This window comes from Nannobrachium achirus, assembly GCF_963921795.1.
Source record: "Nannobrachium achirus genome assembly, chromosome: 20".
NCBI lineage: Eukaryota > Metazoa > Chordata > Actinopteri > Myctophiformes > Myctophidae > Nannobrachium > Nannobrachium achirus.
In genome coordinates, this window is record NC_137827.1 from 9,868,253 (window position 1) to 9,930,285 (window position 62,033).

Genomic DNA, 62,033 nt, shown 5'->3' on the forward strand with positions numbered 1-62,033 from the left:
GCGGGCCGCCTATTGGGGAACCCTGGTGTACGCGCTTGTATTACTATATTTGTGAGGGCCATGTGTCTCCAGTCCACCAGTAAAGTAGGCTAAATGGCCGCTATCGGACATGTTGCCAGTCCTAATAAAATGTGTCGGTTTTAACACAGTGCAGCGTTAAAGCGTTAAAGCACTGTTTGGTCTTATACGGTTATAATTATGGTTACGTTCCCTTTTAGAAAATGAATTGATTTTTTTTTTTTTTTTTTGATCTTTCCCTCTGCTATGTTCAGCGAAGGCCGGCCATCCTCACCATAAGGTTTAACCCATTTAGAACGGGTACACATTAGTGTGTATCATTATTTTATGCTTTAACTATTGAAAAATAGCAGATATACAAGCTCACAGCGCTGCGAGCTTGTAGATCTGCTATTTTTGAAAAATCGTGAAAATTTGAATTTTGATCCGATTCTATAAGTGTCCCTCAATAAGAAACCTATGTTTCTATGTCAGCAATCTGGCCATCCATCGTCAAAGAAAAGGTCCTTTTCACTTAACTGCAGCTCAGTTAGTCTGTTCTTGAGAGACTACTATGTCAGTGGTTCTCAAACCTTTTCATGTGAAGGACCCCCAAAATGATATGTATTTGGCCATGGGCCCCCCATCTCAAAATATCTAGTTCCAGGGACCACCCAGAAGCAAAATTTTAGTTGCAAACGTTCGCTTTGAAAATACATATATTCAAAGATTTTCACGACTTTTTCAAAAATAGCAGATCTACAAGCTCGCAGCGCGGCACTCGGTGCCGCGCTGTGAGCTTGTATATCTGCTATTTTTCACTGGTTAAAGCATTCAATAATTCTAGGCCTAAATTTAAGTGGTTAAACTCTGGCTTTATTTAGGTGTAGTTAAAAAAGAACAAAAAAACATAAATGCCATTTATTAAAATGACTGTCCTAAAACGGTCATGGCCTCGAGTATAAGGACATCAGTGATGTATGTTAGCATACATCAAGTGTAGTAATGCGTGTGTGTGTGCGTGTGTGTGTGTGCGTGTGCATGTGCGTGCGTTCCATTGGGAGGATCATGATATGACGTTAACTTTCTGCACCTTGTTTGTTCATGTTTACATTTGTACATAAATCAGAGTGGTTTTATTATTAACAGACTTAGGAGCGGAGCAGCCTGGCTTTGTTTTACCGTTTCTTTTATTATCCTCGTTTATCATAGGCTGATTGTACATAACTGGAGAGCTGACGGGATGAGGTCTAAGAAATGATTTCGCAAAAAGAATTTTAAAGAAGGTTTATGGGTGGAAGACCATGTAACGTTATTGCTTTTTATGAAGCTTACTTGGTTTTCTCTGGATGCTCAATGATAAATAAAGTTTTTTTCTTTTCGTGTCTCTTGTTCTGGGAATATTTAATATATATATATTTTTTTCTTTCAAATATACATTTTAATCATTCTGAATCTTAATTGTCACATCACAGACAGGTTTACAGGAAAGAACCAAGAAGTCTATTTTTTTGTTTAGTCGATTTAGACTAAAGTGTCTATTTAGACCTGAACGCAAATCTGTGCCACTCTAACTATTAAAAAAATAGCTCAATTTTTCAAAAATAGACCTACAAGCTCGCAGCACGGCACTCGGTTTAGCCCTCGATGGGTTAAGAGCAGATTATCAAGTAGCATAAAGAGAAGGTTTCCAGTAGTGCCAACAGTTAAGCCCTTTCAACCTGGCATCCCTTTGGTCATTATAGTTGGAACAGTTCAAGGATTGTGGACAAAATCTTTATCCAAGACAAACAGAATATTCCAAGTTTTTGGGTCTCAATCTCATCAAATGGTGGTCCGTGGTGCAAATGCAGAATAAATAATAGCCTGAAATGAAACGGTCTGAAAACCACTGCATTGAAGTATTAAGTGGGACTTCAGTGGTTCGGATTTGCACTCACACTGAACTTTGATTCTGCCAATGCTTTTCAAAGGAAATTGAGTGTTTTTCCTCCCCTAGACTATACAAAATAGCAATTTCAACGGTAAAACCTAAGTAACCACTGATACACAGACACACTCCTGAAATGAGACTACAAAATAACCATCGCTTGGAGCCATTGACTCGATAACAAATACAAAATTACATAATGCAACTAGAAGCCGTGCTCTTCGCAGTGCTATTCCGAGCACACGCACAGGTCTCCACCAGGTCAGGTTATTGTGGCCTCCTGGTAGAGCTATAATAGGCCAATGGGAAAAGGGTGGCATGTGCATTTTCCCATTTTTTTCAACTTGGCCAGGTTTGAACGAGGAAGTTGTGTTCAAACCTGACACTAACTTCATTAATTGACGGCTATAAACTCAGTCGGCACAAAAAGAAAGGAAACTTGACCTCGGTCCATTCTATTTCCCCTTTAATAATACCGAATTGTATTATGTTCTATTGCTATTTCCCCTTTAATAATACCGAATTGTATTATGTTCTATTTCATTTTAATCGTTGATTTGTCACCATTACAACGAGGTACAGCTTGTAACCATTGGGCATGCGAGGCATGAGCTATACAGCCAAACGTGTGGGTAGCACCGACCAAAGATTTGCCAAAATGGCTGGCATTTTCTATCGTTTTGGGCTTCCCTGACACTGAGCTTAACAACCCATTAACAAAGTGTAAAAATGGCCAATATGTGTTTTTCTTTTTCTTTTCCTTATTACTGTAGGAGAGTGCAATCATTCAATGCTCCAAGCAACAAAGGTGAACACCAAAAGAACAGTATTGCAGGCCTGCCAGGCCATTTTAGGAGGAACGCTACCCACACGTTTGGCTGTATTGCTCATTCCACGAATGCCAGATCCTTACAAGCTGTACCTTGTTGTAGAAGGTGACGAATCAGCGATAAAAATGATATAAAACAACAATTACAATACAAATTGGTATTATTAAAGGGGAGATATAATGTACCGAAGTCAAGTTTCCTTTCTTTTTGTGCTGAGTTTGGTAAGGGTTTTCCATTCCGACATATTCCGAGTCTGACACACCAGGTTAGCATTCACCAGCGTTGGCAGGTTAGCATTTCACCATGTTAGCATTCACCAGCCTTTCGGCAGGTTAGCATTTCACCAGGTTAGCATTCACTAGCGTTAGTTTTACCGAGGTTAGGGTTAAGCAGTGATGTTACTAGGTTTTCTTCTTTTACTCCAATGGAGGCGCATCCCTGGGACCCCAGGACCATGACATGAATGAGTCCCTGGGTGACTTGAGTGAGTTTTTGATGCGGGATGCGCACGTAATGACATCACTGGTTAAGGTTTAGGTGGTCGGAATGGCAATATGTCGGAGTGCTGACATGTAACCCAAGCGACCAATGCATTCTCATGGAGTCTATTCATCAGACCACCATATACTGTATGTGTCTTGTTACTGTTGAAGTGTTTTGATCAATAGACTCCACGAGAATGCATTGGGCGCTTGAATCAGTGTGTTTGGGTAGCTCAGTTGGAAGAAATCCTGGCTCCTTATCAGTGGATCAAATCATGGGAGTAACTCAGCATTTGAGCAATTGCCTCTGACAGGTCTTTCTCATTTCTTTCTCTCCTTTAAAAGATTAATATGTGGTTTGTACACCGAAGGTTTGGGGTTCGAAGCTCCTAAAGGAACATTTTCACTACCATGGCTTCTAGCCTGACTGAACTCCACACCACGACGAAGTGTGTGAAAGAGGCTGGCCATCCACATCCTTAAAGGTGGATTAAGTTTTAAGTTTCAAATGTTTCTTTGGAGTTGTGGCTAAAGAGATAAATCAAAGGTTCTCATGTGAAAAACTCATGATGAACATTGTCACTGTCCATTTGAATTGTAAAAGGTGGGTTAACTATTAGGTTTCTATTTGCATCTTCCATGCCAGTGTGGCATTAAAGATAAATCAAAGGTTCACATACCAAAGGTTGTAGGTTCAAAGTTCAAATAAGGTAAAGAAAACAAAACAACTCGAACAACTAAAATAAGTCTCTAAAGCCTCAATAGAAATACAATGACCAAGTCGAAGATGTGATGGGTTAAAGAGCGATAACACAAAAACACCAAATAATGCCTCAATAAAATTTAACCAAGGTTAAAGGAACATTTTCACTACCATGGCTTCTAGCCTGACTGAACTCCACCCCACGACGAAGGGTGTGAAAGAGGCTGGCAACGCCAGGCTACATTTTCACTGTCCATCCAAATTCTAAAAGGTGGATTAAGTTTTAATAAAGCAATCAATGTGTGTGTGTGTGTGTGTGTGTGTGTGCGCGCGCGTGTGTGTACGCGCGCGACTGGCATGCGCTCTGATGAGGAGAATGAACGGGCTGAAGAGCTGTTTAACGGTTTGGTATAGAGGGGGAAAAGAGCAGACTAAGTACAGAGTAAAAGGTCAAGTTTATTAAGTATTGACGGTTCAAGTGGTTAAATATCTGATAACACAAATTGACATGAATCCAAAATACACTGATGATTGTGCTGTCAAACGATATGGAAAACTATATGGAATCTATGAACAGGTTGTGGGGGTCCCTGCTTCATCTCTAAGGGTGAAGCAGGGCCAAGGGGTCCTTGGCCTGAAAATGTTGAAGAACCCTGATCTAGACAAGCAAAGGCAACAACAAAGCATAGACAAATAGGCCTATGCTGTTTTTTGTTTTTGTTTTTTGTTTTGTTTTTTGTGACGTTTGTTGTTCATGAAATAAGATAAAAGACCATAATCATTCAAGCAGCAAGTGGCTCAATGAGTTAGAGTGCTGACCTGCTGGTCCAGATGCCATGAGTTCTATTCCCACTGAAATCTTTACTTGAGAGACTTCCAGCAGATTAACTTCAAAACCGGCACAGAAAGCAGGGTAAGACAACTTTGTTCTGCTGGGGCAGTGGATTAGTAATGAGATCTGTGACCTGGGATACCTGTAGCAGGTCGGTTCAAATCTGGTTTAGTTGGGTATTATTTAGATAGGCTATGTACTATGATCACTAGATTATTTACTATTATCCTACTAGCTCCAAAAATGTAAAATACTCCAGTGAAGTAAACGTATCAATAGCCTATACTATAGGCGAGGACCAGGTGGGTCGCAGACACACACACTCCACTCTGCTGCAGTGCTCTGACTGGAGTCACTTCACTTGAATATGATGGAATATGATTAGGGATTACTGTGATTATGGTAAGATGAAGCTCACGTTTCATATCGCGCAAACCATACCTATAACGTTCATTAGCCTCCCCAAAAAAACGATTTTGGATTTTTTTTTTTTTTTTCAAAATCTTTTTTTTTTTTTTTCTTCTTTTTTTTTCAAAATTGCTCCAGGGGCCACAAGGAAGGTCCCCGCGGGCCGCATTTGGCCCGCGGGCCGCCAGTTGAATACCCATGGCCTATAGTATGTAATATAGAAAAAGTAAAAAAAAAATCCAGAATTCAATATGTAGGCCTACTTGAGTAAAAGTACAAAAGTATTGGAATAATTAGTACCAAACTAATGTTTGAAAATAGAGCATCTACAAGCTGAGAAAAAAGAAAATACTCCAGTAAAGTAGGCCTAAAAGTACCTCAAAATTGTACTTATAAGTACAGCACTTGAGTAAATGCAGTTACTTTACTCTGGGTAAAACGTAGAGCTGCATTGTGTTGTGTTGATAAAACTGACTCAAAAGATACCTTATGCATGGGGCAGACACCGTCACAGCCCCCGCGAGCTCCTATACGGTAATTTACGGTAATTTGCGCAAATTTTCTGAGGTGGCAAAACCATAGAGTTAATAAGAAGGGCAAAACCGGTGCTTTTCCCCCCACTTTCACAGTTTGACGTCGGCTCACGTGTGTGTGTGTGTGTGTGTGTGTGTGTGTGTGTGTGTGTGTGTGTGTGTGTGTGTGTGTGTGTGTGTGTGTGTGTGTGTGTGTGTGTGTGTGTGTGTGTGTGTGTGTGTGTTGCGCGCGCGCGCAGATTGGCCTTCAGGAGACGGTGGGGGAAGGAGCGCTTCTTTTCAGTGTCGGCTCCTCGCCAGCGTCCCGTTAAGGAGCGTTGCAGGAACCACCAACTAAACCATGTTGTGAGAGAATATTATTGTAACGACCCTGCAAGACATCAGACCGTAACTCTCCATCCCAGCGGACCAGCGTTGCTTCCCTGCTGAGTGGAGGCTGGGGTTGAGACTGCCTTACTCAGTCCACTGAACTTTACACTATTCAGATATTGATATTAATTTCATCATATCATATAGGTCTATATTATCATATTACAATATAATAATAATAATAATCATTAAAAACAAACTGTAGGAAACATAACATTAAGAGACCCATAATGTGACAGTGTGACCGACCCACAGATGGGGTCGCGCCAAACGGAGCCAACTATTGGGACACAGTTTGGTCTAATTCTGTAATTAAAGCAACAAAGTAGATTTATTTGAGGTAATTGTACTCTAAGTAAGTGTGTTAACATGTTCTAGGAGGAGTTGACCCAAATTTCAAATGCGTCAGGAACCGGGGCGGTGTTTCGTCTTCTTGCCCGCAGAAACGGCGAAACACCGCCCCGGTTCCTGACGCATTTGAAACGTCGAAACAACATCCCGGTTCCGGCAGATTGCAACGCAGCTGCTGTTCTGTTCTTGGCGTTGCCTCTTCGTCATTCATCGGCAATCATCGGCGCCGCCGCCGCTCCGCTCGGGGCGGCAGCTGGCTCATTTTCTTCACTTTTTGCTCAGTTTCTAAAATTTTAAACATCGGGTTTACGACCCCCCAACGGGGGTTTGGGGGTCAACTCCTCCTAGAACATGTTAACACACTTACTTAGAGTACAATTACCTCAAATAAATCTACTTTGTTGCTTTAATTACAGAATTAGACCAAACTGTATCCCAATAGTTGGCTCCGTTTGGCGCGACCCCATCTGTGGGTCGGTCACACAGACACATTGTGGGTCTCTTAATGTTATGTTTCCTACAGTTTGTTTTTAATGATTAGACCTATTAATATTAATATTAATATTAAACGCTCCCAAAAAAGCTAACAGCGGTCAATAACACTTCTTCAATCCCCTGCTTGCTTTGCATAGGCCTATTAAACAATAGGCTACTCATGCTTGCCTCACCTGACACCTGTTAGTAGCCTACTGTAGGCCTACTGTGTACGTCCTATAGGCCTACTTACATCCTCACAGCAGGACAATCTCACCTACTGTTCTCTGCTGTGGTTTTAAGGCTAACGACGTGCTTTTAGCTGCACTAAAAGAGCTCGGATGATCAGGTAACATTAAGCACATTGTTGTTCGTCTAATGGGAAAGAAGTGTATGTCTATGTAGGCAGTAGGCCTAGCTGGTAGGTAGCTCCGTAGCTCACTGAGTTAGGTCACTCTGTGTGGAGACTCATGTCTGCTGAGTGGAGGTTTGCAGGTTCGAGACGCGCTCAGTCCTCTGAACTTTACAGTAATAGATATTGATATTCATTTACGAACCCATTGTAACGTCAAATTAAATGATAGATTCAATGAAAACACCTGTCCTTTTTTCTGGTGATTCCTGACGCCATCCTAATAATACACCACACTGTGTGTGTGTGTGTGTGTGTGTGTGTGTGTGTGTGTGTGTGTGTGTGTGTGTGTGTGTGTGTGTGTGTGTGTGTGTGTGTGTGTGTGTGCGCGCGCGCGACCGGACGCCGTGTGGTCAATATATTTCCCACATGAATGGACGCGCGGCACCGAACACGGCGTATGTATTCTGTCCTCTGCCCACCAGGTGGCGACCGTCGCCCTCCAATCCTCATGCAAATGAAGTTGAAAGAGCGTATTTTCCGTGGTATTTTCTTCAACTTTCAACTTCATTTGCATGAGGATTGGACCCGACGGTCGACACCTGGTGGGCAGAGGACAGAATACATACATAGGTTCTGTCCTCTGCCCACCAGGTAGCGACCGACGCCGTACATTCCCATATCAAATAGCCAAGGAACTACAGTAGGCTATAATGGCCGATTGGCCGTGGCTGCATATTGGCATATCAGTGGGTCTTTGACACATTAGCCTTATTAGTCTTATCACACAAAAAGTGTGAAATGAGAAATGGTAAAAGAAAAAACTACAACTAAGGCTACTTAGCCTACAAATATGAAAAAGGGTGAAAATCTCCTGTTTTAGGGTAGCCTACATTCTGGTTTCTGGAACAGGAGACATGGTCAAATAACAGGAGACTTCCCCCACCCCCACCCCTTTACAAAAAATCAAACCTTGGTTCGAAGTGGAGCCGTGAAATTGAGCACTTCCAGATCTATGTTTTTGATTCTATGTGTTCCCGGCAACAGTCCGCCATTCCGAAACACCGCTATTCCGAAGCAGGGTTAGGGTTAGGTTTAGGTTTAGGGTTAGGGTTAGGGGTAGGGTTAGGGGTAGGGTTAGGGTTAGGGTTAGGGTAAGGGTTAGGGTTAGGGTTAGGGTTAGGGTTAGAAGTCAACGTTCGGAATAGCGGTGTTTCGGAATGGCGGGGTGTAACCGTGTTCCCCCCTGTGTGTGTGTGTGTGTGCGTGTGTGTGCCTGGCCTGAAAACAGCGCCCCTCCCTTAACATGTGTGGTCATAAAAGGTACTGTTCGAACTCAACGGGACAGTTCTCACTGGTGAGACAGGACACACATTGCCACTCAGAGGGAGACCATGGGCTCCGCCCACGGCTCCAAAAATAGAAATCTCTATGATTCTGAAGGTCCAATGTTGGCAATCCTGCATATGGTCTAGCGGTCTAAACGTCTGACTTCCAGTGCTGAGGTTCCATGATCAAACTTCAGTCCTCCTACACAATTGCTGTTGAACTTTGACATTTTCAAAGTTAAAATACAAAATAACTACTCAAAAGCATCTGTAGTGGCATATGGTGTAAAGCAGACTGGTCATTGGACTCAGTTCAGAGGTCGCGTATCCAAATCCCAGTCCACCTACAGATCATTGCTGTCTTACTTGGACCTTTTCAAGGTAAAAATACAAAATAATTCCTCAAAAGCACCATTAATTATCTGTACTTGGAGATGGTGTAGTGGTCTGAAGATCAGACTCTCAGTTCAGAGATTCCTTGTTCAAATCCCAGTCCAACTACAGATCCTGGTTGTATTGTTTGGAATTGTAAGATACGTTTGTTGTTAAAACACAAAAGACGTACTCAAAAACACCAGAGTATATTGACTGTGAGAGAAAGATTGGACTTTCAGCTCAGACACCTGGTGGCTCAGAGGTCCCACTCTTTCGCCTTGATGGGACTCACTTTTCTCCGGGTGTTTCGTCTTGATGGGACTCACCTTTTTCCAGGTGTTTCGCCTTGATTTTGAGACTCACTTTTTGGGGGATTTTGGGACTCACTTTTCTCCGTGTGTTTCGCCTTGATGGGACTCACTTTTTTCCAGTTTTTGCACCTTGATTTTGGGACATACTTTTTTGGGTCGGTGGGGGTGTACGGAACTCCACAACGAGGGTCTGGGGTTCCCCCCAAAACTCCTTAAGTTTCAAATGTTTTTTTGGAGTTGTTGTGGCTTAAGAGATAAATCAAAGGTTGAGAAGTAAAAAGTCAGGGGTTCAAATCTTATGATGATCATTTTCACTGTCCATTTGAATTCTAAAAGGTGAGTTAAGTATAAAATTCCCGATATATTCTACATGCCCTCATGCCAGCATTGCTCAAATCAAAGGTTCATATACCAAAGGTTGCAGGTTCAAAGCTCAAACAAAGCCAAACGTCAATTCAAAATCAAACAACTCAATCGAAAACAAAAATCTCAAAAGCCTCAATAAAATAACCTGGATCAGGTCAAGATTGCAATGGGGTAACATAAAAGAGAACACAATTAAGCAATAACAAATCCCTCAAAAATAAACAGAAATACGAAAAGTAATTAAATCTATAATTAAATGTAAACTCCTCCCCTCTGGAGGCAGGCTTTATCTATGCTCCACCCTCTCCTACCGGAGCTAAAAGAGGGCGTGATAAAGAGGTTGGGCTGCCTCCAATGCTCCTCCCTAAGAGGGTGTGACGAGGGAGGCGGGCTGCTTCCATGCTTTTCGTGTTGTGTAGAGTTTTTGAAATGTAAACCTTTGGTTTATTAATGAGACTATAACAAATTAGCTTAAAGATAATGTATCACAAACAAAGGTTTATTTCAAAGATTTTATTCCAGAAAGAATTGTTTGTTTTGTTGTCATTAGAAAATATTGTTAAAACAACGACGGTGAATCTATTCTTTACTGTCTCTTTCACTGCCTCCTCATTGCAGTGCACTTTAAGGAGTCTTTTTTTGCATTTGCAATGCCCCTGGCAGCCTTTCTTGTAGCCACAACTTAAGGTGCCGGCAACACGAATCTGGATATTTCGGACTTTTCTTTGTGCGATTGGGGCTTTCAGCCACACGAAGCTGGAGATTTCGGCTGCTAAACTGGATCTTTTTGAAACCGGATAAACAAGTGAAGATGTACAAAAATATCCTATCCAATGGATCTGTGTATATAGGCATGAAAAACTGAGCTGCTCTGAAGACGAGCCCGAGAAGGGTCATCAAGTGTGCCCCTTGAAACTGCTTGAAAGCCAGTATTGTTTATCATTTTAAAAATGATTTAAACTAGTGAAAACAGCCGATCTACAAGCACACAACAAGCACACAACAAGCACACAACGCCTCGCGTTGCGAGGCGTTGTGTGCTTGTAGTTTTCACTACTGTTGTGTGACAGCCTTGTATGATGAAGCAGGGCTTTACTTTGCGAAGAAACGTACACATTTGAAACTTGGAGATACAAGGTTTCTTCCCGACAGTGACGATATTTACACCCCCGTATTATGTTGGTGTGCCCATGGATTCTTGGAACATGAAAAGTGTGCCCAATTGCCCATGCAGAAAAAAGGTTGAGAAAACGCAAAACGCATCGCAGCGCGATACGTTTTGAGCTTGTAGATCGTCTATTTTGCTTCTTTTGAATGACATGTAACATTTTGATTTAATGTCAAACACATTTAGTTATATACTCATGTTAACTTAAATACAAATACATTGGACATGAAAAAAAAAATACATTTTAATACTACTATACTAGTCATTAAGCTACTAATATTGACTGAAGGAATTAAAGCAGGTCATGTTTGGAATTGTAACAGCTGAAATCAATAATATATAAATATTCTGGTATTAACCTGTGGGCCGCATTAAGTGAAGGTGGGGGCCGCATGTGGCCCCCGGGCCACCAGTTGCCCATGTATGTTCTATCTACTATTACATTCCTCTTAAAGCCGCATCCCACTTCCAAGCCCATTCACGCCCACTTTACATCCACTTCAACTCATAGGTAGGTGCTAGAACGTAAGGAATACCGCCCATAACTCTATCTCTCACACACACACACACACACACACACACACACACACACACACACACACACACACACACACACACACACACACACACACACACACACACACACACACACACACACACACACACACACACACACACACACACACACACACACACACACACACACATCCACTATTTATTTATTTTATTTTTCTCAAAAACCTTTTTTTTTTCTCAAAAATTTGTTTTCGACGAATATTTACTCCTATAGACGCAACGCGACGACCTAGAGGGGAGGCCGGCGTAGCCGGCCGACCTTCTAGTGGTATTACAAATGGCTTACTGCCACGGCACCACCTGGCCTGGCATGCTTGTTGGAGCTGCTCATGGGAGCTAGATATGTTTGTGGACTCGTGTGGACCTGGATATTTTTCTATGTGGATATATGAAAATCTGGTGTCCGAAAAAGATCCAGATTTGTCTGGCCGAAGGCCATGGCTATACGGAGCTGGATTTTTCATACATCCCGGTTTTTCCAGGTATCCACATAGAAAAATATCTAGGTCCACACGAGAAAGATATCTAGGTCTAAAATAATCGGAGTCCCCAGACCTCCACTGTCTGGGAGACAAGCACACACACAGTAAAGTCTTAAGAGATATCCGGGTACCGTGTCTACACGGATCCAGTGAATCATTCATTTATTTATCCATTGAGTTCAATGGAGGAGTGGTGCGAGCTTGATGATTGGTCAAGCTTCACGTGACATTTTGGCTCTCCAGCCATTAAATATGCACTCACAATTTCTCAGAATTGCATCTTTCTAGTTAATATCTTCCTATCTATCTATATTTATCTAAAATAAATTAACAACACAAATCTTCTCTTAAGCCAAATTCTCATAGATTCGGGGGTCTTTCACACGATAATGTTTTGAGAAGCACTCATCCATCTATGATCCTCCCGGGGTGGAGGGTTTACCAGAACACTACTCCTAAACCCTGAAGCAGCGGTTTTCAAAGTGGGTGACGGGGCACCCTGGGGTGCCACGAGATACTTTGATAATATTTGGCATTTATTTGGACACTTAAAAAAATATTTAGTATAATTTTAAACTTGAAGTACAAAGTTATTTTCAGTCAGTTCTAACCAAATTGGCTATTATCTCAACGTTTTCCTCACAACATAATCCTAAATCGCTATACTGTGCTATAAAAATAAGGTGCTGGGAGTGAACACTATGAATATCGTCTCTGTCTGTCAAAAAACTGTGTATCTCCAAGTTTCAAATGTGTATGTTTTTTAGTCAAATAAAAGTCCTACTTCATCATACAAAAGAGTCACACAAGTAGTGAAAATAGCAGATCTACAAGCACACAACGCCTCGCATCGCGAGGTGTTGTGTGCTTGTAGATTGGCTATTTTCACTATTTTTAAATAATAACACAAAAAGAGAAGGTTTTGGACATACAATGTTTCCACCCGACAACGATGATATAATGTAGGGGTGCCTCGGATGAAGAAAGTATCATGGGGTGCCCTGAGACAAAAAAGTTTGGGAACCCCTGCCCTAAAGGTCTTCAGTTGGAATCTTCTACCCTCTGGAACACAGCTAGGAAGTTCTTCCCACCACTCCTCTGCACCTTCTTTCCCTCCTCCGTGCAGGTCCCCAGACGACTGACGATGACGTCCCCGACCAGTTGTTCGTCAGGAACTCGCGTGAACAGCGGATGTTCAGTGAAGTGCTTCACCATCCAGACGTGGACCTCCTCCACATCTGTGTTGGTGTACACCAAGCCCCCTATCCTCAGAGCATAAGCGTACTCCGCCAACAGCGTGGGACTGATGATCCTCCACTTGTGCTTGGTCTTCTTGAAGTGAGGGTCGGGGAACAGGAAAAACATCTTACTGAGCTGTCCCTTAGAGAAGAAGTTGGGCAGGTACTTCATGGCGTTGCTGCGGAGGCAGGCTATGTTCTGGTAGGCCCCTGGCGTGGAGTTCCTCAGGGAGCGGATTCTGTCCTGGACATAATCTGACACTTTGACCCGGATCTCCAGGCCCAACATCAGCTGCTCTGGGAACAGTGGAGACAGTTCCACTAAGAGTCCTCCGTATCCACAGCCGATGTCTGCAAACTCCACCTGAGCCGTGGTTGTTGAACCATGGGGTTTGTCGCGCTGCCGCTGGAACATCTCTGGGTACAGCCCTGACCAGTCCATGCTGTCTGGACTCACTGGATAGTCAAACGTGTGGTCTGCCATGGGGTTAGAATGAGCTCTTTGTCTGTAGAAACGCTTCTGTGGCATCGACGTGCTCGTCGCCATCTGCTATCTCGTTGTGTTAGATGTTTTGAATATTATTAAGTGTTATTATAAAGATAAGTTAATAGCGAGCAGCTACACTTATTAAAGTTCCAGTTAAACTGTATAACTCTATGGTTGTATGACGTAAGACATCTATGATGTCAGACATCAGTCATATCCATATTTGGGAAAATATGGCCACATTTTGTCCAACAAAACCAACCGCAACCTGAGTCACACTTGCAAATGATTGTCCGATTTGTCCCTTTTATGCCCATATATGGAGATCCCCGATGTCATCTATACCATATCTGGGAATGCCCATACCCCATATATGGACATATTGTGTCAATTCCATGTGGTCTATTACATCTATGTCAGATGTCAGTCATCTCCATATTTGGGAAAAATATGGCCACATTTTGTCCAACTTAAACAACCAACCAGGTATGGTTTCCTGTGGAAATATACTCATCTATTTCATTGCAATCCTCACTATATCACTGAATTGACCATTAGCTATTCACCTGAACAGTTTATGATGTTGTACAACATGATATCAATGGAATCCTTCACCATCAAAACATAGGTGTAAACATCACATATTCTGTATTATCATGTTTGGTTCAGGAGTTATGATGCAAAATATATGAATAAGCCTTATTCACGGCCCGCCCACTCAGCAAATTTCTCAGCATCCCCCGGGTGCTGACATCAATTTAGAAGGGGAAACTATAACAGAAATAGCTGGACTTAAAGCCAACAAATCATTATTTCGAACGGTAAAGTAAATTATAATGCTTTGTGCCTTTTACCATCTTGTGTTCTTGATCATGCTAGCCGTATTTTATACTTTACTATTCGGAAATTGCATTAAATTTGCGATTTCTGTGTTAACTCTATAGGCTATAGTAGGATTTCCCCTTCAAAATGTGACTTCAGCACCCGGGGGATGCTGAGTGGGCGGGCCGTGAATAAGGCTAATTGGTAATGGTGGAAAGTATAATGGCTGCCAGGGGGCGCTTTTGCGATGGCTCCATATCTGAAAATGTTCAGGGCCCCACACTGTACAAGTGTACCAAATTTCATGCTTTTATGATAAAGTGAATGATTCACCTAAAACATTTTGATTTAATTTCAAACGCATTTAGTTATATACTCATGTTAACTTTATGAACCTAAATACATACATTGGACATAAAAAAAGACATTTTAATACTACTATACTAGTAATTAAGCTACTAATATAGACTGACGGAATTAAAGCAGGTCATGTTTGGAATTGTAACAGCTGAAATCAATAATATATCAGTATTGCGGTATTAACCTGCGGGCCGCATCAAGTGAAGGTGGCCCCCGGGCCGCCAGTTGCCCATGTATGCCTTAGATGGACGCTACTTTTTCCCTCGTCATGCAGCCAAATAAAACCAGATAAAAACTAGACTTGCCTTATTGATGGACAGACAGACAGAGAGCCGGGTCAGGGTTTGAATGTTAAAGGAGAATTCCGTTCTAGACGTTTTATTACGTTTAATCTGATGTTATGATATCCCAGAACGATAGTATTGACAGTTAGGAATCTATGGCCCTAAGAATGCATACCAAACTGGTGGGTTCTTGAAATTAAAAATTAAAAAAAGTCTGTGAACTACTGGTTTAGTCAACAACCAGTCCTCTGTCCCCACATTAACCAGTCCAGGTCCATTCCAAACCCACGCCAGTTTGTATTATTTTCTTTTCTTTCTTTTTTTGTGATTTATATTTGTTTGTGTGTGTGTCAGCGTTGTCCCGTATAAGCTCGGAACCAGGAGGAAACGGACGCAGCGGCGGACGAGATCATCCCTCCAGAATTGGCTGCTGGCTGTGAGACCATCAGCGTACTCTGAGACACCTCCATGGGCTATAGGACACACACACACACACACACACAGAAAGACAGACAGACAGACAGACATACAGAGAGGACAGACAGACAGAAAGGACACACAGACAGGGGTTAAGATCAGCTCTTATTTGACATTATCGCAATTATTTTGTCATAATCGTCATAATAGTGAATGTTGAAAAATGTCAGAAATAGTGGAAATAGCCGATATGTCAGAAATAGTGGAAATAGCAGATCTACAAGAAAATAGGAATTAAATTCCAAAAAGGTAGCACATCCCCAATGTTTAAATCAGGAGGACAAAGTACTCACATTTCCACTTATTTATTGGCACACACCAAAAAGGAACGCTTACGCGTTTCGGCTAAGAGCCTTCGTCAGAACAAGCTCAATGAGCTTGTAGATCGGCTATTTCCACTATCAATGTTATGTTTGAAGTAGTAAGTCGTCAGATATGTCAGTAATGTATTTGTGTGTTTAGGTTATGTAGCCTAAGCCTAAAAGCCAAACAGAAATGTAATTATCAACGACAAAAACACAACTAAATCGTTAATCGCCAATTATTTGAATGACAATTAATTGTCATGTAAAATGTCATATCGTGACAGCCCTATCTACAAGTAGAATATAGATCAGTGGTTCTCAAAAGGTTTCTATTCCAAGGACCCCCCGTAACTCTGATGCGTTCAAACCTGAAGATATATATTTTCTAGACGCTTCAATCGCTTCACTTTGGTCGCGCTGGTCAGCGCTGGAAAACAATGATGTCCCGTCGGGAATCAAGGCGAAACAGCCAGAAAAAGTCCCAAAACCAAACAGCCAAAACATTTTGGTGTCTCCAGTCACACAACATCATCACTGATTGGCTGTCAGAACACGATGATGGGTGGAGTTGGGTGCGAAGGCCGATTCAGTTGAATTTTTCTCTCTCACGTGGAGAAGTAAAAAATACAGCCGCGATGACCCCTGTGTAAGTTATGGTCGATAGAAAACAGGCTGTTCTGACCAAACACACAATATTGGAAAGCAGCCAGGATGAATACAATTCAATGGCCGGGCAGATGTCGCCGGAAGTAGTATTTTGCGAGGCATCATGGGAAACGTACTGTACTTGAGGGCCTACCTGTGAGCACAGATATAAAGAGCTAGATGCCTCGTTCACCTCTGCAGTTAATTGGAGCGATGTGCAAAAGCTCTTGTCCGGACTTCCTGGAAAAACGAAGGGAACGCTGTCAGTCAAAGTGACTACTGGCCAATCACAGCGCGTCTTTTCCGGGACTTATCCAAGGACCACAATTCAATTCAACAGAGCCAGTTCCGATGTTGCGCGGCTCAGCTGTTTTCACAGGCTGCGTACGTAAAGACCCGCCCCCACCTGCCTCTGATTGGCCAGCCAACTTCCCTATGTGTGACGCACGCGGAAGCAATGAAGACGGAAGTGATGCCTTAGTTGCTAAATGCATACGCCCCCTAGCCGAAGGAGGCGTCTACCTTTCTATGTCTATGCCTGTGAGGGCATGTCACAGGAGCCTACCTGTGAGGGCATGTCACAGAAGCCTACCTGTGAGGGCATGTCACAGGAGCCTACCTGTGAGGGCATGTCACAGAAGCCTACCTGTGAGGGCATGTCACAGAAGCCTACCTGTGAGGGCATGTCACAGAAGCCTACCTGTGAGGGCATGTTACAGAAGCCTACGTGTGAGGGCATGTCACAGGAGCCTACCTGTGAGGGCATGTCACAGAAGCCTACCTGTGAGGGCATGTCACAGAAGCCTACCTGTGAGGGCATGTCACAGAAGCCTACCTGTGAGGGCATGTCACAGAAGCCTACCTGTGAGGGCATGTCACAGAAGCCTACCTGTGAGGGCATGTCACAGGAGCCTACCTGTGAGGGCATGTCACAGAAGCCTACCTGTGAGGGCATGTCACAGAAGCCTACCTGTGAGGGCATGTCACAGAAGCCTACCTGTGAGGGCATGTCACAGAAGCCTACCTGTGAGGGCATGTCACAGAAGCGTGGACTGGGGACTGTCTCCCAGTCGGTCCCCAGATCCGTCTCCTCGTCGGTCACCTCCTCCTCCCCGCTCTCCTCTGCGCCGCCCTCCTCTGGCAACACAAACTCCATGGACTCCTCCAGGTCTGGACTCACCTCGAACGGACCCGTCCTAACACGCACACACACACACACAGACCACATAATCAATTCACCACCTTTTTTTGTTTTACTCCCAAATTGATATGACTTAGGCACTGATGTGCACATAGCCTAGGGATAAGAGTTAGGCATCAACCACCCAATGTGCACGTTAAGTGTTGCTTACTACTAACAAGGCACACCACTAAACCCTTCTCAGATTTGACATTGTATTGGATCCAGTGTGAATTCTGTTGACTAAAACTATGATCGTCGACTACCTTTTTTCACTGACGAAAACTAAATAAAAACTAAACAAAAATAAAGCTATGATGACTAAAACTAAGACTAAATGTACTGACAATTTTCCAACAAATACAAACTAGACAACAATGTGGGATGGACTAGATGAGAATATGAGTTACCAGAACCTATCAATCTTTTGGGGTGCTCACAAAAGCCTGAGTAGATAAAATGACAAGTGAAGAATCCCTTTAAGTCGTTATTTTTGTTATGTTTAGGCTAAGTACAATCGTTTATTGTGCCTGTAAAGAGTGGAAATAATAATGCACTCTGCTTGAATTTTCCAATGTTCAGATGCCATTTTCTAGTCTTTATTTGACCAGTGGGTGTCACTGTTGCTCCACAGACGCCATCTATTTTGTGGTAAATATTGTCCAAGACTCCAAGTGCACTCCAGTTCAAATTGAGATGGCTCCGTTATGGTCTTCTTTGTGGACTATAGAACATGTTATGGCAGGCCAAGGACCCCTTAGTTGAGAGAGAGATGAAGCAGGGACCCCCAAAACGCTTTCATAGATTCCATATAGCTTCATTGTTTGACAGCACAATCATCAGTGTATTTTGGATTCATGTCAATTTGTGTTTTCAGATATTTAACCACTTGAACCGTCAATACTTAATAAACATAATTGGTCTGCTCTTTTTTTCCCCCACATACACCAAACCTCTTTGCCAAAAATAGACAATCTATTTTTGGCCAAAGTTCTCAGAACATGGATACTATACTGTAAGTTTCAAGTGGTTAATATGAAAAAAAGGAGAACAAGAGTTTCTATCACACAAAGATTTGGAGGACCCCCTGCAGTAACTCTGAGGACCCCCTAGGCGTCCCAGACCCCCTGTTATGGTCTTCTTTGTGGACTCTAGAGTGAAGAAAAGACTCCATCCAACCTACCTGCCCAGACTGGGGTTGTCGGGGGCCACCAGGAACATGAGGTTCCTCAGCGTGTGTTGGGGGTGGAGCTTCTCACTGTCAACATGCTACACACACACACACACACACACACACACACACACACACACACACACACACACACACACACACACACACACACACACACACACACACACACACACACACACACAAAGAAAAGTAATGTTTCATTAAAAAATGGTAGTCTGCCATTTTTTCAAACCTAACCCCATGGGGAACCAAAGAAAGCTGCAACCGCACACTCGCATACGGTGCAAGTATCCCCCATTTTATTGCGAGCTTTCGGGCGCTTGAACAGTCTTCAGACATGAATCACAAACGCATTTATACAAACGGTTTGAGCGGTCAGAGAGAGCATCGTTGACTTGTGTGAATGGTTGATTCAAATCGATGCGTCTTGCGTGCATGCAGAATGACCATGTTTGAGCAAGTTGAACGAACTCTTACAGGTACGCACATGCGTGTGCGGGCGCCTACAGCTTCACCCAACCCCATAACAGGTTGCTTACTCCTATGCGCAATGCCGAAACACAGGTAGTGTATAGCAGTGGTTCTCAACCTTTTCAGGCCGTGACCCCCGAAATAATCATGATTTAACTGGGGACCCGAAACCCTGACGAGCACTAAGAGTTGAGAGGAATTTTGTATCACACGGTTCTATTGTGAAAATAGCAGATCTACATGTTGCGAGGCGTTGTGAGCATGTAGATCGGCTATTTTCACTATTTCTGCCTCTAATATTTGACAATTTGGCCCATGTTTAATTTGTCATTTCAGAGGTATTGACAAAACCAATAACCAAAGACAATGCATAGCTATGTTTTCCAGGACCTTCCAGGACACTTGATAAATTCCCAAACTTTTCCAGTACTGGAAAAAAAAATCTAATTTAAAAATATTTCCAGGAATTTCATGACCGTGGGAACCCTGTACTATAGAGAAGCCCTGAGGCTTATTCAGAGGCATACAATGCTCAAACAAAAACAAAGACACGCATGCACAGCAGTGTGTTACCTGGGAGAAGCAGAGATGCAGTATGTTGGTGTTGAGTTTGGTCAGGGTTCTGGTGAAACGGTAGCGGCTCAGGTTCTCTCCACAGAACTCACTACAAAACAAACACACGCAGAAACCTGCATCAAAGAACTCACTAGAACACACACACTAGGGATCGCCAAATGGCCTTATCCGTTACATCAGTGTTTCTCAACCTTTTCAGGCTGTGACCCCAAAAATAGTCATATTGTAACTGGAGACGAGCACTAAGAGTTGAAGCATTACATTTTGTATAACACGGTTCTATTGTGTTGTGAGCATGATGTAGATCTGTTATTTTCACAATTTCTGTCTCTAATATTTTACAATTTGGCCAATGTTTAATTTGTCATTTTAGAGGTATTAACTCATCTACTGCTTATGACTAGTTTGACGAGTTATATTTATGGGTCCATTCTGCTTATGACGAGTTTGACCTAAAATAAAATAAAATATATATATATATATATATATATATATTTTTTTTTTTTTCAATTATTTTTGGACCCCATTAAATCGAGTAAAAACGATTTCAATCGCGATTTTGCATGTTTCACCCCCATACAACCCCATCTTTCAAACAGGGCAGCCATCTTTGTTTACATAACATGTAAAACATAATGGCTGTTATCTCATGAATGCCTGAACGGATTTCCAATCGGATTTTTTTGTTTGAAAGCTGTGAACATCCTGCACACACATGGTGCATCATATGTGCATGGGCGTGCATGATCCGTGCACTATAAATTACATGGAAGTCTATGGAGACTTCTGGCGGGATAACCTGAAAAAATGGCAGGAAATGTCCTTAAATTGTTACTTTAGAAATGTGCAGATACCCTCTATACACTTAAACTTTATGTTGGTTTGTTTACCGTTGAGAGAGAAAACAATGTTGCACATTAAGTTACAACCATTAACCATTAAGGAAATGTGTTCAAAAATTCACTATTTTACCCATTTCAAAAAAGGAAAATACATTTTCAAAATTAAGTGCCCTATTTACACATTAAAAAGTAGTTAGTGCAGGGGTCTTCAATGTATTCAGGCCGAGGACCCCTTAGTTGAGAGAGGGATGAAGCAAGGACCCCCACATCCTGTTAATAGATTCCATATATACATTATGTTTCATTGTTTGACAGCACAATCATCAGTATATTTTGGATTCATGTCAATTTGTGTTTTCAGACATTTTAACTACTTGAACCGTCATTACCTAATAAACTTGACCTTTTAGTCTGCTCTTTTTCCCCCTCTACACCAAACCTCTTCTCTGAAAATATGTGTGGACGCTAGGGTTCAAATTGTTAATATAAAACGGATTGGAAGATTTGGAGGACCCCCTGTTGTAACTCTGAGGACCCCCTGTTGAAGACCTGTGAGTCAGTGTGTGTGTGTGTGTGTGTGTGTGTGTGTGTGTGTGTGTGAGTCTGTGTGTGTACCTGTTACAGAGTTTCTTGGGCAGGTTGACGTCCAGAATGTGAGACAAGATGTTAGCTAGCTGTGCGGCGTAGCAGAGCGCTGCGCTGATGGTGTGAGCAGGATTTATATGGTCCAGCTCTGTTGGATACACACACGCACGCACACACACACACACACACGCACGCACACACACAGTACATTTAGAATTCCGGACTTTCACTTGTAAAAAAGGTGAGTATTTTTTTTTCACCACTGGCTTTCTATGGACAATGAGCCTCGACATGGGAGCATAGCATTATTACGACGTTCGATAGTTCGACGTCACATTCGTCCGACGCTGGTGAATGCCAACCTGGTGAAATGCTAACCTGGTGAACGCTAGGGATGTGAAAAAAAAAATCACTGACTCAAAAAGTATGAGTCGAAAAATCGGTTTATTTTTTATTTTCCCCCAAAGAATTATGCAAGTTCTGATGGGTGCAGCTGCATAAGTTGTGTTGCTTAAAGTAATGCGCCATTGTGCTCTCCTCTCAGCTGCTGCTTAGCGGAAAAAAGTGAAATAAGTCGACAGACGCATCGATTTTCGGCCTCGACGTGCAAATAATGCGTCGATTAACATCCCTAGTGAACGCTACTATGCCTAACCCTAACCCTGACCCTAATGGGATGTCAAAATATTGAGATTTTACACTGACATTACCGGGTGTGCAGCAAGGGCCGTCACCATTACATTTAAGTGGATGTCGATGATCAATATTACAAAACATTGGCTTTGAACATTGGAACACATTAATCAAAATTACATTTCAGTTTGCCAGTTAGAATTCGTAATCAAAAATTGTACAGGGCGCTTATGGGCAAATAACTTAAAATATACTGAAGAAATTACTGATCTACAAACTTAAACCTTTTCTAAGTTTCTATGATCAGTGGTTCTCAAACCTTTTCATGTCCAGGACCACTAAAATGATATGTATTTGGCAGCAGACGCCCATCTCAAAATATGTTGTTCCAGGGACCTCCAGAAGCAAAGATTTGAGTTACAAAAGTTTGCTTTAACATTTTTTTATTAACGGTTAAGGTGGCCGTACACTAGTCGATAATCGGGGGATTTAATTACCCTCCCGACAATCAGGCTGCCTCCGACTGAAACGAGCCTGACTATCGGGCATAAATGCCCGGTGCAAGCGTGAGGGCTCACAGATTCAATCTGAGCCCCGCCGAGTGGCTCGGAGGGCGATCGGGGCCAGCCGACTCGAAAATGTTTGATATTTTTCTGGGATCACTACTGGTCTGGAACAGCAGCGGCGGACCGTGACCGAGAGAAAGACAGCTGCTGTGCGGATCGACAGATCTCTCTATCTTTCTCTCTCTCTCTCTCTCCCACTCACACATACACACGCGCGCGCGCGCAGACACTCTTTTCATACCGTCCATCCGTCCATTAGGTTGTATCATGATTGCTTGGGATGGGAATTAAAATGAAATGTTAGCGGGTTTGTTTTATATCAGCAGAAATAGTCAATACCAGTCACAGACTGGGAAGTTAACAGCACACGAGTGACACCACACATCTCGCTTTGCTCTTGCAAGGCAAAGTACACACCCAGCCTGATCTACAAACCCTACAACGTGGCGCGGAGGGACACAGTTTGATCTTGGAAATCTAATGTTCGGTGTGCCACACAGTCATACGACTAATAATCATAAATCAGGCACCATGAGAAGCAGCAGACGCACGCAGCAGCAGCTTGACTTGACTAGTTTAGCAGTGATAGAGAGAGCGTGTTTAGATTATGGTCAGATAATCATCCTGTAGTGTTTAATGCTACTCGATTCGATCACGCCCGATTATCTGCTAAAGAAGGGCCAGCTTTAAAGGGGTTAAAATCTTAAGCGACACAAGCACTTTCCCAGGTCTTGACTAATTTTAAAGGAGTTAAAGGAGTCACCTGGTCCCTGGCTGGTGCTCTTCTCCTCCACCCAGCTGTAGTAGGTGGAGCAGTCCCCGTTGCTGGGCAGGGTGACGGGGGGCCCCGTGATGCTGATGCTGGTCTCGCCGTTCTGGTCGTCCCAGACCCAGCGTCCCGACAGGTAGGTGGTCCTCCGGGCCTCCGCCAGCTCGCTCACCGTGCTGGAGGTCAGCGCCGGGTCGCACTCCAGCGCCAACACGTCCGCGGGGTCTCTGTGGGGAGGGGCAGGGGGAGGGGCAGGGGCAGGGGGAGGGGGAGGGGCAGGGGGTTACAACAAGAGAACACTTCAATGACGTTTCCGTGAGGTTAACCCGGCCGTGCAGGACTCCAGTTCCTGGATTCAAAGTAGACCTGGGATACCCGTCGGACCCCGCGGGTTCGGGGCGGATGCATTTTCATGATTAATAGTCGGACGCAATGTTGTTTTTGACAGCAAATTTTGATTTAGTTTTAGTCATAGACTTTTAAATAAAATGTCATTTAGTTTTAGTCATAATTCAGTCACCTGAAAAGTTTTAGTTTTAGATCTAATTTTAGTCTAATAAATATCATACGTTTTTAGTCGACTAAATCTACAGTTGATTTAGTCAAATAAAATGTATTTTGGCAGGCCTTGATGGCATCGTAATGACTGATTTTACACTTGGTTGTGTGCTGAAAATAGCAGATCTACAAGCTCACAACGCGTCGCACGTGAGCTTGTAGATCGGCTATTTTCAGCACACAACACCTGAGAGCAACCAAACATAAAATGACTCTTCTCCACTAGTCCCTCCCTAACGTTTTAGTCTAGTTTTAGTCAACGAAATCAACACTGGTCGGACGTAAATACAGTACATACTGTTGATATAGACTGCCTATGACATGCGGCATGCACTCTCTCAACTCCTGGTCTGAGTGTGTGGCACTGTGTTTGCTTGTGATAATGCTGCAGGCGCAGAGACATAACTCTAAGCACGGAGCATGTCCCAAACACTACGTGAGGTATATGTGTTGTTGTGGTTTGATTGGACGTGGCGTTCCGCTGAAGGGAGCTCGTAGCTTATTGTTCCCCACTACTGTCCCTTGCATTGGATGTTTATTTTGCAGCGCTGTCGTGTGCACTGTGCAAGCCTTGTCCGTCCAACTGAACGCACAAATCACTAGGGCTGACCTTCGATTACTTTTTTCATAATCGAAGCTTAATCGAAGCTTTCTTTCGAACTTCGAAGCTTCGATGACGGCGACCGGGGGGGGGGGGGGGGGGGTGGTAGGGAGCAAAAGTTTATCGGTTACATAAGTGATAACCGTTAAGGAAATGTGTTTAAAAATGCGCGATTTACACAATTTTAAAAGGGAAAACACACCAGTTTTTTCCTCATAATAATGCTCCTTATTTTCATTAAATAGTACAACAATACAACGAGGAAGAAGAAGATACGAATGTTTTCTACATTAAAGAAAGGTGTTTTTGCAGGACAAGTAGGATTGACATAATCACATCACGTCAGTAATGTAACAAAGCGCGGCTGCAGCCTGCAACAGCAAACACTGCAGCGCGACTCGAGCCCTATATAACAAACAGATTAACTCCCAAGTCCCAAAGTGTTGTACACGCTAATGTAATAGTAGATTTTATAGTAAATAATTGCACTGCACTGTGTCTGAATTAAAGTTCCACACTCATCAACCGAAAGCTGATGGTCAGGCTCAGACAACGTAGCCTACTCTATGTGGGCGCGACTATTGAGCTTGCAGCAGATCCGATATAAACTTCATCAACACCACGACAACGTAACCCTAGCAAGTTGGGTTTTAAGCTCTTTTTTCCTCTTTAAAACGGGATCGACGCTGACGGGGTCCGTTTTGTAAAATCCAATTTTCGCTGTTTGTTTCCTTGCGTTGAGTTGTGTGTCTGTCAGCGAGTGGAAGACAGCAAACGCATGCATGGATCATGTTACACCGACAATGGTTTGATAACGAAATGTGTGACTGCATCGCATAGTTGCATTGGGTGATGTTACTCAGACATTGGTGTCACACATTTCGGTGCCAAAACGCATGTCGGTGTATATGTGACAGCGCGCTGTCTTTTCTTTTTTTTTCTTCATCATCGACCATTCTGATGGCTTCATGCATGCTCTTGTTGTTATTAATGTTAACACGTGTGTGAGAAGGGGGTGACGCTATCACGCTAGAGTGGAGCGAGGCGCATGCAAGCTAAGGCACGCGGCCCCCCCAAAGGACAAACGGCCGCGGCCGATTATTCGAATTTATTTTTCAAATTCGAATACCGTGCCTTCGAACGAAGCTTCGAATATTCGAATTTTTAAAAAGCCTGGCTACTTCATCACATGTTGCGTGGAAAAAGTGGCTGATCTACAAGCTCACAACACGTCGCATCCGCTTGTCACATATTTCGCAACTATGCACAATTTCACATCACAAAATCACAAAATACCTAGCATATTTCATTGCAAAATCAAGGATTTTAGTCAGCATAATCAAGGATTTTTGCCCTCCTTTTTCTCGAGGGTCTAGATTCTAGACACCTTTGGTGTGCCCCTGAGAAGGGTCAAGTGTGCCCCTTGAAACTGCTTGAAAGCCAGTATTGTATTTATCATTTTAAAAATTATTTAAACTAGTGAAAAAACAGCCGATCTACAAGAACACTGCTGTTTTCACTACTGTTGTGCGACAGCCTTGTATGATGGAGCAGGGCTTTACTTTGCGAATAAACATACAACTTTGAAACTTGGAGATGCAAGGTTTCCTCCCGACAGTGACGATATTTACACCCTCGTATTATGTTGGTGTGCCCATGGATTCTTGGGACATGAAAGGTGTGCCCATGCAGAAAAGAAGGTTGAGAAACACTGGTCTAGAATACACATTTATTCCTCATATTGGACATTAGAATATTTCAGTGTTAATTTTGTCGACTAAAACTATGACGAAAATTTGTGGTCGACTGCGTTTTTTTCTCTGACGAAAACGAAATAAAAACCAAATAAAAACTAAGCTGTGATGACTAAAACTGAGACTAAATATATCGACAATTTCGTCAAACAAAATAAAAACTAGACTAAAATGTTGGGGAGGGACTATAGTGGAGAAGAGTCATTTTACGTTTGGTTGCTCTCCGGTGTTGAAAATAGCCGATCTACAAGCTCACAGCGCGTCGCGTTGTGAGCTTGTAGATCTGCTATTTTCAGCACACAACCAAGTGTAAAATCAGTCATTACGATGCCAACAAGGCCTGCCAAAATACATTTTAGTCGCCTAAAATCTTATGATATTCAGTCAACTAAAACTAGACTAAAACTAAAACTTTTCAGGTGACTAAATTATGACTACAACCAAATTACATTTTATTCAAAAGACTATGAATAAAACTAAATCAAAATTTGCCAACAAGGCCTGCCAAAATACATTTTTAGTCGCCTAAAATCTTATGATATTCAGTCAACTAAAACTAGACTAAAACTAAAACGTTTCATGTGACTAAATTATGACTACAACTAAATGACATTTTATTCAAAAGACTATGACTAAAACTAAATCAAAATTTGCTGTCAAAAACAACACTGGAACATTGGTTGGCAGGCAGTACCTGCTGCCCTGCTTGTCCTCCTGCAGGGGGAAGATGTGTGTGGTGAGCTCCCTGATGTTGTCCCTGCGGACCTGAGCCACCAGCTCCAGCCTCTCCACTAGCTCCTTGCGCCTCCTCTCCAGCACCTCCCCCAGGCGCCGGTTGTGCCGCTCGATCTTGTCCCGTTTCTCCTGGTGTCTCCCGGCGCGCCGCTGCAGCCGCTGGCTCTCCTCCTGCGAGCGCAGGAGCAGCTCCTTGCCTATGGCAGAGAGACAGAGAGAGAGAAACCGACGCGTTTTGAACTTGTAGATCTGCCATTTTCACTAGTTTGGGTCCCGGCCAAATGTCTAACTTCTATTTCGTGTCTTGAGAAATCTCTTTTACAAGAGAGCTCTTTTCTTATTACACTCTAACCTTAATCTATTCTCCAAATAAATACTGATCTACAAGCTCACAACGAGTCTTGTAGATCAGCTATTCTTGGTGAAAATCGCCGCCCAAAATAGGGAAACCGGGGTAAAAAGACCGTATTGATTGATTGATTATTTTATTAGACAAAAATGGAGAACAGTACAAGTATAGTCAATTGAAATGTAGTACAGTACAAATACAGTTAACCACCCTGCCTAACTTTTTACGGTATTTTTTACGTTGAAAGCCCTCTGTTACTCGTATCTACAAAACAATTGTAAGAAATTCAAACAATTGTAAGAAATTCCATTCGTTCTTTTTTTTATCTATCTATAAATGTGAGAAGTCTCTGCGTGTCTGTCTGTCTGTGTGTCTGTCTGTCTGTAATCCGCGTATCTCGAGAACCGTTCGTCCCACCGGCTTCAGATTCGGCACGCGCGTTCCCCGCCGCGGCACGGAGTGCAGTGCCGGGTCTCGACCCGACCCGACGCGCGGTTTTCCCGAACCGGCGCGAAACGTTCGGAATCTCCTTATGCGGGGTTGATTGTTGACATCAGGCTGTTCCGGAGGAAATCGGCGAAAGCTCTGACTCATCGTGACATCACTTCATAAAAGGCTCTGACATCACGTACGCCACATGAGTCAACAAAAAATCTCTGTGAGTGTGTATAACAGATGTTCAAAACGGGTCCTATGACAACAGGTATAATGAGGTTTGCATTAAAGGGGGAACCGGCACTGTGTCTGCAACACAGTTGGAGGCACAGACAGATACTCCATATATGGGCATAAAATGGACGCAGATAGACAGATATCTCCATATATGGGCATAAAATGGACCCAGAACTATAACTGCAGTGATCTCCATATATGGACATAAAATGGACGCCGACAGACAGACAGACAGTTACAGATATCTCCATATATGGGCATAAATGGACACAGGCAGACAGATGGTCAAAACGGGTCCTATGAAAACAGGTATAATGGGGTTTGCATTAAAGGGCGGGGCATTCATTCCCTATTTACATTGTTCCGAGTTGGCCAGGTCGCCGACTAGACGCTGGGCCGCCCGAAACAGCTTCTAGTAATAATAATAACCAAGAGGAAGTGAAAATAGCTGACCTACAAAATCTGCCATTTCCCAGTTTTTTTGTTGCCATTTTTATGAGGGTCCTAGGTATAGTAGATATGTTTGGGAACCCCAGTGTAAAGTGGAAATATACTGTATATTATATATAGTATACGAGCTATACTGTATACATATTAAAATAATATATTGTACAGAGGTAAACTCACATGTTTTCACCTCTTCGTTCCCACAGCAGATAGCTTCTTTCAGCTGTTCAATCTTCATCTTACAGGACATAATCTTCCATTTCTGGGACAAAGAGGTCACAATCACACACTTTATTATCTGCATCAGTTAAGTTTATCAAACTAATCAGTTTAATCAATTACTTAAAAATAATAATAATCAAACCCAGTCAAGTGAGCGGTGCTATTTTTTGAGTTAAGCGTCTCGTGAAGCTTGGCCAATGTGGGATGGGGCGAGACAGACAAAGCCAGATGTATGTAGGAGCGGTAACACTACGCAAAAATAATAATCGATAATCTTATAAAATATCTGATTAATAATCAATCCCAAAGACACAATATTTTCTGTGAAAATAGGAGATCTACAAGTTCACAACACGTCACAACTGGATGCATTATCTTTGTAACCTGGAAACAAATGAAATCTGCCATTGAAGGAAAAAAAATAATGCTGAAAATAGCTGATCCAAATCAACAACTCAGAAGGTGTACGATAGGGTTTATATACGCTTATGATTTAAATGTTGTCTTACCATCTGATCAGCCTGAATCTTCCCATCCATGGCCTGCATTACACTGGCAAAAACAAAGTGAAAACCATTTCACAAACATTCAGGAATTTCAGCCGTTTGCGTTTGTACATTTTGGCCTGGTACACAATAATACTGTTCACAGCCATACTCTCTGGAGAAAAACAAAACCAAAGCCATGTGTGTACTCTGTCAAACAGTGCTTCAAGGCGCTCAGGTGGCGCAGTGGTAAAGTCCCTGCCCACCACCACAGAGGTTGTGGGTTTGAATCCACCGTGGTCTGGGGAGGAGGATATTTTTCACTGCACATACTCCTAGGGGCTGGGGCCAGCGGGTGATGGGCAGGAGGAGTAGGACGAAGAACCTACGTCCTCCCGGTGGGGGCTCCTCACTGGCAGGTGAGCCAGCAGGGTACAACAGCAGTGACAACACAGAAATGTGTGTGGGGAGGAAAGAATTGCCATAACGACTAAATTAGGAAGCGGAAAAAGGGGTCAAAAAAGTGCCTTCCCCCCAAAAAAAGAAGTCAATTCAAAAATATAGCCTCACGTTTCATTCTTGCACAGAATACTGAAAACCAAATGTGTCGCTTTTTTATTTCTATGGTAGTTATTTGAGAAACTGTCTGTCTGTAACGACTCGTCAAATCAGATCACAAGGCTATATCTATGTCAATATCATGTACTGTACATAAATATGGGGCAATTTGATAGGCAAAGGCTAATGGCCAATTACTGAACACACTGTACATAATTTCTGAACTATTCATCTTCAAAGGATGAAAAGCCATTCCATGTCCCTGCATTCCTTTTTTTAGATGATGCAAGATCACAAAGTTAATTATGTACACATAATAAGAATTAATCATGGGCAACATTTACCTCTGTTGAAGCTGCTCCTTTTCTTCACGAAGTTTCTTCAGTGTCTCTAGTTTATCAATGTATCTACACAAACCACAAGTACACATCAGTCATTTATCAATGTACAGTATCTACACAAACCACAAGTACACATCAGTCATTTATCAATATACAGTATACTTGTAACAGAGCATTTTTATATTGTGGCATTGCTTTTACTTAAAGGGGAAGACCACCCATTTTCAATATTGAACTGTGTCATTAATATACCTTAGAGGAGTTGTGTTGAAATAGAAAAAAAGTTACCCCCCTTCTGTTTTGCCTAGAACTGGAGGATTGATTTTGGGGTTTCTATTGTAAAGTACAACTTGATGACATCACACATTGTACTTTACAATACAAACCCCAAAATCAATCCTCCAGTTCTAGGCAACACAGAAGGGGGGGAACTTTTTTTCTATTTCCACACAACTCCTCTAAGGTATATTAACACATTGCCTGCCCCACGTTTTTTATTAAACTCTTCCAAAACATGTCAGGGTTTTGGAGCATTTTGACTCATTTGTAATGAATATTTTGAAAATTTGTTTCTATGTCTATGAACAAATGGAGTATACCGATGGAAAGATTAAAATCTATACTTTATAAAAAAAAATAAACAAGAGTTTTATGTTCCATGATGATTTTTCAATGAATTTATTAGCGACTACTGCGCCTGCCCCAAATGGCCTAATTTGTTTAAAAAGGCTAGAAAAAAGGCTTTTTATGAAATAACATGAATAAGTCTCTTATTGGGTTGATTTTGTTGTTTCAAGCCAATAATTGGCACTGTGGCACTGTGTACTCAGTCTCAACACACACGCACACACTCACACACATGCATGCGCATGCACGCGCACGCGCGAACGTCACGAAGCACAAGGACCACCCTGAGCTCCTCCTATGACATTTCAGGCACACACACAAACACACGCGCACACACACACACACACACACACACACACACACACCCCACATGCGCGCGCACATCCACATGCGCGAGCACGCACGCGCCCCTGTGGAACACCTGTGTTCAGTGGCGTCAGTTCAGAACAAGCTAAGGTATGGCAACATGACTGGTGTCTTGCACGCGTGCCCTCGTGCAGGCACGATGAAAAGTAAATTTTTATTATTTCCCCCTGTAGCCAAGGTATGGCATTGGCAGCTGCATACCCCTGCCATACCCAATTGACGCCCCTGCCTGTGTTATGTCACGTGATTTCTTAGCTAACGGAAACTCAGATCGATGCAGAGAAAAGTTTGCTGGACCATTGGATCATTTTCCTTACTGTTGTTTAGCCACATGGATTATAGTTTTACGAGCCAGCAGACTGTTTGTTTATCAATGGAATATCTTTACGAGCCAGAAGTGCACTGGGGGGGAGGAGGTGACAGTGTATCAGGTAGGACCGTGGTTTTTTCCGTTTTTTTCATTGTGTGTCGTGTCGTATGGATGGATGTTGTTTTGCTGCGTGTGGCCAGGGGTGTCGCACCAAAATCTGGGCCCTGGCCACAAGGATTCACTGCGGGACCCCCATGATTGTTCTTCATAGGGGGGATTTCAAAAATAGCAGATGTACAAGCTCGCAGAGTGCCGCGCTGTGAGCTTGTAGATCTGCTATTTTTCAATAGCTAAAGTATAAAATAATTATGTCCCCTCCACCTTGGGCCCTAGTAGTGTAGGGTTTCCACTCGCACTCCCCCCTTGTGACACCCCTGTGTGTGTGCGCGTTCTACACACTCACTCCTCCTCTCCCACTATAAATACAGAGTGTCTTCACCTAAATACACTCAAATCTAAACGAATTCTACTGTCATCTCTAGGCTATCAATCAACTATCTAAACTCTAACTCTAACTATAAATATCCTATATTCAAATCTCAACCGAGCCACCCAACCGATCTTTTTTTTTTTTTCTTTTTTCTCCTCAGCTGGCTAGCTGGCTAGCCTGGCTTGTCGCGTCTAAAACAGCTGCAGACTTTTCTCCCTCTCTCTCTCTTGTATTTGGATTGCCTGATAACATGTATTTCAATGCAGTTTTTTGACCTTTTTTCTTCATTCACGTGAATGACCTGGTTCCCTTTGATGTTGCCCTACTGTATTAAGTCACAGGCAGCACCGGAGCACCATCAATTGTAAAACAATGAAAAGACTATAGAACGTAGCTGTACGTGTAAGGCGGTAAATAGCTGGGCAAAATAGAACGTTTATAAACGGGCTGGGCGGCAGATGTGTTAATGACATATTTCAATATTGAAAATGGGTGGTCTTCCCCTTTAAGTAAAACATTTGAGTAACAGGACATGACATGACGGAGGCACCATATCAACACATGGTCACAGAGTTATGTTCAGTTATAAACATTACGTAAGGCTAGAGGGAGAGATGTCTACCGGCCTAAAGTCAGCTGGACCTGTGGGTCAACACACTGGGTTGGTAACCTGAAGCCTGCTGCAGGATCTTAGTACATACAGTTAATAATGTCCAACTGGTTGTAAACATGTCAGGGAGCTAACTAGCTCAAACTAGCTTCAGAAAGTTAACAAATGGGTCGTCCCACAACCAAAAATAAAGAATAGAAGAGACACGTTTTTTTATTCTCTAGGAGAATGACTCGTTCTTGATATAAGGACAAGCAAGTACTGTATGTGCTGTAATGTGGGGTAAGAAAGTTCCAAATAACTAAGATATTGTCCATGAGGCCGACGCGGTTGGTGGAAAAGTAATGGCGGTGTCCTAGTTTTCTCAGTCATGCATTCAGCCATTATGGTGGCAGTAAACGAGTTGACAAAATCAATAACCAAAAACAATGCCTAGCCATTTTTTCCAGAATGTTCCAGGACCCTTGAACAATTCCAAAACTTTTCCAGTATTGGAAAACTATTTTTCTGATTTCAAAATATTTCCAGGAATTTCATGACCGTGGGAACCTGTCTTTTGAATCCTTCTACGTTTTTTTGAAAAAAACGTATGTTTCTATGTCAGCAATCTGGCTAGCCATCGTCAAAGAAAAGGTTCTTTTCACTTAACTGGAGCTCAGTTAGTCTGTTCTTGAGAGACTACTATGTCAGTGGTTCTCAAACCTTTTCATGTGAAGGACCCCTGTAAAAACATATTCATATCTCAAAATATTATAGTTCCAAGGACCACCCAGAAGCAAAATTTTAGTTACAAACGCTCGCTCAAAAAATACATATATTCACTTGTAGATCTGCTATTTTTCACTGGTTAAAGCATTCAATAATTCTAGGCCTAGATGGGTTAACCGTGTATGATGTAGTGGAAAGCCTCCTCACCTTTCGGGGTTCCTCCCGTCTATGTACTGGAAGTCTCCGGCCCGGATGCAGCGGGCGCAGGTCAGGCGCCGGCGGGCCGTGCTGCAGAGCGGACAGCGCTCCACGGCCACATACAGACCCTCCGCGTCGTCCACCGACTCCACCATCACACTGCCCCCGGTGGCCGGGGGGCGGTAGTAGGCCTGTCGATTACAATTACAACTTAGGGCGTTTCAGCAGAGCAGTGTTGATTATTTTGACAGGAGATTTGAGATTTAGTTAGATTAGTCATAGAGTCTTTTGAAGAAATTCTAATATGTTAGTCGTCTGAAGTGTTAGGAGTTTTAGTGGTTTTCAACCAGTGGCCCGGGGCTAGCCATAAATTATAACTACCAGGAGAGGGTGCTAATATGCGGAGGTTATGTCTCTCCTGGAGTTATAAGCCAGAGTCATATGGCTCTCGCTGGTTGAGCCCCAACGTCCATACTACGCTCAAAACATGTACCAATAAGTTGCTCACCGATCCGTCGAAACAGCTTTATATCTACCGGACGGCACACTCGTTGGCATGTGTTAGTCCATATGTTTCTAATAAATTAATGTTTACTAAAACTTCTCTGAGACTCGCGTTTCCTCGTCGGAATGTTTCCGCATACAGAGCGCTTCAGAACTACAGAACGTTGGAATACTTCCGCATACATGTCCTAGTATGAGCAAATCGCAACGGCGATCAACGTCACGTGATATGTAGCCTCGCGTTACTCATCTCGCGTGATATGTTCGGCCATTTTTACCCAAGCAGTTCAAAAACAAGGAAAGCGATGAGACTCGGAGAAGTTTTAGTAAACATTAAATTATTAGAAACATATGGACTAACACATGCCAACGAGTGTGCCGTCCGGTAGATATAAAGCTGTTTCGACGGATCGGCGAGCACCTTATTGATATGTACATGTTTTGAGCATAGTATGGACGTTGGGGCTCAACCAGCGAGAGCCATATGACTCTGGCTTATAACTCCAGGAGAGACATAACCTCCGCATATTAGCATCCTCTCCTGGTAGTTATAATTTATGGCTAGCCCGGGGCCGGGGACCACCAGTGGTCCTTTCCTTGAAGGGATTACAGGTGGCCCCCAGCTAAATGATGGAGAGTTGGTCATTTGATTTCTTCATGAAATTACAGGAAGATTTATATTTCTTTCATTCATGTTAAGCTTTTTTGGGAATGTTATTCTGAAAATGTTTTCAAATTATAATCATTAAAAACAAAACGTAGGAAACATATGTGTCCAGTGTATGGTAAACAGTGTACTAGGTCAGTGCAATGGTTCTCAAAGTGGATTTCAGGAACTCTCTAGGTCAGGGGTCTTCAACAGGGGGTCCGCAACCCCTAGGGGGTCCACGGGGATACTGCTAGGGGTCCCCGAAATTGTTGGAGAGGAAAAAAAAGTTTTATATGTTGATAAAGTAAACACGATTCTGTCTCTTTTGAATAGCATGTATACATGATTATTGTGCAGTTGACAGATTGATAGTATTGACATTGGTTCTCAGTTAATAAAGGTATGCAGGCGTTGACACTAAGGGTTGCCCACCTGCCCTGGGCAGGTAAATAAAACTTCCGGGCAGGTGGAGATTGCTTTCAGGTTGCCCGACTGGGCAAGTGCACATTTGAGAGGGGACAAAACCGTCTATAAACACAACACAAGATATTTGTCTGAACACCTGAACGTGGCCAGAGTGCTCTGTCTTCTGGTCTGTGGAATGTAAAATAAGAGCACTGCTGACCTATAATGTGCTGTTTTCACTGTGACACTTAAAAATATAAAATAACAAGTGTGAACCCATAGTCATATTCATAGCGATCTAGGGTATTTGGCATACAAATGGAGGTATGACATTGTCTTTATCGCACAAAAGATTAAGTGTTAAATTGAACTCTAATTCACGATTCACTTTTCGGGCAAGTGGGCAACTGGGCATGGCCTTTGGGCAAGTAGAACATGACCCGTACTTGCCCGACGGCAGTGCCTCTGAGACCTTATTGTCAACCCCTGGTATGTTTATAAATGGCAGTGGTACGGCCACTTGTACATGCATGTTTAAAAAGCATGAATATATTAATCTATTATTTTAATAGCATAGTACTGAATGCACAATAACATGGTATGTTAACTTTATATGCATGAAACACAATTGTATACATAAATATCTCTGCTGTCGGGCCGAAGGTTACTTTCTAACTACAAAATGTTCATTTTCAGGAAAATGAGCTCAAGTGGAGTTAGGAGGTTTTGACCGAAGGTCTTTTTACTACTTTTCATTGGTTCAATAGACATAAAGGGTCTTCAATGTTCAATAGCACATATTTATGAAAATAAAGAGGCCAATCGTGTGGAGTCAGCTGGTTTGGCAGAAAGTGTAGAGTTAGGAGGTTTTGTCTACTTTCCATTGGTTCAATATTATTTTAACCAACACTCAGCTATAAAGGGTGTCCAATAGCCCTGATTTATGCCAAAAAATGGAGTTAAGAGGTTTCGGCCAGACAGTGACGATACAATATGAAGTAGCGGGTCCCTGCTCCATCTCCCCATCAGTTTGGGGGTCCCTGGCATGAACACGTTGAAGCACCCTGCTTTAGGGGGGGTCTAAATTGACCCTTTAACTTTGACAGTGTACAAATGGAACCAAATGGACCCATTTGTACACTGTCAAAGTTAAGGGGGAGACCTTCATTTCATGTCAACATTTGAGAACCACTGCACTAGAGGCTAAAACACAAGTCAACACAAGCCAGCCGGGTGTACGTAACGTTACCAGGGGTGTCGTCAGGTTGTCCGCGGTCCCGGCGGTGCTCGGGGCAGGCTGTGCGGGGTGAGGAGGCCGGAGGGGCGGCCGTGCTGCCGGCCGGCCGGGCTGGGACACCGGGGCAGAGGAACAGGACGCTCCGTCCTCCCGTTCCCCCTCCTCCCTCTCCGGGGGGAGCTCCGGCCGGGACGAGGAGGGCGGCGCGGCCATGCTAATGCTAACGCTAACGAGGAGGAATAACAACAACAAGAAGAGCACGTCCCGGAAAACTCGATTTTAGGGGTTTGTTTGGCCACGACGCGACGCGTTCATCTTCTAAACGTGGACGTGTGGTCTCGTCGGGCGCAGCCGGCGTCTTCTTGGTGGCCTTTATTTAAGAGAGGGAAATGTTGATGATAAACACGAAAAGGCAGCCCGTTTGTTGTTGTTGTCTCTGTGGAAGTAACGGTCCCTCCTCCGCTCTCCCGCAACACTTCCTGGTTCCTGAGGCCACGTGACGTGACGCACGGTTTGTTTATGTGATGACGTGCTTGTCGAGGGCGGAGTCTGAGGCCATGCTTAGGCAAGACACAAAGTTCAGAGTGAACAGTTTTAACTCAAATATTTGCTTCTGGGGGTCCCTACCTGGAAACAAAAATATTTTGAGATGGGGGTCCGTGGCCAGAACCACTGATCTTCTATGGTGCTTTAGCTTATTTGGTTACCAAAAAAATATTTTCAAATTATAACAATTTAAAAGAAAACATGTAGGAAACCAAAAAAATAAGGGAAACACGGACGACTTTCAGAACGGGCAAGGGGCCCAGAATGAGTGCCTAGACTGACTAGATCTAAACTTCCTTTGGGAAGCACAAACGTACGAGACACACAATTGACAGGTGTGTTGTGATTGGCATGGGGTAATTACACCACGATTCTCTGCTCAACGCCGCGCAATAGGACCAATCTATGGCTGTGTATTTATGGAATATTGACAAAGTCTATCCACGACTTTCCAACGCCCCATAGTGCATTGTGCAGACGCTGTACCGAGCTTCCGGCACCGCAGCCGAGTGTGATTTACAAGCTCACAACGGGTTGCAACTGCGACGCGACGTGAGCTTGTATGTCTGCTGTTAAACCGGAAGTGTGGTCCAAACAGGTCCAAATAATCTCCAGTAAACTCCCGCGGAAACAGGTGGATATGTAATATCACAGACATTCTAGGGCTCGGAATAACCTATGCAGTGAACACGATAGGATATGAAGAGGAAATGTAGAAGTTGCCAGGCCAACCAATAATTGCAGTTTTATTGCTTTCAGGATGGAGTATCAATGTACATATAACTGTACTGACCATTTGTGCACAATACAAAATTAAAACATATATTTATATTTTTTACCAGCCATCGACAGCATTGAATTATTAACAAAAATAATATAATAAAGAGCTATGGCTTTATCTGAAACTAAACATCGATTGCTTTTCACTTCTAAGCAAATGCTTGATGTTAAACGATTCAATCTTCAGTGCTTCCTGAATCCCTTCAGTATGGGGTAGATGTTCTCGAACGCTTCGTAGATCTCACCGCGGTCTTTGGCTCCTGAACGACCAAAACACAAGCTAAGAATCACACTCTGGTTTATAGTGGTGAGGAAAAGGTACTCACATTTGTTAATTAAGTAAAAGTATCAATACTGTAATATAAAAATGCTCTTTTGCAAGTAAAAGTGCTTTGCACACAGACGCGTTTTTTTCGCACGGGAAAAAAAAGACGATTTCATTTTTTTAAAGAAAACAATGATTCTCTATGACCTCATGCACACCGGCTCCGAATTTCAAGTGCGTTTTTTTCCCCAATCGAACCCAGTTCGATTCGTGCGTCTTGTCGCATGCGGTAAAAACTCATTGACTCCTTTTATGACTCCTTTTCGGATCCGCAGTGTGGATTCCGCACAGCCTTGCACAGAATGCACACCAAATCCAATGTGTTTTAATCGTGCAGCAAATGGAAAGAAACGCAACGGTCCTGTGTGCAAAGCGGGTCAGTCTCTCCACTCCGACATGTCTCCTTTCCGACATGTCTCCATTCCGACACTAACCCTATCTCTACCCCTAACCCTAAACCTTAGGCCCATGGGAGTGTCGCCACTCCGACAATAAGAAGTCCATTTCGGAGTGGCGACATGTCGGAATGGAGAGAGCCTCCCGTGCAAAGCCCTTAAAAGTCTTCTGCTGTTAATCACTGGGAGCTGATCAGTACAACCACAGTCTACTACTGTTGTACTGGGAGCTGACCAGTACAACCACAGTCTTCTATTGTTGTACTGGGAGCTGACCAGTACAACCACAGTCTTCTACTGTTGTACTGGGAGCTGACCAGTACAACCACAGTCTTCGATTGTTGTACTGGGAGCTGACCAGTACAAGCACAGTCTTTCACTGTTGTACTGGGAGCTGACCAGTACAAGCACAGTCTTCTACTGTTGTACTGGGAGCTGACCAGTACAACCACAGTCTTCTACTGTTGTACTGGGAGCAGACCAGTACAAGCACAGTCTTCCACTGTTGTACTGTCAGTCACTGGGAGCTGACCACCAGTACATCATTCTCATATTGTTTAGTACCTGTGAGAACAACTTTCCCGGAGACAAAGATGAGTAGTACGATTCGAGGTTTCACCATCCGGTATATCAGACCTGGAAACAGCTCTGGCTCATAACTAGCACACGCACACGCACACACACGCATACACACAAGTAGGAACAGTTATATCTGTCATGTGATACAGTTAACCCTCATTGGGTCTTCGTGTGTGTCGGGTGTGTTAGTCACACCCAGGGTCTCTGGGTCATTTTGACCCGGCTCATGTTAAACCTGTCTTAAGTGGTTAGAAACCCCCAAAAATCGAATTAAACATAATTTGTCATTACTAAAAGCCGAATCGACCGTGGTGCATCCAGCTGTGTCGGACAGCTATGCGAACACAATTGGCCTGTGTTCGGCCCAATTGGCCCAATTGTCCTTACATGTATTCATACGGGTGGGGTGGCACCTCTCAGCAGGGAGTGTAGGACGGGAGGAGGAGGACGAAGGCTCTACGTCCTCCCGGTGGGGGCTCCTCACTGGCAGGTGATTCGCAGTGACAACACAGAAATGTGGGTGGAGGAATTAATAGTCATAAAGACTTAATTGGGGAGAAAAATAGGGTAAAAAAAGAATTGGCAAAATACAAAACATGTCTGATTGCCATGGACCTTTGAGCCTGTACTGGAGCTTAAAGTGGCACAGGGATGAAGTTCCCATTTGGGAGCCTCGTTCCCAGCACACAATGGGGCATGTAAATTGCGTTTTTTCCTTGGCAATGACGAAATGTATAGTTTCACGGCAATCGGACGCTGCTTTCATTATTTGTAGCATTTTGTGCCAAACGGGCCACTTCCGCAAAATGTGTATGCCAATCGTGGCCAATCAGAATACAGCGAAATATAGCAAAAACATAATCCCTCATCAATCCCGACCTCACAGAGATAATATTGATTGAATTGTTAGCAATGTAGTTAGTAACGGCGAGCAAATTATGTACTAGAAAGTATCAATATCTCTAATGTTTTCACAGAAGGAAATGGTCTAAATATTAGCCTACACTTTCAATGGCTGGATCAAATTGACCCGAAGAAGACACCAGTAAATAACTGGAGAGAATAAATGATCATGTCCTGCTAAACTTCTGGGCTGCTGAGCGGTCCATAGACCTGCTGAGCTGTCTTAGCCTTGCATAGCCAGACAAAATCACTTTGTGGATAATAGCCTGGTTCTTCTCAGTGTCATTATTTTTGTGCCGAGCTGGGTGGTTGATTGATTGAATATTTTATTGGACAAAAATGGAGAACAGTACAAGTATAGTCAATACAATAAAAAAAATGTAGTACAGTAGAAGTACAGTTAAACACCTTGCCTAAAAGGAGCATCCCAAATACCGTAAGTGCTTTTACGATCTTGTTTACATCGGAAGTTCTTGGTATTCAATTCATGGACATAGCAAATAGTAAGCAACAAAAACATTCAAAAATCATCGCAGTTATAAAAACACGATATGTACAGGGTAGGGGAAAGAAGGGGGTGGGGCTAAGGTAAGGGGGGGGGGGGTGCTCACTTCTCGCCTGTCTATGGGAGAAGTGATAACTACCTACACCTCTGAAGTAGTCAAGGAATTCCACACCTGGGTGGCAGTGTTGTAGAACAGGGGTTTTCAAAGTGGGTGACGGGGCACCCTGGGGTGCCGCGAGATAATTTGATAATATTTGGAATTTATTTGGCCACTTGGACACAAAAGTATTTAGTAAAATTTTAAACTTGAAGTACAAAGTTATTTTCAGTCAGTTCTAACAAAAATTATCTCAACGTTTTCTTCGCAAATATAATCACTAAAATATCGTCACTGTCGGGCAGAAACCTTGTGTCTCCAAGTTTCAAATGTGTACGTCTTTTGGTAAAGCAAAGCCTTTCATCATACAAGATTGTCGCACAAAACTAGTGAAAACAGCCGATCTAAAAGCACACAACGCCTCCTTGTAGATCTGTTTTCACTAGTTTAGTACATTTTATAGATGATAAATCAAAACAAACGGTTTTGGACATACAAGGGTTCCACCCGACAACAACGATATGCTATAAATATAAGGTGCTGGGCGTGAAAATTATAATGTTGGGGTGCCTCGGATTCAAAAAATATTCATGGGGTGCCCTGAGACAAAAGTTTGGGAACCCCTGTTGTAGAAGGAGAATCTACCCATATTTGTCTTATGGGTTTGTGCTGTGGGTGTTGCTAACTTCTAGGAGATATTTACCTGCTGAACTGCTGGTGGGTGAGGACCAGGCCCTCCAGTCTGATGGGGAAGCAGACGTCACAGCTGGCCACCATGTTCTGGATCTTAAACTCCAGGAAGCGTGCCGGGAAGCCCAGCTTCTGAACCACGCGGGCGTACTTCCTGGCTGCCAGGCGAGACTGTTCCTCACTGCGTTGGAAGGACGGAAGTACATTTTTTTTGTTCAGATTTAACCATTATTTAACCAAGGAATTCCACTGATATTCATAATCCACAGAACAACAGATGTCGCTTGCGTAAAATAACTGATCTTCACGTCGACTACTGAAGATCGATTCTTGCCATAAAAAGCTAGATACCTCATTCGCCGCTGCAGTTCAAGGTGTGTCGGGGCATACTCCACTTTTAGAGCCGTATTTATTTCGGTTTGTGGTGGCACAAAATCTCGGCAGCACCGAACAGCTGGATTAATGACGGTACCAGCCCAACGAACCTCTGAATGACGTCAGATTGTAGACCTCGGTTCGAAGTGAAGCGGTGAACTTTTATTCTGTGTTCTAGAGCTATGAACTCTGTGATCTATACATTCTTCCAATTCTGAATGAATGAATGATTTTATCTGGAGGGCCGAATTGTCATGTGAAGCTTGACCAATCCTCAATTCTGGTCTCATTGGACATTTTTAATCATCCAATCATCAGACCGGGACGGACATTACACACATATTTTGGATGTACGGGACAGATAAAACCTGTTCATTCTGGACTGAAATGACCATATATGGACATGAACGGGACACAAAGACAGACAGACGGACAGACAGTAGGGCATTCACAGAATATTCGAATATCAAAGTCACTATTCGACATTGTTCACCAAAGTCGAATATTCTCTTCTTTTTTTTTTCCCCTTTAAAAATATATATATATTTCTTCATGGTTTATAAAGCTTGGCTAGATAGGAAGTCATAAGAATGAGTTGTCAATGCCCCTGGTGGATGAATTTGTTAATGCTCTATACCAGGGGTTCTCAAAGTTTTTTAGGCCGTGACCCCCAAAATAAACATATTTGAACTGGGGACCCCCACCCTGACAAGCACTTGGAATTGTAGGTATTACATTTAATGTGACTCGGTTCCACAGATAAACATTGTGAAAATAGCGTTGCGAGGCGTTGTGAGCATGTAGATCGGCTATTTTCACAATGTTCGCCTCTTGCTTACTTAATATGTGTCAGTTTGGCGAGTCCTGTCGAATATTCGACTATTCTAATACTTTGAGGTCGAATAATTCGAATACTAAAAATCACTATTCGTGAATGCCCTAACAGACAGGTGTGTTTGACCCTTGACCTCTTGGCTCCAGTGCAGACCATCTTCCCGGAGCTGAAGATGAGAGCGGTGGTCCTCGGCTCACGGATCCTCATGATGACCGCAGCGAACCTCTGAAAACACACCACTGCTCACGCTGTAGGTTACATCAGTGTTGACTTTCGCTGACAAAGAATAAATAAAAACGAAATAAATTAACTAAGCTACTGTGACTAAAACTGAGACTAAACATATTGACAAGTTCGTCAACAAATACAAACTAGACCAAGGGACTAGTGGAGAAGAGATCCAGTAGAAGTTATGTTATGTTTTGCTGCGCTCTGGTGTTCTACAAGCAGATCTACAAGCTTTGCTATTTTCAGCATGCAATCAAGTGTAAAATCTGCCATTATGACGCCATCAAGGCCCGCCAAAATACACTTTTGTCGACAAAATCAACCATACATTTAGCTGACTAAAACTGAAACTTTTCACATGACAAAAACTAAATACCATTTTATTCAAAAGACTATGACTAAAACTAAATCAAAATGTGCTGTCAAAATCTAGCAAAATCTGCATCAAGCAGTGTGAACTCACATGTAAAAGAAGGCCAGGACTGTATAGGAGGCTACGCTTTCAGTTTAATTTAGGCCCGGACATTTTTGACCACATCTTTCCCATGGGTTTTTGACCGGACAAAGCCAGATGTTGGAGCTATGTAGAGATGGGACACTCGCGAACGAATCAAGTCTTTTGAACGGCTCTTTGAAATGAACAATATGATTCGGTTCACAGTCGGGAGCCGTTCCTTTCTAATTAACAGTGGTGGGAAAAGTACAAACATTCTTTACTTATACATTTGAAAATATTTGAAAATAGCAGATCTACAAGCTCACAATGTTGGGACGCATTGGGAGCTTGTAGATCGGCTATTTTCAAATGGCGGAAATGTAGCCTATATATACAGTATGGCTGAAATGTATATGCTGCATGTACCTTGGGGTTGTACTGATATAAGACGGTATGAGATGCTGCATGTACCTTGGGGTTGTACTGATATAAGATGGTATGAGATGCTGCATGTACCTTGGGGTTGTACTGATATAAGACGGTATGAGATGCTGCATGTACCTTGGGGTTGTACTCCGCGTTCCTGGCATGCAGTGCGATAAATTTCAGATCTAGTGGACACCCCAGGGTCACCGTTGAGACAATATTCCTACACACACACACACACACACACACACACACACACACACACACACACACACACACACACACACACACACACACACACACACACACACACACACACACACACACACACACACACACACACACACACACACACACACACACACACACACACACACACACACACACACACACACACACACACACACACACACACACACACACACACACAAAGATGTTTCAGTCTGCCATCTGCCACCTCTACCTCTCAAATGCCTGGAACGTGCCCGAGTCGCGTTAGATTTTAACCACTTTAACCACTTTAACCATTATTTTATGCTTTAACTATTGAAAAATAGCAGCTATACAAGCTCACAGCGCAAGCTTGTAGATCTGCTATTTTTGAAAAAACGTGAAAATGTGTGCAAGTCTTTGAATATCTTTGACTCGATCTTTGATCCGACTTCTAAATCCTTCTTCTAAATCATGTTGTTCTCAAACTTCTTCATGTCAAGGACCCCCAAAATTACAGGTATTTGGCCGCGGACCCCCATCTCAAAATATGTTGTTCCAGGGACCACCCAGAAGCAAATATTTGAGTTACAAATGTTCGCTTTTAAATAGATATATTCAAAGTATATATATGCAAAGAAATATCATGATTTTTCAAAAATAGCAGATCCACAAGCTTGCAGCGTGGCACTCGGTGCCGCGCTGTGAGCTTGTATATCTGCTATTTTTCAATTGTTAAAGTGGTCAATAATCCTAGGAATAAATGGGTTAAGCCAGAAGCCAGGTATAAAGCCCTTATAAACCTAGGTTGGTAATCCAGGTATAAAGCCCTTATAAACCTAGGTTGGTAATCCAGGTATAAAGCCCTTATAAACCTAGGTTGGTAATCCGGCCTGACAGCGTGTCGCGGGTTCGAGTCCTGTTCCCGATGACCTTTGCTGCGTGTCACCCCCCAATCTCTCTCCCCATTTCCTGTCAACCTACTGGATACCTATCAATAAAGGCAGATAAAGTGTAACAATGCTACATGTCATTTCCTACATGGAACAATAAAGGTGACAATTGAATAATATCAATAATAACAGGTCTAAACGGGTATTAAATGGACCCATAATTTGTACACTCTCATAGTTATGAGGGGTTCTTGCAAATGAAATGTTGAGAAAGAGGCACTAGTAGACTCCTAATATGCCATAGTCATACATATTCAGAAGAAAATATGGAGAATTCATTGGGTCTTATGATAAAAAAGAGAACTTTTTAATGGCGGAAAATCTAGAATTTGCCACTGACAGCTACAAGTCTCCACGGACACATTTTGTCTGTGTGCGGATATACTAATGACCCTTGGATTGGTTTCACGCAGTCTTTTTTCTGCTATTCAGACTACACAAAAAACAATGCCACTCCAGTCTGGATACGCCACAAATCAGCAGTGGTGGAAAAAGTATTCAAATATTTCACTTGAGTGAAATTATCAATACTGCAATATAGAAGAAATTGTCTGGAAGTAAAAGTCCAGAATTCTAAATGTACTTGAGTAAAAGTACAAAAGTATTGTCATCAAAATGTACTTTAAGTCCCAAAAGTAAAAGTACTCATTATGCAGATGCCCCATTTCAACTTTTCAAACGTATCCACAACTTTCCAACATCCCATCGTGCATTGCGCAGAATGTGCAGGCAGCTTCCGGCGCCGCAACGAGCGTGATCTACAAGCTCACAACGGTTGCATCTGCGACGCGACGTGAGCTTGTATGTCTGCTGTTAACCGGAAGTGTCCCGCAAATAATGCTACAGTAAATTCTCGCGGAAACAGGTGAATATGAAAATCTTTTGAAAATAGCAGATCTACAAGCTCACGATGTGACGCATTGTGAGTCGCGATGCAGTACAGTACTTAAGTAAATGAACATAGTTACTTAAGTTTACACCATTGCAAATCAGATTTTGAACAGGATTTAGACCCTGGAGCGGGTAGGACATGGTAATTACGGACTGCAGCTTTAACAAAGTGACTTTGAATTGCAAACGCACTGCAGCTGTGGAATGATTCCAGAGCGCTCTGTGACAGGGGTCATGGGGGTCATAGGGGTCATGGGGGTCATGTGGCAGAAAGGAGAGGCCACAGTTCCTGTTCCAAGCTCCGCCCCTTGCACCGAATCCCCAGGGTCCTCCGCAGTGGTGGAATTCTGGGTATTGTAGTCTGTGAAGATGCCGCTGTCCTGAGTCATGTTCAATGAACTGTTTCCACCTGAAAAATAAACATCAGCTGGATATAATACTGTTTTGTATTTGATCTGAGAATTAAATATAATATGTATAGTTCTCATTACAGACTACTATTCATCTCTCTAGTCTTATCTGTACATACAGCCTACTGTAATTCATGCTTACTGTTTTGTTGCTGCCATCTCTTTGGTCCGAAGTCCCATTAGTCCGAATCTGGTGATGAAAAATACTATGCCTAAACCTAACCATAACCTCAGTAAAACTATGCCTAAACCTAACCCAAACCCTAACCTCAGTGAAACTATGCCTAAACCTAACCCTAACTAAATTCGGACTAATGAGCTTTCGGACTTATGGGCAGTCCCCGCTGCTATGACACCTGAATTTCTCCACAGAGATAAAAAAAAGATCGATCTATCGATCTGTCTGTCGGTCTTTCTATAGCAGTGGTTCTCAAACGTTTTCAAGTGAAGGATCTCCAAATGAATATGTATTTCTTTGGCCACGGACCTCCATCTGAAAATATTTGAGACCCTATTTTGAGAACCACTGTGCTATAGTAGCCTATTAATCCATCTTTTCATCAAGTCTTGTTTCCCTGTCTCTCTCCCCCTATCTGAGATACCATACCACTGTGTCTACTACTGCTCCCTCAGTCCATATACCTGCATTGTTCTGATCGGATGCTGGTTCTTCCTGGGTACTGAGTTCGTCCGGCAAGAAGCTGAGATCCAGTTCATCTCCCAGTTTGTTCTCCTGATCCCCCGTCGACGACGAGAGGAAGGTGGCTTCCTGGAGCTTAGGAGCTCCCAGCTCTCCATCAAACATAAAGCTAGATGCATCCTGCATGGAGAAACAGCTCTTCATCAAACATAAAGCTAGATGCATCCTGCATGGAGAAACAGCTCTCCATCAAACATAAAGCTAGATGCATCCTGCATGGAGAAACAGCTCTTCATCAAACATAAAGCTAGATGCATCCTGCAGAATATCCTCTCTTCATCAAACATAAAGCTAGATGCATCCTGCATGCAGAAACAGCTCTTCATCAAACATAAGCTACTGTAGATGCATCCTGCAGAATATCCTCTCTTCATCAAACATAAATCTAAATACATCCAGTGTTGCCAGATTTGGTGGTTTTAAGTTGTGCTTAGGCTGGAAACTGTCATTCAGATCTGGCAACCCTGAATGCATCATGCAGAATCCACCTGTTTCGGCGAGAATTTACTGTAGCATTGTCTGTAGGACACTTCCGGAGAACAGCAGACATACAAGCTCACGTCGCGTTGCAGATGCAACCGTTGTGAGCTTGTAGATCACACTCGGCTGCGGCGCCGGAAGCTGCCGCACACCTTCTGCGCAATGCGCGGTGGGACGTTGGAAAGTTGTGGATAACAATCTAGATGCAGGCCTCGTCTTTTTGGAGGTAATCCAACAAGCATGTTGCAGAAAATCATTACTCACTGTCTGCTTGCCATATGGCAGGGGTCCTTTTTAGCCGCAAATTGCAACACTAGATTTTTTTATAATCGGATGAATCTAGGGTTGCAATACCTCCCATAGGGATCCAATGCATCAAAAAAAAATTTGCTATCTGATTGTATTAAACGACTTCAAACTCACCAATATTGCGGCTCTATGGAAAGCTTGGAATTTACTCTTGCTATCTGCAAAGTGTTTGTTTCTGAAAAATCCACCGTATAATTGTTATGCTTTATTTTCTGTCAAGAAATCCGAGCAGACATGGTTTATTTTCATGGTGTTGACAGACATGGTGTTGAACTTCGGAAGCGCTTGTCTTCTATAACGCCATGTCCCGCTGCCTCCTGCATAATGTGACATTTAGAACCAGGTGGTCACAGGACCGCGTTGAGGGATTTTCCATGAGCGCTTCCAAACTCCAGGACTTAGAAAAAATTATCACCTGAACCAAATTTCTTGGATAGAAAGTAGCTCCTAACATGTCTACTGTGGATTTTTCTGAAACAAACACTTTGCAGATCGCAAGAGTAAATTCCAAGCTTTCCATAGAGCCACAATATTGGTGAGTTTGAAGTCGTTTAATACAATCAGATAGCAAAAAACTGTTTTGATGCATTGGATCCCTATGGGAGGTATTGCAACCCTAGATTCATCCGATTATAAAAAATCTAGTGTTGCAATTTGCGGCTAGGTCCTTTTTACCCTTTTCAGGTCAAGGACCCCCTAGTTGAGAAAGAGATGAAGCAGGAACCTCTACTACATATTGTTTTGCAGATTAAACTTTTTCAAAGATTTCATATATACCAGTAGTTTTATAAAACCATATATCCATACTCCAAAACCATACTCCAAAGAAAAAGGTTGCTGCAAGCAACTCTTAGATCCTATGTTTAATATCCGGATGAATCAATCTAGATTCCAGATAAGAAAAATAGGATCTTAAAAGTTGTGGCTGGGGAACCACTGCTCATGAGAAACACTCTTCTAATTTCTAAATTGTTCCCAAGTTGTCACCAGGTTTTTTTCCCCCCTTCTTCTTTTCTAATAAACTGTTAAATTGTTATATTACAAAACATAAAAAGGCTATTAGACATGTCAGACTTTTTCTGTGTGTGAACTGCATTGTCTTGTGCTTTTCCTATGCGAACTGCTAATAAAGTATTCAATCATTGTGACCAGAAGCAGGTATAAAAATAAAACTGGCCATCATAATGGATGACCAGAAGAGGGGATACCAAAAAAAGCATCAGCAGAAGCATGGATTCTCTTCCCTACCTTAATGGGTTACATTACGATGTTGACAACACAGTGCAATCCTCCCAGAGCTCCAAAGAGTGTGGCCTGTTCATGACTTACTACTTACACTGGCAATGGTGTCATCAAAGTAGTGTTCCAAAGCTGATTCATCCATAGTAAACTAGAGAACATTTCAACAGACTCAACAACAACACCACAAACTCCACAATCAAGGGGTTGATGATGCACAGGTGTGCAAGCTACTTGGACGTGACTGTCCTATCATGACAGCCAGCCATGGATGAACTTTAACTTGGTGTTTGCACGTGTCCTATTTTACCCCAGTACAGCTATATAAATGTTCAAATTTGAAATATAAAGTGCTCACCCAATGACTACGGATAGTAGAATATTGTACGGTCTTTTAGAAGTACCTGTATTGTCCGTATTCGTCAATAAAAAGCATTTTAATTAGATTGGTGGCCACGTTCTCATAATGTATCAGCGTGCAGTACACCTCCCAACCAATAGGGTCGCGCGCTTGAAAGCACATGGAGGAAACGGCCACCGATCAGATTAAAATGCGTTTTATTGAACAAAACGGACGAAACGGGTACTTCTGTGGGCCCGACCAGAATTCTAACATCTATCGCCATGGGTTAAGCATTTTATATTTGAAATTTGAACGTGTGTTTAAATGTACGGGCCGTAAAAAGAGACAAAGCAGACACCAGATAAATGTTTCAGGACACACTAGCAGTTTACACCCTGTTTACACCGCTGCAACCATAGACTGCAACTCACAAGCTCGCCTGTAGGGGGAGACAACATCTCCTCAGCACTAGCTGAGCTCAACACGCACTGGAGCGTAGCAGAAGAAGAAGTCTCTGCACTGTACGCATGCGCCCTGGATGTAAACAAAGCAGCATGGCGGCATTGGGCAGTACCTCAGCTGTTCTGCTTCTAAAAATAGTATTTAAACAACAATTACCATTCTAACAATGTCACATGACAGCTAAACAGCAAGAGTCGATAGTTTATTTACTGTTGTGTATTTTTTCGCGTCCAGAAATGTGAAGTTTGGCCTGCGGAAGGTTTTAATATACTAATGTTATGGCAGAGCGAATAGCAGCCGTGGAGAAATGTCTGACACAGTTTGCTCAGGAGGCACATGGTGAGTTCTTGGCTGTCACTCACTTCTCAACCGCTTTAATATCAAGGACCCCAATTTGGTGTGTTTTTTCTTATCTCCTCTTTGATTGATTGATTGATTGATTGATTGATTGAAGACTATTAGAAGTTTGCATAGGAAAAGGTACAGTTTCATGACGGTACAGTTCACTGGTACAAGGTCTACTAAAAGGAGATCCATGAAAAGACTAAGCTTATTTCCACAGGAAACCATTGAAGTATCTCATATAACATTGAATGACAGATGAATAGAACACAGTACCATGCAGTAGATATGTAAAGAAAGTAAAATGAAAGAACAAAAAAGGAAAACAGTAAGTCTAAACAAACGGAAAGTATATACAAAGAAGGGGCAGGGGAGGGTAGGGCTGGGCAGTGGGCTAGGTTTATTTTTTACCTGGGACCCCAATATAAGTATATTATGTTTTTATTTAGTCTTCTTATAGTTTGATCCAGAATTCCTTTACTGTCAATGAGATAACAGTGTGTAACTATATCAAAATAGCAATTCTTTAATGTTATCTGGATTGTACACACCCAGCGGTCCTTGGGTTCCAACTGGCCCCGGAAAAAGACAATGCCAAAGCCTTTCTTGGGTTAAATCCTATTAGTAGACCTACTGTATCTGCACTGTACTGTCCTGTAATTTTCCTATGTGAACTGCTAATTATTAAGGTATTCAATCAAATTCAAAATCGATCAATCAATCCAAGGGTTGCCAGGAGAAAATCTATTTAATATACCCATGTTAACGTTATATACATCAGCTATTTGAAAATAAGAGATAAACAATGCCTCACGATGCAACGCATATTGAGCTTGTAGATTATAGATTATAGATCTTTTTTTTTCTCCTTGAATCTTCAAAATAGTTGAAACATTTTAACAACAAATCTTGTATGGGGGATCCCTCTCCTCCCTAGTGGCACAAACATTTTTTTTGAAACCGAAACATTTTCAGATGGGGTCTGTGGCCAAAATAATACATATTAATTGGGGGCCCTTGACATGAAAAGGGTACTTTTGGTTTCATTGTACACCCATGAACACTCCTGGAGTTTATTTACCTGTACATGATGATGATGAACTTGAACCCTAGTGTACCTATTCTGGGGTAATGATTCAGTGAAAATAGCAGATCTGCAAACTCATAATGCATCTGATCCTTTTTATAAATCTTTTTTAATTAGGTTTGGTTTATGTGTGTATTTTTATTTTATTTTAACTTGTTTGCTTGCTCATTTATTGTAACGTTGTTTTCATATACAATATATTCCAAATAGTATGGCTCCCAATTTAATTATAATCTTCCCCCCCCCCAGAACTGTACCTGAACCAATCAGTGCCTTACTTAGATGAGCCCCCGCCTCCTCTGGACTTCTACCGTGACTGGATTGGTCCAAACAAATCCTGCATCATTCGCAATGCCTTCAACCATTGGCCGGCCCTGTCCAGGTGGAGCCCCTCCTATCTCAGGTAAGGGTGACATATGGTTGTTCTCGTCACTCAGTCAATATCTTTCAGGATTTGTGGCATTTTGTGCAAAAAGGCCATTCCTGCAAAAGCCAACAATAGGCAGAAGTCATAGATGTACCAATTAGCCTGAGTTCTGGACCAAATGTGTTGGAGTAGTGGCAAAAGATGTGTTTTGAAGGAAGCACAAAATGACAGAACTTCTTGTCATTGCCCTGTGTGTAGAGTTGGGTCATGATCCAAGGGGGGAGAAAAATGATTGTACCCGTGTCCAGATAAATACCGTATCTTTTGGGAGATCTTGCAGTTCAGAGAATGAGTTAAATGTGTAATGGTGGCAGCCCTGTCAGGTTACACAACGTGAACATGTTGTGGTCACTGCTTTTCCCGCCAGGGAGACAGTGGGGTCAAAGGTCATCAGCGTGGCCGTGACCCCCAACGGCTACGCCGACGCTGTGAACGGAGATCGCTTTGTGATGCCAGAGGAGAGACACATGACGTTCTCCTCCCTTCTGGACGTCATCGAGAAGAAGGTGAACAAATCCACACTAGGTTGATTATAATTATGGTGGTATTGGGGGATAGCATAGCAGTGGCCGTGGTTTTCTGGTGCCGCAGAAAAATCTGCCATTCATTTTTCCCATAGAGAATTACCAACACATTACTGTTACATTTTAAGCTTAGTCGAAACGCGTCTGTCTTTTTCTCAATTATGAAAGAAAGTTGATTTCCCATGATTCCTAGCAGAAATAGTATTCTGCCGACACCCGGTCCCCATTGAGTTGTATGCAAGCTCGCTGCAGAAACATGGATTTATCTCTGCTTCTTTTCCCATATGGCTTTTTTGGTCAAAATGACCTGTTTTCTATGGACCATAGTTTACACACAGATCATCGCGGCTGTATTTTTACTTCTCTGGGTCAAAGAAAGGACTTTGAACTGTCGCGAACGGGAGCGTCCGCCCACACAACGCAATTGTTTTTTTCTTTCTTATTTCTTCAGAGAATCAAAGGTTTTATGTTCATGAGTCACCAGGATCCTGGATGGCTTGATTCTAGGCTTAAAATAATTGATATTAATCAATATTTGTGTAAATCCCTATGGGATGATGTTTTTGTGGCACCATAAAACCACGGCCACCGTTAAGCCCTATTAGGGCTGGGTGATATGACTTGGACTATCAAAATCAGATGGAAATATTTATATTTTGATGTGGTGTCATAAATAATGTACCGTATAATGAAAACATGGCACTTCAACAAGAAAGTGGATGCAACCACAGCAACCTGTGGTCCATGACATATGGACATTTCTTAATAAGTACACCTGTAGTTAGTCTTGAAATAAGTGTGAATAATTGAAAGCTCTCCCCGCTCATTGTAGCTGCCCTGCTTCTGTTCCGCTGCTTTTTCTTTTTTTCTTCTGGCATTTGGTTATTGTGTTTATGTCTGTTTTTCTGCAATTGTATTATTGTTCAGAAACTGATCATCAAAGATTTTGTAATATGTGCAATGCTCTTTACATGGCTGATGCTATGGAGGAATGTTCATGATGGTCAAAATAAAAACAGAATTAAAAAAAAAAAAAGAAAACATGGCACAAAAAGGTTGCCGATCCCTGACTGACAGTATGTTGATCCTAATGTGCTTCCAGGTGGAGGAGCGTGGGGTGTTCTACGTCCAGAAGCAGTGTTCTAACCTGACAGAGGAGCTGTCTGAACTGACTGGAGACGTGGAGTCTCACATACCCTGGATGAGCCAAGCTCTGGGTACCAATGGCTTCTGGTCCTATTTTGATCATAGATATTGGCAAAATCTCCATAGTCTGGCATCCCATTAGTCCGACGGTGGTATTTCTTTCTTTATTTACTTGTCAGGGACAAAGCATATTAATCAACAAGTCAGTTTTCACACCAATGTAAATGAGCCAGAGTTAGCCATGAGCCAAATTTCATCTGTAGTCCCTGGGCAGGCTGTACAAAAGTGATGGTAAGGCTATCCATACAAAACATACAATACATACAATATAGTACAGTACAAAACAGTACAGTAAAACATTAAGGGGACATAATTATAGCAAGTTGAGCGACTCCAGTGACAGATGGAGCAAATAGTTACCCACTAACTGGTTAGGGTTACGTTTAGGGTTTAGGCATAGGTTTTCCTGCGGTTAGGGTTAGATACTGTCGGACTAATGGGACGTCGGAACAACGCAAGTAGAAGGACTAATTCTTCTCCAGTTCCCTGTTGGTTTTCCTCACCTGTTTAAAAGGCATGCGTGCTACGGGGCTTTTAAGCCGTGACATCATTTTGTAGGCAGAGGAGAATCTGCCCCCAGAGCATTTTCTGTCCCTTGCTATTTCAAAAAACAACGACTAAAAAATAACGACTAAAGTATAATTCTAACACTTTCCTTTCAACAACAAAGAGAAGAAAAATGTGTAAATAGTAAAAATAGTAAAAAGATTCACGGAAACTGGGGGCAGAAATTCTCCTCTGCCTACAAAATGATGTCATACTTAACAGCCCCACAGGTTCAGTTTGGCTTGAGACTAGCAAGGGACAGCATCAGGGAAGTCCTGGGGAGAGCTGCCATGTCATTATTGTCAAAAGTAAAAGGAATATATATCAGAATGTTTTGATAAAAAAAAGAGAAAAAATACACAGTGAAATGATCAGAAACTAGCAGAATTATCAGAAAATGAACGCGTCAATGTTTTCTTCCCCTCAGGAAAGTTACCAGATGCTGTGAACTTCTGGTTAGGTGAAGGCAGCGCCGTCACCTCCAGTAAGACCTCCACCTAACATCACAATACCATACCCATAACGTACTTGTGTATCGGTCGGTACTGAGTACCGATTGTTTAACCCATTTAGGCCTAGAATTATTGAATGCTTTAACCAGTGAAAAATAGCAGATATACAAGCTCACAGCGCGGCACCGAGTGCCGCGCTGCGAGCTTGTAGATCTGCTATTTTTATTTTTTTTTAAGTCGTGAAAATGTGTGCAAATCTTTCACTATTTGTATTTCCAAAGCGAACGTTTGTAACTCAAATTTTGCTTCTGGGTGGTCCCTGGAACTAAATATTTTGAGATGGGGGTCCGTGGCCAAATAAATATCATTTTGGGGGTCCTTAACATGAAAAAGTATGACAACCATTGACATAGTAGTCTCTCAAGAACAGACTAACTGAGCTCCAGTTAAGTGAAAAGGACCTTTTCTTTGACGATGGCTGGCCAGATTGCTGACATAGAAACATAGGTTTTTCAGAAAATCTTAGAAGGATTCAAAAGACACTTATAGAATCGGGTCAAAATTCTAATTTTCACGATTTTTCAAAAATAGCAGATCTACAAGCTCGCAGCACGGCACTCGGTGCCGCGCTGTGAGCTTGTATATCTGCTGTTTTTCAATAGTTAAATCATAAAATAATGATACACAAAATGTGTACCCGTTCTAAATGGGTTAAAAAAACGTTCTAGGACGGTGGTTCTCAAAGTGGGGTCCAGGGACCCTCAGGGTTCCTTTTGGGGGTTCCAAATGGACCCTCACAGCTCTGTAACTCTGAGAGTTATGGGGGTCATTGAAATGTAAAAAGTTTGAGAACCACTGATCTAGGAATAAATACAAATTACATGAATAATTGTTAGAGTGCAGCTACAAGTTAGTAAGATAATAATGTAAATAGCAAAGTAAGAGGATAAAACAGTAGTTCAACTAACTACATCAACTGAAGCATTCAAAATAGAAAATATTTGATTACTGTAAATGACATCATCATGTGATAAATGGTGTGGAACTGCCATACTCATCGATACCAGCATTTTGGGCAGTATATTGGCAGATGTATAACCTCACAACAGTTAGAAGCTTGAAGATGGGCTATTACTGTAGCTACTTTTATGTGACGCTGTTGTACAACTCTATAGGGCGGGGGTCAGCAACCCGCGGCTCTAGAGCCGCATGCGGCTCTTTAGCACCACCCTAGTGGCTCCCTGGAGCTTTTTCAAAAGGGAAAATGATAGGGGGAAAAATATTCTTTTTTTGTTTTAATATGGTTTCTGTAGGAGGACAAACATGACACAAACGCTTTCCAATGCTGTAACATTTTGACAGTAGGCATTTTGACAGTAGGCTAATATAGACTTAATATGTTGTCACTGTCGGGCAGAAACCTTGTATCTCCAAGTTTCAAATTTGTATGTTTTTTTTTTTTTTTTGCAAAGTAAAGCCCTGCTTCATCATACAATACTGACGCACAAAAGTAGTGAAAACAGCAGATCTACAAGCACACAACGCCTCGCGGTGCGAGGCGTTGTGTGCTTGTAGATCGGCTGTTTTCACTAGTTTAGTTCATTTTGTAAATGATAAATACAAAACGAAGTTTTGGACATACAAGGTTTCCACCCGACAACGACGATATATAAGGCTTTTATATTTTTTTTGCGGCTCCAGACAGATTTGTTTTTAGTTTATTTTGTCTAATATGGCTCTATCAACATTTTGGGTTGCCGACCCCTGGTATAGGGCATTAGCTGTTGAAAGTAGAAATGTGTTAAAAATGTTTCAGTAATATTATTATGCATGTTTCAGTGATTTATGTTTTTTGCATGTTTCAATACGTTTGTGCTTGTTTCACTAATGCATTTATGCGTGTTTCAGTGCATAAGGACCACTATGAGAATCTCTACTGTGTGATCTCTGGAGAGAAACATTTCATCCTCCTGCCTCCATCGGATCGGCCCTTCATACCCTATGGTAACCATAGTAACATAGCTTTACCACGCCTTGCACTAAGTGACAATATATTATTCTGGATGAAAACCAACGTTTCTTTAGGGTAAGAAGAAGGCAGTTAGGTCATTACTCTGCATCCAGAATAAAATATTGGCACTTTGGCTACCAGTGTATCTCTGTCATTTGGAACCGTAGAAATATTACCACATCTTTTGGCTTCTCTCCCTCTCCCTCTACGGGGCGGTAGTGGCTCAGGGGTAGATAAACCGTCATTAGAACACGGAGGGTTCTCGAAGGGTTCCTAGTTCGATCCCGGTCTCCCCCAGAGTTAGTGTCGAAGAGTCCTTGAGCAAGACTATGAAGTCTGAACCCATAGTTGCTCCCAGTGAGCTGGTTGGTGCCTTGCATGGTTTCCTCCACCATCGGTGTATATGAATGTGTGTGTGAATGGAGGAATGTAATGCACAATCTCTGTAAAGTGCCTCGGATAAATATAAATGCACCACATTTACCATGTTCTCTCTGTCTCCCCCCCCCCCCCCCCCCCTCCCTCTCTCCATCTCTCTCTCAGAGTTGTACCAGCCTGCGGTCTACAGACAGAAGCCTGATGGAGATTTTGAAATAGTCGATGTTGCGGCGTCCGAAAAGGTTAGCTGTTTTCGTCTTTCTTAATGTCCCTTCTCCCAGTTGTCGTACAGAACATCATCACCAACCATCCCACGTCCATCTCCCTCTGTGAAGGTCCCATGGATCCCGCTGGACCCGTTGGATCCGGACCTGCTCCGTTACCCAGCGTACCGCGGGGCGCGGCCACTGAGCTGCACCGTGAAGGCAGGAGAGATGCTGTACCTCCCCTCACTGTGGTTTCACCACGTTAGACAGACACACGGCTGCATAGCAGGTACACACTGTACACACTGTACAGTCAGTGGTGGAAAAAGTGCTTAAAGTGGTGGTTCTCAACCTTTTCAGGCTGCAACCCCCACAATAATCATATTCTAACTGGAGACCCCCCACCCTGACGAGCACAGGAGTTAGGGCATTACATTTTGTATAACATGTTCTATTGTGAAAATAGCAGATCTACATGTAGATGTAGATCTGCTATTTTCACAATTTGTGCCTCAGGTGACTGTATCATGTAATCAATTCCTACCAATCCCCAAACCTGTTGTTTTGGGGAGCGCTGGTTTCATTGGCTAATTTTGGTACCGACCTGCGTGCGCATCTAGTTCTTATCAGTTTAACGTGGACCAGAAACCCGTCCATAGGTTGAAAGTAAGGTCACTGATCTAGGATGTGATGCTGTGTGTTTCTGCAGTGAACTTCTGGTATGACATGGAGTTTGACATCAAGTACAACTACTTCCAGCTGCTGGAGTCTCTGGCCGCTCTCACGATGACGTCACAGGAAGTGACACCAGAGGAAGACCCGCCCACATCATAGCTGTGCGGGGCGTAACCCAAGAGGGCGATAGCAAGAGGGTGCAAAAGACCTGTACTTCCCGTTTCTGTGTGACTTAGGTAGATACCTTTTTAGGAGGCGGAAGCATGTTTGGAGTCTATTCATTTACAATGGGAGAGCTAACGTGAACACAGAGCAAAATAATAGTTCAGAAGCTATGGTCACTGAACTAAATATTGGACCCGATCATCACAAGCTTCATAATATTAACAAAATTGTCATACTTAAGTGGCTTTTTTCAGCGACACAACAAAGGAGAAAATCTACTTTATTATTGCTCTTTAGCTGTCCCAGCAACACACTCTCGCGGGATCTACTGTATAGCACCAGTAAACAGGACGTGCGGGAGATTTGCAGTCAGAGCCGGCGCCCACTTAGGAGTCTATTTGTAGGATTTGTGTACCGTGTCGCACTCTAGTGGATCCAATGAGGTTGAGCTATCTTCATTAATTAAATGACTTAACCTTCATAGACATGAATAGGTAGACGCCTGATTGGCCAGTGTGGCTGCACTTCAACTCCGGCCCCCCGTGTCACGCAGGGAAGCTTGTCATAACTCTACTGCAAGAAATACCTACGTCTGAGTTGTATATGTACTCTAGGTACCTGAGACTAAAACTGTTTTTCTGTCATACAACCATTATTGTCACTATCTTTGTAAGATAAGACGTATTCGTATGAAAACAATTGTTTTTAATTTATTTAACAAAGTAACATGAATTATACATGTCTGACAACAAACCAAACCGCATGAAAAAAAGAAAAACGGTTGAGATTTGAACCCAATTAATCTGGGAAACATCCATGTCATTTTAGATTTTAGCTTTGGCTATTTAAAAATAGAAGCTATACAAGCTCGCTGATTTAAAAAAATGGACATGCTATGATATTGAATATTGAATAAAATATGCGACTGCAAAGCTATAAATGGATGGACATTTTTTGGAATGTACTACAGTATATCACTGGTTCTCAAACACTGGGTCGGGAGCCAATTGTGGGTCACGGACGCATTTCTATGGGTCCCTTAATTTTTGGTTTCCTACGTTATGTTTTTAATTAATATTTAAAAACATTATGCAATGACTTTTCTAAGAAATGTAATTAATTAAGAAAATGGACAATTTACAAGCTCGCAAAGCAACACGTTGTGAGCTTGTAGATCTGCTGTTTTCACAGTAGTTCTGCTGTTTTCTTGTCTGGGTCATGGGAAAACGAGCTAAACAGTTTGGGAACCACTGTACTACAGTATATGTGTGTGTGTGTGTGTGTGTGAGAGAGAGCCATAAGGCCCATAGGGCAGGAGACTATCTCCTGTTTCTGTAGCGTGAGGCAGCTTGATGTACAAGTACACCCCCTGGACATGACGTTAGTATGTCGCAGGGAGTTCCCCCCCAATCAAACCCTTGATGCTGAATGCTAAGCAGGGAGGCACTGGGTCCCATTGTCTTTGGTATGACCCGGTGGGGATCGAACCCCGACCTCCCAGTCCCAGGGCGGACACTCTAACCACAAGGCCACTGAGCTGGTGTATGTGTGGGGAAGAGACATTGTGGTGAGAGGGATTCAACATCCATAGTCACTAACAAGGACGTGTGGTCACTGAATTAGACAGCTTGTAACCTGTTTGTTATTATGTTGTGGCGTCCACTCAGTGAGTTGCATGATAAAGTCACTAGGAGGCATTAGCTTGTCAGGATTGGACCCCAGATAATGTCTCGATTATGACTCAACCTTCACAGCCATAGAACCAATATTTTGTATCTGTGCTACTTTCTTGAGGCTGTGCCGAACAGGAATTTGCTATTTTGTAACAAGTAGTTTGTGTATTGCAGGGGTCTTCAACAGGGGGTCTGGGACCCCTAGGGGGTCATCAGAGTTAACCCAGGGTGGGCCGCCAAATCTTTGTGTGATAGGATCATGTTTTTTTTACATAAACCACTTGAGTCCTAGCATCCTTATTCTGAGTGGAACATTAGCCAAACATAACAGATCTATAAGCTCACAACTACTCGCACTGCAAGCAGTTTTGAGCTTGTAGATCGGCTATTTCTGGCAAAGAGGTTTGGTGTAGAGGGAAAAGAAGAGCAGACCACGTATTGTCTGATGACAGTGCTGTCAAACAAGTCTAAGCTGTCTAAGAAATCTATGAACAATAATTAATTTGCAACACAATTGTATACAATATATAGGCTCTAGTGGGGTCCCTGCTTCATCTCTTTCTCTCAGCTAAGGGGTCCATGGCCTGAAAATGTTGAAGACCACTGGTGTAATGGATGGGTTGCCACTGCCAGAACGTCCATGCATAGGAGTCATCCAGCATATTCCCATGGGTCAGAATGGATAAACAGTCAGGCGTTTTATTAATTCAACCAAGAGCACACATTTGGTTATAAGAACGTTCTTCATAGATTCATTTTGATTGATGCATTTAACTTCAAAATGTGCAAAATGTTCCCCCTGACCAATCTAGCCAGTGAGTATTGAAGTACATATTAATTTACTATGTTTCTGTTGTGTGTAATGAACTAATGTCACCCCTGTGACTGCTCCTCAACGCATGACTTCTTTGTTCTATCATGAAAATAAGAAGTGGCGAAGGCTGAAAGTTTCACCTCCTCTCTCTCTCTGGTGGATCAAGGTCGCAGGCTGTGTGTGTGTGTGTGTGTGTGTGTGTGTGTGTGTGTGTGTGTGTGTGTGTGTGTGTGTGTGTGTGTGTGTGTGTGTTTAGAGGGGTTTAGAGGCCCCCACCACCCGCTCAGCACCGGGAGGAAACACCCACTCGCAGACAGGAAACAGGGAGAGACATGGGGAGTGACATGATGCAGCAAAGGGTTAGGGACTCGGGACTCGAACCCGCGACACACTGTACCTAAAAGTGGTATGCGCCTTCTTTGATCCATCATGAAAGAAAAAAAAAGAAAAGAAACTGGCAGAGGAGGTTGATACTTTTCCCCTCCTCTCTCTCTCTGATAGATCAAGGCTGCTGGCTCTGTGTGTGTAAGTGTAGTGTAGTGTATATTGTAGAATTCCCTCCACACCTGTAAGGGTGTGTGGAGGTTACTGGTTCTCAAACACTGGGTCGGGACCCCTTTGTCAGGTCTTGTAGATCTGCTGTTTGTGAGCTTGTAGATCTGCTGTTTTCACTGGTTTGGGTCCCGGGCAGGCAAACGTCTAATTTATCTTTTAGGTCAGAATCTAAAAGCTTTGGGACCCACTGGTGTAAAGTAACTAAGTACATTTACTGAAGTACTGTACTTACAGTAAGTACATTTTGATGCCAACACTTTCATCCTTTTACTCGAGTACATCTTGAATTCTGGACTTTTACTTGTAACAGAGTATTTCTATGAGCACTTTTAACACCACTGGCCACAGGCTGTGTGTGTGTGTGTGTGTGTGTGTGTGTGTGTGTGTGTGTGTGTGTGTGTGTGTGTGTGTGTGTGTGTGTGTGTGTGTGTGTGTGTGTGTGTGTGTGTGTGTGTGTGTGTGTGTGTGTGTGTGTGTGTGTGTGTGTGTGTGTGTGTGTGTGTGCGCGCGCGTGCGTGCGTGCGTGCGTGTTTTCTCTATTCCCTGCCTTGTTGCATTTCTTTCTTTTTCTTCCAAGGCCACCCTAACTCAGTGTACATTGTACACCATTGTGCAATCTCAGAGTTACAGACCTGTATACGGTGCCATCTATTAAAATAATAATTAGAGTACTGTGTAAAAGTTTGTTTTCTTCTGTATTATAATTCAACATTTTAAACTTTAATATACCTACTATTAGAATATTATGCGTGACAGCTCAAAAGAAGGATTTATAAAACAGAAATGCCAACCTCCTGAGAGGTATGTTAATTTACACACTCAGTACTTGGTCTGGAATACTTTTGAACAAATTACTTAATGCAGGAGTTATGGAAGCCCAGGTTTGCTTTGATAGAGGCCTTTAGCTCATCTGGTTGAGTCTGGTGTCTCATTCTCCTCTTGAAAACACAACACAGATTCTCAGTGGGGTTGAGGTCAGGCCAGTTGTGTTCAGTTAAGCATTGTAATACCATGGTCAGTACACCAGTTACTAGTTGGCTCTGTGGGCAGTGCTTCTGGAAAAGGAAATCAGCATCCCCATAAAGCTTGTTAACATACAGAAGCACAAAGTGTTCTAAAATCTCCTGGCTGTGTTGACGACAGGACTTGCTAAAACACAGTGGACCAACACCAGCAGATGACATGGCAACCATGACACCATCAAGCAGCTTGAATTCTGCATTTCATTTGGAAATCAAGGTCTCAGAGAATCTGGAGGAAGACTGAGAGGCACTGAGTCAGAGTAGCTTGAGGTCCAGTGTGTCTGCAGTCAGTGATGATTTGGGGTGCGATGGTATCTGCTGGTTTTGGTCTCCTGTGTTTTACCAAGTTCAGAGTCAACACAGCCATCTACCAGGAGATTTTAGAGCACTTTGTGCTTCCGCACGCCACAATGATGAAGTCATTTGTTCAAAAGTATTCCAGACAAAGTATTGAGTTCAGAAATGAACATACTTTTCAGAAGCTTGGCATTTCTGCATGAATACATTTATATATTAATTATGAATCCTTCTTTTGAGTGGTTGTGTGTAATATTCTAATATTTTGAGATATGTATTTTTTTTTTTTTTTCATGATCTCTGTATGTCATTAAAAACAAACTAAAACTCAAAAAGGTTTTGAGGGGCTTCCAGGGACTGATGGAAAAGTACTCAGATGTTTTAGTATCAGTACTGGAATGTAGAAATATT

The 62,033-nt window shown here is 42.6% G+C and overlaps 4 protein-coding genes across 4 annotated transcripts; 1 reads left to right on the forward strand and 3 right to left on the reverse strand.

The window, feature by feature from the left end:
- Positions 1 to 12,908: 12,908 nt before the first annotated feature.
- On the reverse strand, positions 12,909 to 13,634 carry LOC308305654 (tRNA (guanine-N(7)-)-methyltransferase-like; the record flags this gene model as incomplete). Its single annotated transcript, XM_080750486.1, has 1 exon — positions 12,909 to 13,634. The coding sequence occupies one exon, from the start codon at positions 13,632 to 13,634 to the stop codon at positions 12,909 to 12,911; it is 726 nt and encodes a 241-aa protein (XP_080606612.1).
- Positions 13,635 to 14,834: 1,200 nt separating this feature from the next.
- atg14 (autophagy related 14) lies at positions 14,835 to 36,593 on the reverse strand. Its single transcript, XM_080750005.1, has 12 exons — positions 36,138 to 36,593; positions 33,340 to 33,521; positions 30,025 to 30,087; positions 29,147 to 29,189; positions 28,596 to 28,677; positions 26,907 to 27,144; positions 23,294 to 23,526; positions 21,362 to 21,479; positions 19,902 to 19,992; positions 18,849 to 18,934; positions 17,510 to 17,681; positions 14,835 to 15,531 (listed from the first exon to the last, which is right to left on the reverse strand). The coding sequence occupies exons 1-12, from the start codon at positions 36,336 to 36,338 to the stop codon at positions 15,409 to 15,411; spliced, it is 1,632 nt and encodes a 543-aa protein (XP_080606131.1). The 5' UTR covers positions 36,339 to 36,593; the 3' UTR covers positions 14,835 to 15,408.
- Positions 36,594 to 37,634: 1,041 nt separating this feature from the next.
- tbpl2 (TATA box binding protein like 2) lies at positions 37,635 to 45,562 on the reverse strand (the record flags this gene model as incomplete). Its single annotated transcript, XM_080750816.1, has 6 exons — positions 37,635 to 37,711; positions 38,736 to 38,830; positions 40,959 to 41,126; positions 42,289 to 42,380; positions 43,381 to 43,468; positions 45,492 to 45,562. The coding sequence occupies 6 exons, from the start codon at positions 45,560 to 45,562 to the stop codon at positions 37,635 to 37,637; spliced, it is 591 nt and encodes a 196-aa protein (XP_080606942.1).
- Positions 45,563 to 49,389: 3,827 nt separating this feature from the next.
- Positions 49,390 to 57,255, forward strand: jmjd7 (jumonji domain containing 7; the record flags this gene model as incomplete). Its single annotated transcript, XM_080750817.1, has 9 exons — positions 49,390 to 49,581; positions 50,921 to 51,074; positions 51,466 to 51,604; positions 52,725 to 52,839; positions 53,802 to 53,858; positions 55,735 to 55,830; positions 56,381 to 56,457; positions 56,551 to 56,710; positions 57,131 to 57,255. The coding sequence occupies exons 1-9, from the start codon at positions 49,521 to 49,523 to the stop codon at positions 57,253 to 57,255; spliced, it is 984 nt and encodes a 327-aa protein (XP_080606943.1). The 5' UTR covers positions 49,390 to 49,520.
- Between the last annotated feature and the right edge of the window lie 4,778 nt (positions 57,256 to 62,033).

What these genes read in the sequence shown, in the direction of transcription:
- atg14 (XM_080750005.1), bottom strand. Translation starts at nt 36,338, where the DNA reads ATGGCCGCGCCGCCCTCCTCGTCCCGGCCGGAGCTCCCCCCGGAGAGG. An exon ending in AGATTCAGGCTGATCAGATG is followed by an intron (nt 28,678 to 29,146) that starts GTAAGACAACAT and finishes TCTTTGTCCCAG; the next exon opens with AAATGGAAGATTATGTCCTG. An exon ending in TGCATCTCTGCTTCTCCCAG is followed by an intron (nt 18,935 to 19,901) that starts GTAACACACTGC and finishes GTGTGTGTGTAG; the next exon opens with CATGTTGACAGTGAGAAGCT.